Source organism: Apium graveolens, chromosome 9 (genome assembly GCF_009905375.1).
Source record: "Apium graveolens cultivar Ventura chromosome 9, ASM990537v1, whole genome shotgun sequence".
NCBI lineage: Eukaryota > Viridiplantae > Streptophyta > Magnoliopsida > Apiales > Apiaceae > Apium > Apium graveolens.
Window position 1 is genome coordinate 247,150,299 of NC_133655.1, and position 72,089 is coordinate 247,222,387.

At 37.5% G+C, this 72,089-nt stretch overlaps 4 protein-coding genes and 1 non-coding gene across 6 annotated transcripts; 1 reads left to right on the top strand and 4 right to left on the bottom strand.

Moving 5' to 3' along the window:
* Positions 1-15,429: 15,429 nt before the first annotated feature.
* LOC141684176 (succinate--CoA ligase [ADP-forming] subunit alpha-2, mitochondrial-like) lies at positions 15,430-22,083 on the bottom strand. The gene is made up of 7 exons (XM_074489013.1): positions 21,761-22,083; positions 21,135-21,344; positions 18,786-18,956; positions 18,146-18,269; positions 17,579-17,640; positions 16,776-16,857; positions 15,430-15,891 (listed from the first exon to the last, which is right to left on the bottom strand). Exons 1-7 carry the CDS (start codon positions 21,965-21,967, stop codon positions 15,755-15,757), a joined length of 993 nt encoding a protein of 330 aa, XP_074345114.1. The 5' UTR covers positions 21,968-22,083; the 3' UTR covers positions 15,430-15,754.
* Positions 22,084-22,527: 444 nt separating this feature from the next.
* On the bottom strand, positions 22,528-25,964 carry LOC141682999 (pentatricopeptide repeat-containing protein At5g08305). Of its 2 annotated transcripts, none has more exons than XM_074487691.1 (3): positions 24,154-25,964; positions 23,534-23,869; positions 22,528-22,853 (listed from the first exon to the last, which is right to left on the bottom strand). In XM_074487691.1, exons 1-2 carry the CDS (start codon positions 25,765-25,767, stop codon positions 23,819-23,821), a joined length of 1,665 nt encoding a protein of 554 aa, XP_074343792.1. In that variant the 5' UTR covers positions 25,768-25,964; the 3' UTR covers positions 22,528-22,853; positions 23,534-23,818. The 2 variants fall into 2 exon arrangements, with proteins under 2 accessions (XP_074343792.1, XP_074343793.1); XM_074487692.1 differs by having other exon boundaries at positions 23,534-23,992.
* Positions 25,965-26,196: 232 nt separating this feature from the next.
* LOC141682836 (uncharacterized) lies at positions 26,197-28,824 on the bottom strand. Its single transcript, XM_074487526.1, has 3 exons — positions 28,344-28,824; positions 27,066-27,585; positions 26,197-26,691 (listed from the first exon to the last, which is right to left on the bottom strand). Exons 1-3 carry the CDS (start codon positions 28,713-28,715, stop codon positions 26,381-26,383), a joined length of 1,203 nt encoding a protein of 400 aa, XP_074343627.1. The 5' UTR covers positions 28,716-28,824; the 3' UTR covers positions 26,197-26,380.
* Positions 28,825-29,802: 978 nt separating this feature from the next.
* Positions 29,803-32,840, bottom strand: LOC141682978 (pentatricopeptide repeat-containing protein At5g06540-like). Its single transcript, XM_074487664.1, has 2 exons — positions 31,304-32,840; positions 29,803-31,082 (listed from the first exon to the last, which is right to left on the bottom strand). Exons 1-2 carry the CDS (start codon positions 32,812-32,814, stop codon positions 30,575-30,577), a joined length of 2,019 nt encoding a protein of 672 aa, XP_074343765.1. The 5' UTR covers positions 32,815-32,840; the 3' UTR covers positions 29,803-30,574.
* A 29,369-nt stretch (positions 32,841-62,209) lies between these two features.
* On the top strand, positions 62,210-62,316 carry LOC141687699 (small nucleolar RNA R71). The gene has a single exon (XR_012561185.1). It is a non-coding gene; the product is annotated as a small nucleolar RNA R71 (small nucleolar RNA).
* The last annotated feature ends 9,773 nt before the right edge of the window (positions 62,317-72,089 follow it).

Genomic DNA, 72,089 nt, shown 5'->3' on the forward strand with positions numbered 1-72,089 from the left:
TAATCAAAATCAGTGTGATTTAGAAGTGCATACCCGATTTGTTGGCTGAATATGGGAATTGCATCAAAATTTGTACATTTGTTGGCGAAAGCTTTGGTAATGCAATCAAAGAAGAAACTCCATTCCCTCCGTATGAAGGATCTCTTCAACTGTCCAAGCTTGGTCAATGTTCCTTCATATCCCAGACTAACCATCATATTTTGAAGAACTGAATCATCAACAGTAGAATAAACACAGTCCTCAGGAAGCTGTAATGCCTGTCTAACCGTAGACAGAGTCACAACATACTCATTTTCCCCTGATGAAAATATTAAACTTGGGGACCCGTGAGCACCACCATTGTCATATACTCCACTCCTCCAAAACTCCAGTACTTGAACCCCAGAAATTGATGTAGGCTCAGTTAGAGCAAACCCAATATCAGAACTTGTGAGAAAGTCTTGAATAAAATGAAATTCAGAGGGTGCCTCTGTAGTGTGTAGTATCGCAGAGAAGTTATTAGGAACAAACTTTGCTCCATCAAAGAGAATGTCCTTGGGTGCCATTATGTTTTGATAAGAAAACGGTAACCTGTAATGTGTTTGAGAAAATGCCTCTGAAAAGAAAATCGTCAGGAGATGAGAGAGTTTAAAAGTAAAGAGAGAGATGAAATATAATGGTAAATAAAAGATTTGACAATCTTTGCTCTCTTTTACTTATACACAAAAAGTAACCGTTGAGGACACATGGCAGACATGCATTTAAAAGTAGTGGGAAATACCTTGACACCTGTTTTACATAGAGAAAGCAAAAAGTAATGGGCACGGTAAATAAGGAATAATTACCACCCACTTGCAGTTTTTCAAGGAAAAAAAACCCGTTCCACTTACCTAGATTCCATTAATCAAGGTGAATCAGTTTTAAGTGAAAATTGAAACTGTTCCCACTAATTCAAATATTTTACTCTGCAATATTAATATTCCGAGAAAAAAAAACTGTGTGTGAGAATGAGTAAAATCAATCAGTTAAGTAAGGACTGATAAAACATTATCAGAACTTAAAATCAGACACAATTTATACGATCATCAGAATATTTATCAGGATTTATCAATGCGTATCAAAATTTCTCAGAGACAAGATCATAAGACTTAAAACAAATTCCATTAATATATCAAAATAATACATTGATGAAATTGAAATTACATCAGAACTTTTACATTCTTGTCCTAAGCTTCTAAATCTAACATCAACAGCCTTAGTCCTAGCTAAGAAGCCTGACAACGCTGAGGATGAAGAAGAACAGGAAGAAGACGAGATTAAGTCATCTTCCTCTTCCTATCTTCGACAAACAAGATAGCGAGTCGAATGATTCGCTCTTGATGACGGATAGCTTCCCGCCGTTCCGCCTCCAATCGATCAAGATGAAGCTGGTAGTCCATCTCGAAGAACAGAAGTTGGTTCAGCACCGCCTGTGGGACAGAGCCCCATATCTCTTCAGGAATGGCAGTTACATGCCACTCCTGCTGCCAGTCGGCGCAGCTAAGCTCCATATGAAAATTTTGGTAATTCAAAAACATGTTGTATCGAACCATGATGCTTTTGAAAAAGAATATGAAGTTACGATTGTGAGAAAAATTGATGAAAGGGCTAAAGTGAAGTGGCTGATTATATAGGCAAGAGAATGCCAGGAGACGCGAAGATATTTAATGCTGAAAGATAGAGTTAAGTCTACCTCGTCTCCCTAGACTTGAAAAAGAATAATAGTCATTGGAAACGGAATGTGCACATGTAACAAGAGTGAACTGTTCAAGGACGAGTGCCATTATGTTTTAACCATAGACTATTAATCTTCCACTTCAACATTTCGAAATTAATCTGAGACTGTTACCAAATTTTACTCACAGATAAGTCAAGTAAAGGGTTAGACTGAAAAATCAGAACTTAGACCTATACCAGAACTTAACAGTCATCAGAACATAATGTCTTAACTCGAACAAGGAATATCTATCTTAGTAAGTTTTCATACAAGTTCTGAGTTATAGTCTTCAGGACTTAATCATCAGATCATATAACTAGAACGTGTCCTCAGAATTTGTGCAAAGGGACACAGTGACTGTTTGTCTAAAAGAACATAGACCACCACAAAAATTTCATCATTCATATGGAGTGATTTGTGTGTGCATTAAGCTAAATAACTAATAAAGAGTAAAGTCTGATCTACTTCAGTACATCTTAGAAATAAGTCATAATTAAAATTTTGCTAAAGAGCTGTCATTATCCTGAAACCTACTGATAAATGAGTTCATGCATGAGTCCACCTCAACTGTTTTTGTGCTAATTTTATGCATCTTTGAAATTCTCTTTTACAGTGGCTTCTCAGTGTAAGTGAGTCACGACTGCTTATCAGAATTTATGCTATTATCAGAGTATTTCTCCAGTAATCATAGAGTGTGAACAGTCACCAAGAAAAATATTTTGCTTTTCTAATGCATATTTACTTAATACCAGCTATGCACTTGGGTCATCCCATTCACATTTTTACTCTAGATCTCAAAGGAGTACCTGATATTATTCTTTGATTCTTGTTCTTCTTCTTTTGATAAGTGAGGTTTATCAGCACTTAGTACATTCAGCAGTTTTACTAGAATCAGAACTTAAACAGATGAGTAGCATTATTCTAATTTGGGACTTAGTAATAAGATGAATAAAGTAAACTAAACTAAGCTCAAGTATCAGAATTTGCTTGTGTCATAAGATTTCCACAGAAATAATTACTTCTTTCATGGGATCATTTGTTTATTGAAGACTAGTAGGTCAGTATCTAGCACAATTATCCTCATAGGATAGAATGATTACTTAAACAGATATATCACTTATTAGAGTTAAGAGATATGTATCAGACAACAGTCAGTACTTAAAAACATTTATCAATTAATGCACAGAATATACAAAGAGATTAATTCTGTAAATACTGATCATAAAGTCTGATAACATAGAACAAGTTTAAGCAGATTTAGAGAAAGAACCTGAAATCATTCCAAGTTCATTTACCAATTTTGTAAAGGTAGCTTCACACAGTGGTTTTGTGAAGATATCTGCTACTTGTTGATCTGTGGGAACAAAATGCAATTCCACTGTACCTTCATCCACATGTTCCCTGATGAAATGGTACCTGATGCTGATGTGCTTTGTCATAGAGTGTTGAACTGGATTACCTGTCATAGCAATAGCACTTTGATTATCACAGTAAATAGGGATTTTGAAATATGTTAACCCATAATCCAGTAACTGATTCTTCATCCAAAGAATCTGTGCACAGCAGCTTCCTGCAGCAATATACTCTGCTTCTGCAGTTGATGTGGAAATTGACTTTTGTTTCTTGCTATACCAAGAAACCAACCTGCCTTCAAGAAATTGGCAGCTACCACTTGTGCTTTTCCTGTCAATTTTGCAACCTGCAAAATCTGCATCTGAGTAACCTATTAATTTAAAATCTGATTCTCTAGGATACCATAATCCTAGATCAGCTGTTCCTTTAAGATACTTAAAGATTCTTTTTACAGCTGTTAAGTGAGGTTCTCTTGGATCTGCTTGAAATCTTGCACAAAGACAGGTAGCAAACATGATATCTGGTCTACTAGCAGTTAGATAGAGAAGTGAGCCAATCATACCTCTGTAATCAGTAATATCTACTGAATTACCAGTATCCTTATCCAGTTTTGTTGCAGTGGCCATGGGAGTGGATGCACTTGAACAGTCTTGCATTCCAAATTTCTTCAGCAAGTTTCTGGTGTACTTAGATTGACAAATAAAAGTTCCTTCTTCACTCTGCTTGACTTGAAGGCCCAGAAAATAACTAAGTTCTCCCATCATACTCATCTGATATCTTGACTGCATTAGGTTGGCAAACTTTTTGCAAAGTTTGTCATTTGGAGACCCAAAAATAATATCATCAACATAAATCTGGATCAAAAGTAAGTCCTTGCCATGGTTGAGATAGAACAGTGTTTTGTCAATAGTTCCTCTGTTGAATCCACTTTCCAGAAGAAACTGAGCTAAAGTCTCATACCATGCTCTAGGAGCTTGCTTAAGTCCATAAAGTGCTTTATCAAGCCTGTAGACATAATCTGGATGTTTGGAATCTACAAAGCCTGGAGGTTGTTCAACATATACTTCCTCTTCCAATTCTCCATTGAGAAAAGCATTTTTCACATCCATTTGAAAGACAGTAAACTTTTTGTGAGCAGCATAAGCCATGAATATCCTTATGGCTTCTAACCTAGCAACTGGCACAAATGTTTCATCATAGTCAATTCCCTCCTGTTGAGAATATCCTTTTGCAACCAGCCTTGCCTTGTTCCTTACAATTATGCCATCACTGTCAGTTTTGTTTCTGAATACCCACTTTGTACCAACAACCGATCTATTCTTAGGTCTTGGCACTAAGGTCCAGACTTTGTTTCTTTCAAATTCATTCAACTCTTCCTGCATTGCTTGCACCCAATCAGCATCTTGAAGAGCTTCTTCCACTTTCTTTGGCTCAGACTGAGAGAGAAAAGAATTGTAAAGACATTCATTCGAAGTACCTGTTCTAGTTCTGACACCTGCCTCAGGATTTCCAATTATCAAATCAGGTGTATGTGATTTTGTCCACTTCCTTGCAGATGGAAGATTTTCTCTAGAACTGGATGCTCCCCCATGATTCATGCTGTCTTCGGTTTCATTTTCTGATGCTCCCCCTGAAACTATGCTCTCTGAGTTGGATCCTTCAGTATTTAGATTTTCAGTACTGTCAGTACTTGGCTTATCAGAACTTGACGAATCAGAATTTGAAGAGCCAGATGTATGTTCTGATGCTTCTTGAGATGTGATAATATCTTGAGTATGCTCCCCCTGCATTGGTGCATCTTCCTTTGACGTAGTCACCACAGTTTCAATAACATCAGAGTTTAATCCATCAGAATTTACAGTATCGGAACTTAGACTGTCAGGACTTGAGGTATCAGAATATGAATCTTCATTTTCAAATCTCAGCTGATCATGATCAATGCAATCTTCAAGTCCAGTGATCTTCTTGTCATCAAAAGAGACATTGATAGATTCCATGACCACTTTTGTTCTCAAATTATAGACTCTGAAGGCTTTTGTAGAAAGGGGATATCCAACAAAGATTCCCTCATCAGCTTTTAGATCAAACTTGGATAGCTGTTCAGGATGAGTCTTGAGAACAAAACACTTACATCCAAATACATGAAAGTATTTGAGATTTGGCTTCTTGTTCTTCACCATCTCATATGGTGTTTTTCCATGCTTGTTAATGAGTGTTGCATTTTGAGTAAAACAAGCAGTCTGCACAGCTTCAGCCCAGAAATAGGTTGGAAGCTTTGCTTCTTCAAGCATTGTTCGTGCAGCTTCAATGAGAGTTCTATTCTTCCTTTCAACAACTCCATTTTGTTGTGGAGTTCCAGGAGCAGAAAATTCCTGCTTTATTCCATGATTTTTGCAGAACTCTTCCATTATCAGATTCTTGAATTCAGTGCCATTATCACTCCTCAAAATTTTCACAGAATCTTTGATCAATTTATCCAGATGTTTGACATGATCAATCAGGATAGATACAGTTTCACTTTTTGTGTGCAAGAAATACACCCATGTGTATCTGGTGAACTCATCTACTATGACCAACGCATATTTCTTCTTTGCAATAGACATGACATTCACTGGACCAAATAGATCAACATGAAGTAGATAATAAGGCTCAAGAATTGATGATTCAGTCTTGCTCTTGAACGAAGATTTTCTTTGTTTAGCCTTCTGACATGAGTCACAAAGACCATCAGGAACAAACACTGATTTTGGCAGTCCTCTCACAAGATCTTTCTTGATCAGTTCATTTATCTTGTTGAAGTTTAAATGAGAGAGTTTCTTGTGCCAATTCCAGCTTTCTTCAGTTGAGGCTCTACTCACTAAACAGATTGCAGAACCATCAGAACTTGTTGAAAGCTTAGCTTCATAAATGTTACCACGCCTGAATCCCTTCAGAACAATTTTTTCTTTAGATTTACTAACTATTTCACAATGTTCTGCAAAGAAATCAACATGATAACCTCTGTCACAGATTTGACTTATACTCAGTAAGTTGTGTTTAAGTCCTGAGACCAGAGCTACATCTTTAATGATGACATTCCCAAAATTGATATTGCCATATCCCAAAGTTTTTCCAATGTTGCCATCTCCATAAGAAACACTTGGGCCAGCTTTCTCCATAAAGTCTGATAGCAGGGCCTTATTTCCAGTCATATGTCCTGAACATCCACTGTCCAGAACTAAAATATTTTTCCTGTTGCCCTGCAATCAAAAAGACCACTAATTATTAGTTTTAAGGACCCAGACTTGCTTGGATCCTTTGGCCTTTTTAGGTTTGTTAACATTTGCAGCGGATTTAGCATCAGATTTTATGTTAACAGTTTTCTTATCAGAACTTATACTACCAGACTTTGAATCAGAACTTACACTAGAAGGAACAACAGAAACTTTCTTTAAAGAAGGTTTTATTTGATAATAATCATAGTACAAACTATGATATTCCTTACAAGTATAAATGGAATGCCATAAACTACCACAATGAAAACAAGGATCTTGTGGTTTGTATCTAACAGACTGACTCTTAACTCCTGATTTTGTAGATAAGGAGTTAATATTCTTATTCTTCCTGCAAAAAGAAGCCAGATGGTTAGAACTTCCACAGTTATGACACGCTTTCCTAGGAGCATCAGGAACAGATTTATAGTTATTGCTTTTATTTACACCTTCCTTTCCATTCCTGTTTTTCCTAGGTGATTTTACCTTGTTTGCATTCTTAACATCTTTCAGCTTATGCTTAAGCTGCTTCTTTGTCATTAAGCCTATGTTAACTTCAGCTGTCTTTTCCTGTTTTAGTTTGTCAGAAGCTGATTCCTTTTTAACTTCTGATTTCTCATTTTCAGATTTTTCAGTTACAAACTTAACAGGTTTTAACTTCGGCTTTTGCTTATCAACAGGCTTAATTTCTACAGTTCCTTTTTCATTTTTATTTTCTCCATAACCTAAGCCCTCTTTCCAGTTTCCACTGCTTAGCAAATTTTGAGTTGTTTTGCCAGAGTTAGTCCAAGTTCTGATAATCTCTCTCTCCTTTTCTAACTCAGTTTTTAGAGATTCATTCATTTTTAGCACTTTATCCCTAACATAAAAAGCATCATCTCTATCCTTCTGAGTTTGATGGAACATGACTAACTCTTTTTCTAAGAAATCATTTCTTTTCCTAAAAGCAAGATTTTCAGAAGTTAATCTTTCACATGTTAAAGTTTGATCTCTATAACTAACAAACATGGTTTTAAGATATCTTCTCAACTCATTAATATCATCAGTATGAAAAGCATAAGTAGTCTGAGGTACCTTTGTTTCAGCAGCTTCAGAACTGCTCTCAGAACTTGATTTATCAGCATTTGCCATCAATGCATAGTTCTCCTCACTTTCAGAGTCTGAGGTGTCTGTCCAGCTTTTCTGCTTTGTGACAAGAGCTTTGCCTTTGTCACTCTTGGTCTTCTTGCAATCAGGAGATATGTGGCCTTTCTCACCACAATTATAACATTTAACATTAGCGTAATCTCCTCTGTCAGACTTTCCTCCTCTTTCTTCAGATCTTCTGAAATTCTTCTTATCAGAACTTATGCCTTTCCTGGAAAACTTATTTCCCTTCCTGAACTTCCTGTATGCAATCTTTGTGATTCCTTTCACCATAAGAGCACACAGCTTTATCATCTCCTCATCAGCATCAGTTTCAGGCAAGCTTTCAGAATCTGAGTCATCATCACTCTCAGAACTTGATGACTCAGTATCAGACTTTATGATAAGAGCTTTACCCTTGTCTTTCTTTGAGGAAAGTGGTTTGGGGGATTCCTCTTCAGCCTTGAGAGCAACTGTCCTTGACTTTCCTCCTTTCCTCTTGCTTCTTTGTTCCATCTCAAGTTCATGAGTCTTGAGCATTCCATAGATTTCATCAAGAGTTGTTTCATCAAGATTGTAGTTGTCTCTTATTGTTGTTGCCTTCAAATCCCAACATTCAGGAAGAGCTAATAGGAATTTAAGGTTTGTATCTTCAAGATCATACTCCTTATTAACCAATGACAAGTCATTCAAGAGTTTGACAAATCTATCATATACATCAGTCAATGACTCATTAGTCCTAGAGTCAAAGTGTTCATACTCTTGAGTGAGTATTGTCTTCCTGTTCTTCTTAACTGTTTCAGTTCCTTGACACCTTGTCTCCAGTGCATCCCATATCTCCTTAGCAGTCTTGCAGTTGATTACCCTGTTTGACATTACATTATCAATGGCACTATGCAATAAGTGTCGTACCTTGGCATCCTTAGCAATAGATGCTATATCTTCAGCAGTGTAATCACTCTTTTCCTTTGGTACGGTCTTTGCTGCTTCACCTGCAACTACAACAGCGAGCTTGGTAGATTTGTGAGGCCCTTCCTTGATTCTATCAAGGTATTCTGGATCTGTTGCTTCCAGAAACATGGTCATCCTTACCTTCCATATGGGATATTCAGATGGTCTCAATATGGGAACTCTGATAGTCTCATATCGACTCTGAGTTGATGTCTTTGATGATTCCTCAGTTTTGGTAGGCTTAGTTGGAGTTTCTGTGTCAGACATGATTGTGTTTGGATCTTTAACTGTATGTGTGTTAACAGAAGGCTCTGATACCACTTGTTAGGTCACACTTTCACTGTAGAGGGGGTGAATACAGTGTTTATTACAATCAAATCAAACTTCAAGAACTTATGTAACAGAAAACAAACTTTATTGAAACAATAAACTCTGTTACAATCTGGAACTGTTATCTCTCAGTGATGAACAAAATATCACGAGAGCTGCTAGGGTTACAGTAAATAATATTCTCGATAATGATAACACTTTTAGTGTAAACCCTATGTCTGTGTTTATATATTACACAGTTACAAGATAATCGCTAATTGATATGGAATATAATTCTGCTTCCTAATATATATCAATCAGATATCTTTCCTTCCAAGTATTCCATTCTTTACGGAATTCCTTCTTCATGCACATCTCTTCTTATGTTTATCTTGATCTTCTTAACTTTAATCAGCTACTGTCCTTATCTGATCATCCTTCAGCACTTAAGTTCTGATATCTATCTCCTGATGCTTATCTCCTGATAACATAAGTACTGATATCCCTTAAGTTCTGACGTCCAGTATAAGTACTGATCAGTTAAGTACTGATTTGTTCTGTTCAAATAAGATCTGAAATCTAAACATAAAACATATTAGCCATGACATTATCAAATACATCTAACAGTGCGCTGACGACTTTCTGGAGGGGTCGTTGCACACTCTCTTTTTGAGGTTTTCAGCTCTACGGGCTCTTCTTTTCTCTCTCTTTCTTGCAATTCTCTAACTTGAGCCCGAGGTCATGCTCACTTAGATTTTTACCCACACGGTCTAGCACGCTAGTCGACCTTGCCTCAGAAGAAGCTGGCTTCTGCCCCGATCTCTTAGAGATTTGGCTGCCCCGCTCATCATGATCTTGGGGTATGTCTTCCTCTTCATGTGATGCTTCTTTCTTCTGCTTGGTCTCGGTTGCCGTGTCATCAAAATTGTGGATCGGTCTCTCTTTTGAGGACCTTTGCCCTTCTAACTACGCTGAGAGACCTTGAGGCGGCGTGCCTTACGCTTGGCGTTCCGGCCCGAGCTTTTCTCTACCCTTGACATCCGGGCATTAATCTCGTTCAACTGATCGGCTAGCCCTTCGAGGTACGTCATGACCGTCTGCCCATCCATGGTTGTGATTGGTGGGGGTGGCGTCTGATTCTCTGGGGGGGTGTGCTCGACCTCGTTCTGGTCCTTCTTCTTGCCCCTGCTTTCTGGTGTCACCGCTTGTTTGCCTCCTTTGGTCATCTCTTTTCTCTAAGATGAAAATTGCCCTCCTTCTAGCGCCAATTGTTATAGGGAGAATTTAGTATAACAGTGTTGTGGAGGTTGATGGGCGGAATAAGGATCAAGGACGGTGTTTGAAGGTGGAGGAAAGTTGTTTATGGTGGTGGCTAAGCTTGTATGTTGACTCCTTAAGAAAGAATAGGGTTTGTATTGTTCTCTATCAAGTGACGAGTAATGTCTCATACAAGTGCCTACGTACCCTATTTATAGGGATCAAGCCTCATGTAGTTCTTGGGGAACAAGTGGCCAGTCATCATGAATTTTGTATATCAACTTTTGCAACATGCCTTATAAGTTATAACTGATAATTGTACCATATTATTAAAATAAAAATATATTTTAATTATAATCGGAATAAAGGAAAAAAAATGAGAGAGGAGAGATGTGTTAAAAAAAAGGGAAATATTTTTTTTAATAGAAATGAGATAGTGCATGCCGAGTGATGCTTTAAAGATAAGGCATGCAAGGATGTTCTAGTATTTTAAAGGATATTGTCGGAGCACTTATTTATATCAAATGCCTTAATTTTAATTTTAGGATATTGTTGAAATTGATCTATAATCTATAGTGTTGTTGATATGCGTATAGTGACTCCTTCGAGTCCGCAAGGTAGAGAGTAACATTACATATCCGAGGACACGATTACATGTTTTTCAAGCTTATCATTTGGAAAAAAAAATTACATTTGTTTTTTTTTTCGAAAGAGAACAGGCAGGATGGAGAGATTTCAGGGATTGGTGGGGGACAAGGAAAATTTGAAAATTCAGGTCTTACGATAATAACGGAGTTAGACAACTCAAAGGAAGAAGCAGCTGGCAACCCTAGTAAGTTAAGTGAGATAAATGCGGGGGAAAATGAAGATTTGATCATAACAGGCCCAAAAAGAAGAAGGAAAGATATCGAAATTAATAATGGGTTTGTTGATGTGGACATGGGTTTGGAAATAGACGGGCTTTCAAAAAACGGATATGGGGCGGGTTCTGGACTCCAGGCCCGCCAAGCATTATGACAACTTTTAGTTGGAATTGCTGTGGGCTTGGGAACCTACAGACCGTTCAATTCCTTAAAGATATGATATATCAGAAGAGGCCCAACTTTTTATTTTTGTGTGAGACAAGGCTGAATAGAAGCAGAACGGAGAGATTAGCGATGGCACTGGGGTACGAAGGTTATTTTACTGTAGAAGCTCGGGGAAAAAGTGGAGGTATGGTGATGATGTGGAAGGAGAAAGAGGATGCGCAGGTGATAGGTTTCTCAGTTAATCATATTGATGTTATAGTCAGACTATCAGACATGGAGGAGTGGAGGCTCACAGGGATTTACGGGGAACCAAATCGAAGCTTGAGGTTCAGAACTTAGGCTTTGCTAAGAAGTCTGAGAGATGTTTCAAGTCTGCCGTGGTGCATACTGGGGGATTTCAACAATACTATGACTCATGGCGACAAAAGAGGAGGAAATCCTTATCCAAATACACTGATCGAAGGCTTCAACAAGGCAGTATCAGATTGCAATTTAGTAGACTTAGACCTTATAGGTCATCAGTTTACATGGGAAAAGAGTAGAGGAACAGCAAGGTGGATTGAAGTGAGGCTGGATAGGGCGATGGTGGATTCGAGATGGCAAGCTATTTTTCAATTAGCTCAACTTTTTAACCTGGAGGTTACAATTTCAGACCACAATCCTATCTTTCTCAATCCAACAGCGGAAGTAAGGTATGCTCCTAAGAGAAGATTCCGGTTTGAAAACGCCTGGTTAACAGATCCTATGTGTTTTGAGTTGGTTCAAAATAACTGGCAGAAAGATGGGTCGATGGCCATTCAAAATAAGCTGGAGGGATGTAAAGAAGTGTTAGAGGAATGGGGAATGGGGTTGACTGGGAATTTCAAGAAAAGGATCAATGATTGTAAACAGGTCCTGAGAAGAATGAGAGGAAAGAGAGATGACAGTTCAGTCAAATGTTATAAGGAGGCTCAGAGTAAACTTGCAGAAGTCTATTACCAAAAAGAAATTTATTGGCGTCAGAGATCGAAGCAACTATGGCTTCAGTTTGGAGACCTGAATACCAAGTATTTTCACGCGTCAGCTACTACACGCAGGAAGAATAATCTGATTGCTAAACTACAGAATGAGAATGGGATCTGGGTAGACAAAGGTAGTGGACTTCATGAGGTGATGGAAGATTATTTCAGAAATATCTTCTCTACAACAGGGGTAGAGCTGGAGGAGATAATGCGAGAGATACCCAACAGAATTACGGAAAACCATAATAAATGGTTGTTGGAGGTAGTTAGACCAGAGGAGGTGAAAGAAGCCCTCTTTAGCATGAACCCGAATAAGGCTCCGGGGTTAGATGGTTTTACCCCTGGTTTTTACCAGAAATGTTGGTCGATCATAGGCAAGGATGTCGTAGAAACTGTTAAGAAGTTCTTCACTGTGGGGAAATTACCAGAGAAGCTAAATGACACCTTGCTAGTGTTAATTCCAAAGAAGAAGAACCCGAGAGTAATGGCTGACCTTCGACCTATAGCGTTATGTAATTTACTTTACAAAATAATAGGAAAGGTGCTGGCGAATCGATTGAAGAGGTTCTTGCATTTGGTGGTATCTGAAAATCAGAGTGCTTTCTTGAAGGGGAGGTTAATTTTGGATAATGTAATGATATCTTTCGAGGTACTTCACTATCTGAAACGGAAACAACAAGGGAAAGCAGGGTATATGGCTTTGAAATTAGACCTTAGCAAAGCATATGATAGAGTTGAGTGGCAATACCTCCGTGCAATTATGAAACAAATGGGTTTCTGTGAGCGGTGGATTAACCTGATAATAGAGTGTGTTACAACAGTTGAGTATTCTATCACTCATGGGGGAGAGGTGTTTGGGCAGATCCGTCCTACTCGTGGCATCCGACAGGGGGATCCCCTATCCCCATATCTTTTCATTCTCTGTGCAGAAGGATTATCCAGCTTGATTAGTAGCTACGAGAGGCGAAAGTTGATTCACGGATGTAAGGTGGCGAGAGGTGCCCCAGTAATAACTCATATGTTGTTCGCGGACGACAGCTATATATATTGCAGAGCGTCTTTGGAAGAAGCTAATAGAGTGATGGAGTTGCTGCGAACTTTTAAAGTTGCAGCAGGGCAAAAGATTAACCTGGACAAGTCATCGGTGTTCTTTAGCAAAAACACGAGAAGCAGCGTTAAGGAGGAAGTCTTAGATAGTCTCGGAATGCAAATGGCTGATGAAAGGAGTCACTATTTGGGGCTACCAAGTTTAATTGGAAGAAACAAAAATGTTGTCTTTGGGTATATAAAAGATAAAATGAGGACGAGAATCCAGAGTTGGGGGGGGGTAAGTGCATTTCGGGAGCAGGGAAGGAATTGCTGATAAAAACGGTCTTGCAAGCTATTCCGACATACACAATGAATGTTTTCCTGTTACCAAACCAGGTGTGTTCAGAGATTGAAAGTCTGATTAGCAACTACTGGTGGAGCTCCTCAAAAAAAGACAACGGAATTCATTGGCTTAACTGGGATTGTTTGAGTGATCACAAGAATAAGGGTGGGATGGGGTTTAAAAAAATCAGAGACTTCAATTTGGCCATGCTGGGTAGACAGGGCTGGAGGCTATTGGCTTTTGAAAACTCGTTAGTGGGGAGAGTATTCAAAGCAAAATATTACCCAAACAGTAATTTTTTGGAAGCTAAAATGGGGAGTAACCCGAGCTATGTTTGGAGAAGTGTATTAGAAGCTCAAGTTCTTATTCGACGAGGGGCGAGGTGGAGAGTTGGGGATGGTAGTAATATAGGAATTTTAGCACAACCTTGGCTACCAGATAGGCAGAATCCCGTTATAACTACTCGTCATCCTGCATTGGAAGGTACAATGGTTAAGAATCTGATGAGGGTGGATAACAGAGATTGGGATATTGATATCGTTGAGGACCTGTTTGAGGATCGTGATAAACGTCTGATATATAGCATTCAGCTAAAAGGAAAATGCAGTAAAGACTCGTGGTACTGGATGTTTGAACATAAAGGAGTTTACTCGGTCAAAAGTGCATAGAAGGAGGTTCAAATGATGAATCGAAGGTGGAATGAGGAAGATAATGACAATAGGTGGAAGAGCCTCTGGAGTTTACAAGTTCCTGCAAAGGTGAAAACATTCTTATGGAGAACGCTGACAAATTGTCTACCCACTAAATGTAACCTTCGAATAAAAAGGGTTCAGGTAGATGAAGTGTGTCCACTATGCGGAGTTGGGAGGGAGACAGTGGATCATTGCCTACTTCATTGCTTATTTGCCAGGACGTGCTGGAGCTTGGTCTGTCCTGAGTTCACATATAATGATTCGTTCAACTTCAACACATGGTTTGAGTATGTGATGGAACAGCTAGCACATAAAGTAGGCTTTATTAGCACAGTTTGCTGGGGGATCTGGAGAGCAAGAAACGATGTTGTTTGGAATGAAAAAATAACGAGAGCAGCTCAGGTGGTGAGTATTGCAAAGGCGTATCTTACGCAATGGAAGAATGTTCGAACAATTGGAGGTTCAACACCTGCAAAACAGGTAAGCATTACTGGAATTATCGAACGATGGGCAAAACCTCGGGAAAATGGTGTTAAGATCAATTGTGATGCTTCATTATTTGGAAACTCTGGTAGATATGGAATTGGGTGGATTGCTAGGGACGACAATGGAAAGTTGATATATGCTTCGAGTCTAACGTTTGCTGGTACACCGGAGATCCACTGGGCGGAAGCAATAGGGGTGAGGGAAGCACTCAGCTGGATCAAGGCAGAGGAAGCTAGGAGAATGGAGGCCGGAAATTCTCAGCAAAGGAAGTATACGGTGGAGTCAGATTGCCAGGTTGTAGTAAAGGCCATACAAAGCAGGGAGGAAATTCTTTCGCCGTTTGGAAACACTATTGAAGAGTGTAGGGAGATTGTCGATGAGTTGAACAATATAGATATTGTATTTGTTAAACGGTCTGGGAATAGAGCAGCAGATTGGCTGGCTCGTTCTGATCCAGGTTGTATTTTCAGAGGGGGATATGTCCCAGCTGAACTTCAAAGTATTTTAGTTACTGATCTACAGTAATAATATGGTTACAATTGCTTCAAAAAAAAAAAGTACTATAGTTGTCTCTGTTGCATTTTAGGCTTACAGTGGAAAATTGTTCATATATTTTGCAGAGTCAGCATCTTCATTAGATTTTCACCATATCAAGAAAAACCTATACACAGAAGAAGTTAGGGTCGATGTTTTATACGGCGATATTCTATTTATGTAGCTTAACGGATATAGTGAAATCGTTTCCCTTGCTGCATTTGTGTAGAACTGGTTACATGTTTAGTATTGCATTTTATCATTGTCAGCGATGTATTAAGTGGGCTAATATTAAGGTTTTATTAGTTTAAACTGATTTTAAGGAAACAGCCAAGTCAAAAAACAAATTTCTATACTGCTTTTGCTGTGACAAAATACAGGGGAAAATCCAACGAGTGAACTTGGAAACAATTGTTCAAAAAATCCTAGAGTGTACAGCCTAAAAACATCTCAATTGTCCCAGTACCTCGGAAATTAATGCAAAACCAACCGCAATGCCTAAACTGGCATTATAATATAATCTCATGACGGAAATATTGCATCCAGAATGCCGTAGTATTTAGCTCGTTATTATATTCTGAAACTGTATTTCTAGCCCACCACACAAGTATTTTTCTCGTGCTTAAAACGAATAAGATAACGGGGTAGTAGTAAAATGATTTACACCAAACCCCTTTGTTTAAAGACCTCGAGCATCGCAGTTCCAATCTTTGCAGGAGACTCGACCACAGTCACACCAGCTTCTCTAAGGGTCTTGATTTTGTCTTGTGCTGTACCCTTTCCTCCTGATACTATTGCTGCAGATTCGAGAAGGAAACAAGTTGAGTTGGCAATCAAACAAAATAAGTTATCAGCCTCGAAGTAAACATTTACAAAAGTATAATTTGCTGAATGAATGATGACAAAAATTATAAACACATCATCTAAACAGGATGTGAAAATTTTTAAATTGTAATCAGGGTTATCTATACCTGATTTCTGACTTTCAGAATAACTCAGTAACAATCTTAAAGATATCGTACATTACCCAAAGCCTGAGACAAACTATTGAGTCGAGACTGAGACCAGTCCTAGATTTAAGGAGGCTACAAGACCTTTTACATGGTCAACAAATACTTGGACTTGCATAACTTGAGCATCTCCAAGAGCTTCTTTTTATTGGCTTTTTTAAGTGTAAATTTGAAGGACAAGAATGTTGCTCCAAGAGACTCTTAGTGTTTCCTCAAATCACTTAGAATAGTTCCAATAGAAATATATTCAACAAAACCTAGAATAGAAAGAAATCCTACGATGTAACTTTGAAATAAATACCGTGTACTTAATGTATGGAATAAAGATATACTACAATAGGCAGCCCTCTTAGAGGTCTTAAAATTGCAATCAACTTGACCAGTACTATCAAGAAGGGTTAAAAGTCAAAACACATATAACCAAATAATAGAAATATCAATGTATGCTAAAATTTTCTTTAGCATGAGACGTCCACTTTCAAACAATGAAAGCTAAAAACTAGATACTAAACATATCACTGACAACTCTCATAATGCAGTTTGGACACTAGCAAGAAAGTATAGTCATGCGCAACTACATCCATTTTACCAATTTATTTTTCCCAAAACAATACCCATGAAATATAACAATATGTCTGCAAGTTTACAAATTTTATAGAAAAAAATACTACCTCCAGCATGACCCATTCTCCGCCCAGGTGGAGCAGTGAGACCGGCAATGAAGGCAACTATAGGCTTTTCAGTCCCACTTTCCTGTTTCATTTTATTAAATATTAGATACATATACTTGGTTAGAAGCACTCTACTAACAATACATAAAAATGTCATATGACTTTTATAAAATTATGTGAAGCATGTAACAGGAATCTAAATATAGATAAACATACCATCACGTCAGACATAATAAGCCTAGACAGGTGACAAGATTCTATCCGGAAATTATGAACGGATTACATGTTGATGGTGAACTCACATATTAGCATACGTTACTCAAACTTGGGTACAAAGCATCAGCACGGCACATATCTAAGTGTGGGCTCAGAATATTTGGAAATTTAGGACTGGCTCTGTCCTATATTTGGACATGGGAACCTCCACGCAACACAATTTACTAATTTATTGGATGAAATTATGTACAAAAAATTGACAATAGCAAACATGATGGTCTAAAGTATTTGACATAATAACATCTTCTAGCTTTCTTCTTTATTTTAATTTTATTTCTCCACTTTCGAACGAGGTTTAAATTTGCACATATAATTGCCAGAGGACAATGTCCACAATTTCCAGCAATAAATAATTGAGCTCTGACGCGAAGCTTACCGAAGGATAAGTTTCTTATCTACAGAAGGATAAGTTTCTTATATACCGTGATCAACATTTTTTATCTCAATTGTTTCATCAAATAAAATTTAAAATGGGAAGTTAAGAGCACATTATGTTACAATGATCAACATATTTTTATGTACCTCACCTTTATAAGGGCAGCAGCATCCTCCTCTGCTGTACCACCTATCTCACCAATAAGAACAATACCTGTAATAAAAATGGAGTTAGAACACGAGAACCAATGTAAAAATCTAGCTGCTTCCTTAGTATGAATGTACTTGTAAATGCACATATACACAAGACTTATTTAGCTAAGCCTTAAATTGCCTACAGGTGGCCTTGACTGTATTACTAAGCCGAGTGTACCCCAATAACAAACTTGATCCAAGATGAGAGCCGATGTCTAACCCAACAACACCTCAATAATACAGTTCACTTCTAAAATATCTCCAGGGCAAAAGCCTTATAATTCAGGCATTGTAAACATTCTTAGTACGTGCTAGCTATAAACAAGTGGACACAGTGAGACAGATTCTGCTGAACCATCAATCTTTAAAAATTTCAATCTGATGATAACTGTTCCATAACCGTGAAACATTGAAGGCTAGATTCTCAATATATAATGAATGCACAGTACTGCTAATAAAGAGAAACATCAACAGTGTATCATAGAAGAATGCACTAAATAGAAATCTGTAGCGGGAAAAAACACCTTCTGTCTGCGGATCAGCAATAAACTTCTTCATGCAATCAACAAAATTTGTCCCATTGAAAGGATCGCCACCAATACCTACACATGTCGATTGTCCTAGGCCAACGGCAGTCGTCTGGTAAACCTATATGATTGTAAGACAACACTTTCATAGACAAATGGTATTGTACTAATTTAAAAATAAAGAAAGAGAGACTAATTACAAGTGTAACATTATCATCATAACGTAGATGCAATCTACTGCACTAATTGCCTAATAAATCTGACATCCTCTATGTAGATCAATGTAACTGATGCAAGACCAGGATAAAAAAAAAAGTACAGAACATATACAAGCTGTATTTAACCAGAAGTAAATAAGAAACTCTTTAAAAAGTATATCTTCCAATAGTTAAAATACAAATAAATCAGAAGTACATTAAGTCCTGCATGTGCTAAAAAAATTAAATCATATATAAGTATATAACTACTGTTCTTTATTTATCTTAGTCAAAGGTACTTCATTTGGCTAGAGGACGTTTCGGCACGTCTCAGCTAGTACGTATCTTGGAAAGCCTATATGTCACGATCAAATAATCTTCATGAGTCACATATAAAATAATCTTCATGAGTAACATAAAATAGAAGAATATTTTCTAACCGCTTCATAAGTCAATGTGCCCGATCGGGAAACAATTCCAATCCTCCCTGCTTTGTGAATGTATCCAGGCATAATGCCAATTTTGCATTCTCCTGGCTTGATGATACCAGGACAGTTGGGGCCTATTAGTCGAGTTTTTGATTGCTGTAAAAGAGCAGCCTTCACTTGAACCTGCAATGTGAAACAAATTTGTCAAGGAAATTTTTTTAAAAAAGTCACCAATGACATCGCTCCAAATACTTCTGCCAAACGTAGAAACAATTGAGAGTAAGTTGAGCATTAAAAATTTATTATTAATACTAAGGCTTCTCACCTTCTCAATGCTATGTTATTTCTATCTGTTCCCCCAGTGCTATGTTTGTTTGCAAGGAATATAATCCCAGCACTATTTACAATTTGTACTCGTTTCATCATATACACTTCATACTTTGTCATGACTTCATTCACTAGTTTTAATCAATTTTCATTACATTTTAAAAGGACTGTTAATACTACCCTCTTCCTGGGGATTTTTAAATCCTGATAAAATAGTTTAAAAAGTGATAGAAATTAGTCTTTGGGATAATTAAGGATTAAATAAAGTATAAAATTACAGCAAAGAGCTTAGTTACCCAGACTCTTCATTTTGCTTTGAGTACCCGTGCCAGACACTCGACACTCGGACATGGGTATATACACTCGGACACTTATTTTAGGCCAAAAACATGTAAACTTTTCAGAATATTGCCGAGTCCGACACTTGGATACGAACCCGTGTCCGACACCCATACCCGAATCCGGGTAACATAGGCAAAGAGGCCAATAGACCAGGTGATCACTGAATCCCTGAAACAAAGGCCAAGTGTACAAGCACAAATGTAGATTTCCAACTTCAAATCATCACAGGATTGCGTATAAGAAATAGAAAATTCTCAGTCACAATAGTGAGTAGTAACCCGGACTCGGGTATGGGTGTCGGACACAGGTGTAGATCCAAGTGTCAGACCCTTAATTTCTTGAAAATTAGGCTTCGTGGATATAAATCCGAAATTGGACACAGGTGCGAGGATTCGACATATAACCTTTACATATGTTATATAATACCTACATTTAATATATTTTAACTTTGTACAGTAGTGTCTTATACCAATATAAAGACGCATACTTATTCTTTCTTTCAAACTTATGCTCATAAATCAAAAGAATAGCATGCAAATAGCAATTTCTAGACACCCCTCACTAAAAAATAAGTTGTTGTGAGGCTTTGTAATTCATTTTAAACTATATTGCTGGAAATAGAAGTGTCCAGATTTCAGTTGAAGGATCCGACTCAGATCCCATACTGACACCCATGTCATGTCCCATGGACACGGGTATGAGGGAGAAAGTGAAGAGTCCGGGTAACATAAAGTACATAAGTTTATTTGAGAATGTTGGTACATTCTCTCCCTTTATTTTTTAAGCTTTGTTTCCCTATGCTTTTATTTCCTATAACATGAGGTACTCTAGTTGTTTAAAGGAAGGTGTTTTCTTATTTCTGTGTAAGTCAAGCACTTACATTGTTTAGAAGGACTTAATTTACAAAATGAGAAATTTAGGGAGAAGACTGAATGCCAAATTTTGAACACCAATCTATTAGGAGTAGAACAATATAAATAACAAAAAAGTATATTAAATCATGAAGTGTCATTTAATTTACTCTTTTGATGTATAGGTTTGTAGATATTTCAAATGCGACCAAACTTAGACATAAATTGTGTCTAAATATGTCGATTGGGTGCAAGAGAGGTACACAAATACGCCGACATGAAACGAGAAAAAGAACCAAAGGTTTAAAAAATATGCAAGCACTAAATTATTAACGCAAACAAATTCACGTCATGGTTCCAAGCAGACCTGGCATCAGAAATTAATTTAGTATTATTTCTCAAACCCTTAAACTCACACCCTTCCATTCCAACAACTCTTTTCTAGTATTGTGAGGGCCCACTTCAACATAATGGGTGTAAAGAATGCCAGATAGCCATCATCAATAACATGAAGTGAAAGTTCTTTGGTTCTCATGACAAACATACATTATTGCCATAAGTCTGCTTCTTTTTCCGGTTCTAAGAAACAAACAGCAAAAATATTGTGCAAGGGTATGTCCACTATAATAAAATATGTTTTACATATCAGGTAAAGGGTAAGGAGGATTTGAACAAATTTCCTAATTATCTCCGATTGGTGTCTTAATTCATTACCTCCTGAAACCAAATTTGTTCCAAACCGCACTGTCATCGAAATATTCTCTCTTGTAAACATGATCCACAATACACACCTACACTTTCTCTCAAACCAAAAAAAAAGCGAAAATAAAAAACGGTTTACCATATCCTGCTGAGGAATTCCTTCGGTGATGCACACAATCAAGTCCAACTCAGCCTCTAGAGCTTCCATAATAGCTTTTCTAGCAAAAGCTGGAGGCACATAAATAACGGACGCATTGGCCTTGGTTTCAGCTTTTGCTTCCGCAACCGTGTTGAAAACAGGTAGCCCCAAATGTTCCGTCCCTCCTTTCTTAGGCGTAACTCCACCCACCTATTCAACAACACATACACACACATAAGCAAAAACTCCCCTAACCAAACAAACACGCTAATTCTCATATTAATATCCATAACAACTTCTAAAATCATAAAAAAAACACGGACACTTACACATATACACATACAAGTAGGATTTCATGTTTTAAAAAAATGACAAGAACCGTGACTCCGTAAGCACTCCAGCTTGTGTTGTCTTAATTTTTTTTAAAAAAAACTGTAACAAACCTAGGGTTAGTTAAATAATTATGTTACTCAAATGAACCAAAACCTATACATACACATATACACACAGAAAAATAAAAAAACAGCAAGGCTTTTAAAATAATATGATAATAAAAAGGCAAAAACACGCAGTAAAAGGGTAAAAAAGGCACACAGAAAACAGATCTAGTAGAAAAATTGTAGTACCATTTTGGTGCCGTATTCGATGGCTTGTTCGGTGTGAAAAGTGCCGTTTTTACCGGTGATACCCTGACAGATGACGCGGGTGTTTTTGTCGATGAAGACCGCGGGTGGAGGCGGCGCAGTGCCGAAACAACGGCGGGAATGTAGGAGAGTGTCGGAGGAGAGTTTGCAAGAGAGATTTGCCATGAATCGAGATGCTTGGCGAGCCATTTTTTTTAGGGTTTTTGGGGGAGAAGGTGGTGGTGATCGATGGGGTTTGGATTTGGGGGTAGGCAGGGGGCGCGGGGAGAGTGTCTGAAAAGTAGTCCCCTAATGTTATTGGCACCCCCACCAATTTATTTTACTTTCTTAGTTCGGTTCGGTCACCGTATTTCGAAAATTGATATTATAAATTCAGGCACCGATTTATTATTGGGCGATTTTTTATAAAATTAAATAATTTATTGACTATTTATGTAGGCATCAATATTAGTACTAAATTATCAAGAAGGATTAGTAATTAGATTGACGTATCATTAATTTTTTGATTTAAATTATTTCAAAAAGGTTGTTTAAGAAAATTATAGGAGAATTTTGGATTGATATAAAAGGATGTGATTATTTTAATTTTATCTAATCATATTCTAAATTTGTTTCAAGATATACAAAGTTTGGAAATATAAAACAAGCTAAGGATAGAAATTTACATGATTTTGAAATTTAAGAGTTCTTTATAACAGAACACTTGAGCAAAATAATTCAACGTGTGTGTCTCTCCATGAAAAAATGTATAAAAGAAGATCTAATTACTGACATAGCAAGGGAAATAAAAAAAATGTTTTGTAATCTTCAAGAACATTTCAAACTACTACAACCTTTGTTGCTTAAGGAAAAATAATACATGTGAACAGCATGAACAAAAGAAAAACTGGAGATAAATTGAACCGGTTTAGACTTTGGAGGATCTTATAAGTTTTGAGGTTTATCTTGTTTCTCCATTCCAAGCAAGCAAAGCAGGAATGTACAGCCGGAGATTTGGAAAGAAACATCTCAATTAGATTATGGAGCAGGCATAAACCAAATCATGCGACTTTGGGTCTTTGATATTCACGAAAACCTACACCAAAATTCGGACATAGTTAAACCATAGTAAATAATACAATACTGATAATAAGCCAGTCAAATAACAGATCTTACAATTGGATTATAATACCATTGCAGGTTAAAGACATGATGTTGATCTGATATTTTAACTAGATCTGTGGAAATAAGTAATACATAACGCCATCTATAGCTCACAAGAGCTCTTTGCGTCATCAAACAGGCTGTCTTTATATTAGTTTCAAGGTTGTCATCGCCACTGCATAGGCAGTAAGATGGCTGATTGACTGTCATAGGAAAACTGCCACACAAATTGTCAATGACATGTTTTTCCTCAGAAGAAATAGTGTCTGTAGATTGTAGAGTACTTTGACTTGGAAAATAAATTATTAATAACAGATCCAATTTGTCGTTCGAGAAGATCAATTAACTATGGTGATTTCTCAAAAATTAAGCATAAACAATAAACACATTTACTCGAAAAACAAATAACTATGACTTGTGGTCATAACCAATATTGAGTATGTGGTCAAATGATAACAGTCTACTATTATTCTACTCTCACATTTACTGATATACGTGCTTTTTTACTTTTATACAAACTGAAACATGGGTGATGGATGGGGAAGAACTGAAGAAGAGAAATTACATGAGATTGATAGTGATTACTTGCTACGAGATGTCTCAAAAACATACCCGAGATGTCCGATGTAGGAAACTACATTTAAGGTGAACCGCAATCCAAATCACCACCTATGAGACAAATAATCGGAGATCACTACACCATCTTAATAAGCTGGATCCTGGAACTTAGTAGATGTGATTTGTGAAGAACCGCAATGCACCCTTAGAAATGCTCAGATTCTATCCTTCCAATAGGAAATTGCAGACTTCATAGCCGAGCCAACATAGCTCTTGAGTCCTTGACGAAAGGCTCGTCAAAGTTTAGTAGATTCACTAGCTAACTTCAAAACCCCATCATTAGGACTTAAAAACTGTCAGCAGATTCCAAGACTCCCGTGAATTATGTTTCTGAAGTTGCCAACAAACATACAAATGAACATGAAGACAACGTTCAGATTGTGAGGAGATAACACTTAGTTGAGTTACCTTCTCTATTATATTTAAAGTTTAAGAATACTAAGTCTCTAAATCCTGCAAAAGTAAAACTTTGTATATTAGAAAACCATTTGACCAGGAGAAAAGAAAGTGGACATACTATATATAAAATTATCACGAATATGTAATTATCTTTTCTTGTATTAAATTGGATATCCCGCTACATTTAGATTAGTTTTTTAAAAGCATGCACTCACATATTTGGGACCGCACAAGGAAGCATCAGTTACAGAATCTCCACTGATTATCATTTGTTCTAACAAGATACTTAGCATCATATAGATTTGTTCCGACATGGCATGAGTTTTGTCATGAGATATGAATTTATGTAGAGTTCCAAATATCTCCACAAAACTATACCCTGGTGACTTCTTCACCCCTCTCTTCTCCATGGCTTCTCTCATTGCTCTTGCTTCCTCCCAACGTTTGATGACTGCATATACGTTTGATAAACCAACATATCTACCATCATGATCTGGCTCCAAATCTATTAGCCATTTTCCCACTATTTCTGCAAGGTCTAGTTTTCTATTGTTTATGCATCCACTAAGTAATGCACCCAACATGGATGCAGTTGGCTGCATTGGCATTTGACACAAGAACTGGTACGCCTCCCCTACTTGACCTGCCCGTGCCAAAACATCTACCATACAAGCATAATGCTCAGTCCTTGGCTTCAAGCCATCTTTATCAAGAAACTCGAAGAAACACCAAGCTTCCTTTACAAGTCCTCCATGAGCACAAGCACTCAACATACACAAATATGTGATCTCATCTGGCGTAATCCCTGTAATCTTCATCTCTGTAAGCATATCAAACGACTCCTTAACAAACCCATGTGTCGCAAGCCCTCCAATCATCGCATTCCATATCAACACATCCGTCTGTTTACCTAAAACACCACGAAACACAGCCAAAGCATCATCTATTGCTCCACATTTAGCGTACATGTCAACAAGTGAAGTCCTCAATACTAAAGTCAACGGCAACCTATTCTCAATTATATACCTATCCATCGTCCTCCCCTTTTCAAGTGCACCCATATGTGCACAAGCGCATAAAACACTCACCATCGTAACCTCATTACCCTTAACCCCCGAAACCTGCATTCTATCAAAAACCGCCAAAGCCTCACTATACCCCCCATCCTTAACATACCCATCAATCAAAGAACTCCACGACACAACATCCCGCTCAGGCATCAAATCAAAAACCTCCCTAGCAGCAACTATATCCCCACATTTAGCATAACCATCCAACATAGAATTCCACGAAACCCAATTCTTGTCCGACATTTCATCAAACACCTTACGCGCGCACACCACATTCCCACAAGAACCATACATATGAATCAAAGAGTTACCAACAAACTTATCCAACAAAAACCCAGTTTTCATAATCCTACAATGTACACCTAAACCAACTTTGAACTCCGATAATCGAGCTAACGCCTTAACGACAAAAGGGTAAGTTAAATAATCAGGATCAACCCCATTTCGCAACATATCAACAAAAACAAAAAACCCCTTATTGGGGTTTCTACTATTAGAATAACCCCTAATAATGGTATTATAATTGAATGTAGTAGGAAATGAGAGCTGAAGAAAGAATTTATACGAGTAATCGATATCGCAAGAATTAGAAGTTGCGGTGAAGGAGAGAATTCTTGATGCGAATGGTGGGTGTTGAATAAGGCCAAATGCAACTATTTGAGCTTGTATTTGCTTAAGCTCTGACAATGATTTGCATTTATCAAGAAAATTTAGTAATCTCTGATTTTGATTGAATAAAAGTGAAGTGTTGATCAACATTTATATGTTGTCTTTATTTGAACACACTGGGAAATGTAATAAGGGGTAGAGTTGAAAGTGGTGAGCTTGTAAATTCAATTTTAGTTGTTTTTGAACTAGTAGAGCATTAAATTTTTTTAAATCAGGACAAGATATTGATTATTCCGATGATCCAAATTGGAATGATTTGAAAAAAATAAGAGAATAAAGTTCCTGAGATTGACGGGACAATGTGTTAATAACCCATTTAGACATATATGAACTATATATTTGAGTTGAATGTCAATCTACGAGTTGTTTTCAATTGGAGTATAATTTTTATGCTTTTAAAAGTCAAGAATTAAGATCAACTGAGTGTGTAACTGAATTAATAAACACAATATCCTGGTACAAGAGAATACAGCCTAGAGAGAATGAAAATTACATGTTTGCAGTCTATGAGATCCACGCTGTTACAGAATCAGCATCATAAGCTGTTTATTTTACGTATAAAGTTACAGAGTATACTGATTAATACACAAATAGATATCATATACGGAAGATGGACGACAAATGTCCCCTTCTTATTTATTAACAACAGTAGAAACAATTATCAAGAACAGTGGATATATGTTGGTAATTCTGCAGTGTATGACTATGCAATAAGCTTGCGAGCAGTATGGCACCAACGATCATAAGATATCTGGAGATTAGGCCAGTCTGAGTTGGAAATAAGGAAGTCTTGAAGCCAATTTGTGAGGATGATCTGCTGATCAGTTACAGGCATACCGGAGATTAACTGGTCTATTATTTTCTCCGTTTCTGCTTTCTCGTAACCTGTCAATACAGGATATGCTATCCCATTTTCTGCAAAACAAAACATTGGTATCCATATTGCTAGCAGCCTGAACTTTACTTCTCTTGCTACGTCTATGTTGCATCGAATAATTTCTCCAAATAAAATAGCTGCACAGACATTTTAATAGTACAAGTTAAACATACAAGTCATTTTTTTCTGATCTATAAGCTAAGATTTGAGCATAAAATAATTATTATACCGCAAAAAATTAATGATGTGTGGACAAAAATATGATAATTTAAAATATGGCCCATCATGCCGCATTTAGTGAGATCTGCATCTTTATTATTTTTAAATCGGGCGCGTGTAAGGCACGTGCCAATTGTTTTTCAACTATCATCCATGTGTGAAATGTGTGACTGATGATCGTGCGGATCTATTACATATATTTTAGGTCTTTTTTTTTAAATTAGATATTTGAGCCAAGAGAATGTGATATCTTTGTCCGACACTCTTTGGATTATAATATTTGTGAAATTACCGGAGATTTTTATTAAGAAGCCTTGAACCCTAGGGTTAGCCGTGAGTGCAACTGAAGCCAAACCCGAGGCTAAGCTCCACTGCACCAAAGCTTCATCCACGACACCACATAGCCTCATCTTATTAGTTAGCCACAGCAGCTCTTGAGCATGCTTCTCTGCCACCAAATGACCATCACATACACTGCCGATCAAAGCCACTTGCTTCATGCTTGAGCCGCCACCACCCAGGAAAGGAAAGACAGTGCCCATACTTTTAATTATCCGTGAACCAAATGGAAATACTGAACTAATGAACCGTGTAGTCCATGAGCTGTTGTCTTGAGCTTGGCTGCAGCTCTGGATCGTGCCATACAAGAGGTTTGATGTACGGGCAAAAGATGAAGCGAGAGCCGTACGATTGAGCTGCATGAGCTCCACATGGCCATCCCTGAAGTTCTCATCAACAATTTTTTCGGCCATGGTCAGGGCAAACTGGTACTTCCTTGACGTTGCTGGCAAGTCGTTTAGTAGGGAAAGTATCTGACAATTTGATAAAAAGAAACAATGTTACTTTCTATAATTAGATAGTATATGTAGGAAGGGATTTCAGTCTTAAATTTCTGCATGTTGTTTTCTTAAAAGCTGTTCATTGACATCAGATACTAACGTGGAGCAATGCAAGCACATCCAAAATCGTTTTGATTTTGTTCTCAATTATGTGACTGACAATTAAAAACAAAAGTAGCTAATGGATACACCTTGTTGAAATCCATATCTATCTCTAAATAAGAGTTCAAAATTTCTCTTATATATCATAGGAAAGATATGTCTAAAGGTGGATACTTCTAACTCTTGGCAAGTGGCAAGAAAAGGTTAAGGGTATGAATCTCACTAGAGACAAGTGCAGCTGAATATGTATATTTTCTTCAACAGATCTTACCAAAAAATTGTCTCAGTATATATAAGTTTTGACAATTGAATATCTCAAGCAACATAAAATTAAAATATAACTGTTAAGTATAAACAAAAAAAATTCGGCCTGTCACTTAGCTTTTCGTTTACAAAGCAATTTTTATTGGATTCCTAAGATTTTTCCCAGATTCCTATTACTTGAGAAAATAACTCCTCTGGATTAAGCAACTGTGTCTCTATCATTCAAAGTTTTTCTTAGCCAAAAGATAAGTAAAAAAAATGAAATAACAAAATTTTAAAACCATATTAGTCAAGCAATAAAAATAAAGAAACTATAATCAGAAAGTTTGTAAAAAAATATCGTATGTTTTAATTAAAGGGCTTACCTGTAACAGAGCACCACCAAGTGCTTGCACCGGGACTGCATCATAGCCCTCATACAGAACCATATCCATAGATGACGAAAGTGGTGCTATGCCAAAACGTCCCTCAAGGAGATAAGGGCTTGAAGTGGCGGGAGGGCCAACAGAGAAGGGGACATAATCCATCACAGGCCTAAGAACCCCAGCAGCCATCCAAGTTATAAGCATGTACATGTTCTTGACATATGCCATAGCCCTCCACCTCTCGGTTTTTGTGTTCTGGACCGCAGTCATGAGAGTCTTTAACGTGGTGTTCATGGTGTACACGAACATGGAAGTAACAAAATTTTTGGGTTGGGGGGTTTGGCCATATCGAAGAGCTAATTGTGAAGCCATAGCTTTACAAGGTACTGATATATAAAATTGTGACCTTAAAGTATGTATAGACACTTCATGAGGAAATAAAAATTGTTTCAAGGGTAAAAGTGGACCAAAGATTTGAGGTGGAAGCACGCCGCCTTTACATTTAATGCGTCTGGAATCTTGATCATGAGTTCTTAAAATAGCAAATGCTGAAACATTGATGACAACAGATAAGGTTAAATGTAGAGAAATGAACCACCGCCTAAGGAAAGAATGAGGTCGCTAACTGCAGGTGAACCTTAAGCTTGTCAGCTTGCATAAGATCAGGGAATGTTAGATGTATGTAGACCTTATCTCTTAATTTCTGCTCCAAGAAATAAAGTAGTTGTTTCCGTGTAAGAGTGTATTTTTTTTTACAAAGGCAAATAGACAACTGTGGGCTGTGACAAAGGATGACAAGGTAGGATAGTATAATCATTGGTAAGATGCCATAATTTGAATGATAAGTATCAGATGGAAAAATTATACATTAGATCTCATAAATTTACTGCTACTCCAAGCTGGGAACGTAAAGTGATTGCTGCATCATAGATTATGCAGGCAAACAACTAAGAAGCTGAACTTTCCAGAAATGCAACGATTGACCATTTTGAACCAGCTTATCAAAAGCAGTGCAAAAAGACTTCCTCGAGCACAATTTTATTTTCCCTTCTGATCCAAGAACCGACTATATTTTGACAATCCAAAGGTATCTGCACTTAAAGAGTGATAGATTAATATCAGATAAACCAAGAACAAGACAAACAATGTTCAGTAAGTTTTTAAGCTGGAACAAAATAAAAAATCTAAATTAGTAGGTGATCTCCTTGGGACCAACACTGGCTCCATCTTGTGGAGGAGTAGAAATATTACATGTAATGCTCAAACAAAACTTATCTAGAACGAGTATCCAGAATATGAATCTAGCGACAATGTGTGAATTTGATAACTCTAAAAAAGCACTTGGAAAAAAAATAAGTAAGAAAAGATGGAATGAGCAGTCCAAAGTATTGAATAAAATGTAACGCTAAATAAACGGGATGGACAAACTTGATTGACCTTTATAGGATTAGGACTGAGTTGTACACCTGATATTTAATCAAGATGGAGGAACAGACATCACTGTATGTTGCTCAGATTTGGAATTTCTGCCATAGTAGCAAAAACTAAAAATATTTGTGTAAGAAACTTTACAAACTACAAATGCTTTATTCTTAATCCTATTTCAGTCATCCACATCTTTACATCAAAAAATGAAGCAATGTGTTCTTCTCTCCTTTTCATCATAAGTTTGTCCTGTGCGTCATCTTTCAATTTGTCAAATTGCAGTAACTTTAGTCAAAGAAACCAACATAAAGTGGCTTGGTAGCCTGTTCATGTGTCCGCCATGGGTAATCTGACATAAAATAAGTGTCTTGATTTTGAGCTTTCATGTGTCTGAGATGGGTATGGCAAAAACCTAAGAGCCAACGAACGTAGTCTGTAAGTGAATTTCGAAGTAATGTAGGTAACACCACGATATTTGCAAGGGAGTTTTGGAGTAATGTAGGTAATACGTCAAAATTTGACTAAAGAGTATAATGGGAAAGTTAACTGGGTTGGATTCCTGTTTAGAGACATTAAAGGAACATTAGCAGGGATAAGACCGTGAATGGATCAGATGAACATTGCATAATCTGCAGAGTAAATAATCTAGCTTCAAGGGAAAGAGGATGAAACAATCTACAAGATGTAGGAAACATATGCTGTACTCATTTGTTTGTCGCTTCATTGGTGATTCACATTCCAAATTATCACCTCCTTTGATATTTAGGAAAAGATCCGCATCATTCATTTACAATTTACATCCTAATCTACCAGAAATCCTTGCAGGAACAAACACCATTTTTAAAGTGGTGAAAACGATTCCTATCCCTCACAATAATTTCTCGGCCATAATGTCTAGAAATCAGCTTTGTAACATCATGACAATCTCTGCATACTCTGAGGTTCTTGACAATTCTGATGGCTTCATGTGAATCAAGGTGTAGAAATCCGTATGCAATGGCCAGCTTTTCACTATGAACAGATAAAGCATTCTCTTTCTCCTCCTCTTGTATATCCACTAAGACTTGATCTGTATCTGGTGCATATCCATCGGAAATCTGCAGCTGCTTTGATATCTCAGCCCACTTCTCATAAATTTGTTTGGATTCTGGGTGAGACCAATCACCTGCAACAAACCTGTGCACATTTCCCTTCACCTCAATCACACTTGCTCCTGGCACCTTCTTAATGCCTTTGGATTTCATAAGATCTCTCACCTTCTTTACATCATCCCAACGTTTAGCAGCAGCATATATATTTGACAGAAGTACATAGCTATTAAGAGGAAACAAAAAATTTCAATATTACAAATCAAGAGCCACGAATACTACTGAGTTAAATGGAATTTACTGATAATGCACTCAACTAGTATAAGTATGCCTTAATATTATCTTAGTTATCTTCGTAATTTAGCTCTATGAACTTAAACTTTCAAGTATATTCACTTAAGATATATTCTTTAACTTGTTTTAAGTGCATTTAGAAGATTTAAATACCGGCCACTATGCTCTGGCTGAAGATCTATGAGGTGCTTTCCAACTTGTTGGCCCATCTCAGCATTTCCATAAATCCTGCATCCGCCAAGCAGTGCTCCCCATGCACAAGCATTAGGCTCCATAGGCATAGTCTTAATAAGATCCAAGGCATCTTGCACATGCCCAGTCCGAGCAAGAAGATCGATAACAGATCCATAATGCTCAACCTTGGGTTCGATACCATAAATATTGTTCATAGAATCCAATAGCTTTCGGCCTTCCTCTACCATTCCAGCATGGCGGAAAGCACTCAGCATTGCAACAAATGTAATATCATCTGGCGCCACACCATCATCTACCATTTCCTTAAAGAGTTGTTGAGCCTCTTTAACATGGCCGTGCATAGCCATGCCAGTTATAATAGTGTTCCAAGAAAGAATATCTTTAATTTTCATTGAATAAAAGACTTCAGAAGCATTAGCAATGCTACCACACTTGGCATACATTTCCACCAATGCAGTACCGACAATGGAGTTGATCTCAATCTTGTTTTCACTAATACAAGAATGAAATTGCAACCCTTTATCCAGAGCACCCAAATGACCACATGCTGACAAAAGGCTAACGACTGTAGCTTCAGTCGATCTTATCCCCAATCTATTCATCTCATCATACAAATCAAGAGCTTCATTCGACTTCCCAGTCTGTGCATAACAAGCTAACATAGCATTCCAAGAAATAACATCCCTATATGGTATCTCATTAAACAATTTAAGCGCCTCATCAACTTTCGCACATTTCACATACGCAGACAACATCGTATTCCACGACACAATATTCCTCACAGGCATACCATCAAACAGCCTCTTTGCTTCATCAATTTCACCAATAATCCCATACCCATTAATCATAGTATTCCAAGAAATCACATCCTTACACGCCATTCTCTCGAAAACTTCCCTCGCAACCACCATATCACCAACTTTCACATACCCATCAATCATCCCATTCCAACAAACAGTATCTTCCTTAAAACAAACATCAAACACCTTCTTTGCATCAATCAAAGCTTCCCTGCTCACATACAAACAAATCAATGTACTTTGCACATAACAATCACACTCTAACCCAAATTTCACAACATGGGTATGAACCAAAACACCACATTTACTCAGTGAAGACTCACAACAAGCCTTAATCACAAATGGGATAGTAAAATTATTAGGGTAAAGCCCATTTTCAAGAATCTTTTTATACAACACAACAGCTTCAAGAGGCTCTTTACTTAAAGACAAGCCTCGAATAATTATATTGTATAATGATAAACGTGGGTTTTTAAGGTCATTGAATATATTTTTAGCATAGTCTAAGCTTCCGTGAGGTGAAACAGCACAGAAATTTAACAACTTTGAGAAGGCTAATGATGTTTGATATGGAAAAAATATATCGTTTGTAATTATGTTTGCATGAATTTTTTTGACTGATTTCATGTTCTTGCAGTTGCTGATCAGAGACATTATATGGGATTTCATTGATTAAAACAGTGTTGCACGGGCTATGCAATGAGCAATTTTTAAGATTTATCATTTTAAATGTGCTGCCGGGTTGTTTTGTGGGCGTGGCAAGAATCTCCGGTTTAATTATTCAATTCGAACAAAAAATTTTAAGTACCCGTATTATTCAATTATTTATATTGAATTTATTTTTTTATCGTAGATAACCCGCAGCCGCTACCCTTCGGGTCTGCACTGGGTAAACCCTACGGGCTCACGTAATAGCCTGCAAACAACGTTAGACACGAAATAGAAAGGATATGTCTCACATTAGGGTGTACAGATATACCGCTCGTAACTGAACCGTATTTTACGGATAATCGCAAAACGCGGGTTGGTTGTAGATTTAAATTTTAAAACCCCCTCATTTGCGGGTGGATGCGGTTTAAATTCTTGAAAATCGCAAAATCGTAACCGCAACTCGCAATATATATTTATAATAAAATATATTTTCAAAAATATAGTTGATATCATATAAAGTATACACATTATTAACTAATCTTAGGTTAATATTAAGACTTCGTTCATAAGATTTACAATCATTAAAAGATATATAAACAAAATAAATGGAAAATGTAATCTTATTTTTATCTTCTTCTTTTTTCTATTCTCTCACCTCCATATTTTTTTATGTTTTTAATATCCTAACTCCACACGGAGCATTAATTTGTATTTTATTTTTGAATCTAAATTTATCACTTAACTTAAACTTGAATTTATTAATATTTCGAATTTATTTATTTTTGCAAATTATTAATTATTTTAAAATAAGTGGTTGAACTGTAAACTGATCCACAATAATCGCAAATTCGCAACCGCAATTAATGCCTCTTCGCGGTTTGGTTCAACTTTTACTCCAAAATCGATCTAATATGAACCGCGTACACCCCTATCTCACACCATCAAAGAGGTAAAAAAATATATTATCAACCACACCGGTGATTGAGGTACTGAATAAATGTACCCTAAAATGGTACCTAGGTGATAGTACATATGACTCTTAGAAGGACCGGGTCCGAACTTTTGACTCCATCAAGTCCCGCATACTACTAGTTCAGGCTAGTGATCCCCAGCGGCCCAATCCTTGGAAGCCCCAGCATGTGAGCCACATGCCCAAACGCATGATAAAGACAAATGTCATTGGTCAATCATGAGAATAATAAGGGCACATGTCAGGAGATCCTTAGAACATTCCTCAACCATTCGCGTCCTGACACGTGTAAGGCATCCACCCCAGCCAGGTGTCCTCTGCTCCCAAAATCAACGACTACGATTCAAGGGTACCAACCCATAAACCTTATCATTGGTCTATAAATAGCCCAAGGAAAAAAGGTTTTGGAGTTAATCGCTCTCTTACACTCATTTACACACACAACCACTTTGCATTACTATCAATCTTCATTTTCCCCAAAAATGAGTTCTTACTCTCAAACCGGAGGCGCCGCCGGACCCAAATTCCCCTTCCGGTGTTGTTTTGCAGACCGCAACGAAGGATCCATGCGCAGCGTCGAAGGAGCAGCACCGCACCTAGGAGTTATCATTTGGCTCTAGAAGGAGCGGCAACATCCTTGGGTCTCGGTGCCCATGGATTCACCTTCATCAGCAAACCCTTAAAAGAGTCCATTTCTTTAATCTGTAAGAACCCAAAAAAACCTAGCTCTCATAATTATGAATGTCATTTATTTAAGCCACGTTTGTGTGTGCTTGTTATTTTAGGCCACATTTTTGTGAGCCTTTTTTACTGATTTAAGCCACGTTTGTGTGTGCTATAGATCGTTTTGATCGTTTTAGAACCCCAAGTTTAGTTTAATTTGCATATCGCATTTGCATTCTAAGACACAACTACATTTATTCTACAATATTGTTTGCCCAGTCCCAGAAAGTTGTTTGAACTAGTCCTTGAAAGTTGTTCGCTATTTTTAAAAGGTAACCTTAGATCGATATTGTTAGTTTGAAATCTTGGTCATTTGTTGTTGGTACATTTGAAACAATGACAAGAGCAGGAAAAAACACTATCGGAAGACCCTCTGCCAGTACCCAGGTCCAGGACCCGGACCACTCCCAGGAATAGGACCCGGGAGCCAATCGAGACATCCTCAATTAGCAACCATTGCCACACACCCCCATTTTGGAGAGAGTGGTAAACCCCCCGGGATGCCAGGAGCCGTATTGAGCTAAACCAATACAAGTATACCAATGTTCCAGTGGCTGAGGAACATTTGGCCAACCTGACCAGCAATGAGCTAGAAGAAGCAATCCAGCTCTATAGGCAAGAGCAAGCCCGGGTTCAGGAGGAACCGGAAGAGTCCGGGGACTGCCAGCAATCCCGGAGACCTGTCTTTGACCGCATTGGAGCTAAAGGGAAGAAGAACCAAAAAAATCAGGGCAATAAGAAAGAAACTGAAGCATCCAAGCAGAAGAGGTTGGAAGAGATGAGAAAATAGATCAGAAAGGAAGAAGAAGCAAATCTTGAACTAAAGATTCAAAAAAGAATGCATCAAAAATAAGAGAAGCTCTTAGCCAAATCCCGGACCAAGAGGACCCGGAGGGAAACCACCCCCGAGGTCATTTCTGATGATGATGAGGAGAAGCAGAAGGACCTCAAGGATATGATCTATGAACTACAAAGGAAGATGGACAGAGACTCTATAACGGGGGTTGGGGAAACTCTGACACCTTTCAGCCACTCATTGGAGGCTATTCCTCGATAGAGGGACCTGAAGCACTATAACTTTGATTCTTTTGATGATTTGGGAGACCCAGATGAGCACTTCAATTACTTTGAGAAAATCGCACAGATATACTACTACAACGACTTGACAAAGTCCAGGTTCTTCGCATCTGATAATCATAGACAAAAAGATTGAATTGTAAGAATGTGTTTTTCTTTCTCATTGTGAAGTGTCCCTTTATACAGTAGGAGTCCTACCTAATTACAGGCAAGTTAGAGGCTAAAAACTAGCTAATCCCGTGCTAATTACAAGTTGTCCTCTCATATACAACTAATTAGTTGGTCAGTCAATCAAGTCACAATATCTGCATCAATAATGACACAATATATGCTTTCAAATATTCAAATATTTCCTGGATATTAAGGAATCAGTTATGCCACAAAATATTCTTTAAGATCAGCATTTAGTTTCTTTGACATCCCCCCTCAAATTGATGTTGTAGAATCAGTAAGCATCAATTTGCTGACAAGAAAGTTATGGCGTTGTCGTGTCATGGATTTGGTGAAGATATCCGCAATATGTAAAGAGGTGGAGATGTATGGCAGAGTGATAACTTGATGATCATATGCTTTCTGAATAAAGTGACAGTCAACCTCGATGTGTTTTGTGCGTTCATGATAAACAGGATTTGACACAATTTGGATTACACTGGTATTGTCAGCATGTAAGGTAGTAGGTTGATTTTGATAGAAACCAAGCTCTGCCAAAAGGCCTCGCAACCAAATGATCTCTGAGCATGCATTAGACATGGCACGATATTCAGCCTCCGTGGAGGATTTAGAAACAAAGTCTTGTTTTTTGCATTTCCAGGAAATAAGACTGTCTCCGAGAAATATACACCATCCTGTAGTAGATTTTCTTGAGTCTGGACAACCACCCCAGTCTGAATCACTATAAGCACTCAGTTGGATTGTAGAGTTGGTAGGAAAGAATAAGCCACGAGTAGGTGTCTCAAGTAAATATTTAATGACACGATATACACCAGATAAATGGAGATGCGTCGGAGTTTGCATGAACTTACTTACAGTGTGAACAACATATGAAATATCTGGTCGAGTTATTGTAAGATAAATCAGGCTACCAACCAGCTTTCGATATAAAGTAGGATCTGCTAGTAGTTCCCCTTCATCACGACTATATTTTGTGTTAACTTCCATTGGAGTATCAGCTATTTTAGTGTTTGTAAGCCCTGCTAATTGAACCAGATCCATAAGGTATTTGTGTTGATTCAAGAAGATACCTTCAGGTTGACGATGCACCTCCAGGCCCAAAAAATAGTTTAGCTGACCAAGATCTTTCATTTGAAACGTAGAGTGTAACAAAAGTTTAACTCTAGAGATAGCTTCCAAATCTGAACTAGTGATAACAATGTCATCTACGTAAACAAGGACAACAACAATGCCTTTGGATGTCTTTTGGAGAAAAAGGGAGGGGTCATACTGACTTTGAGTGAAAGAAAAGCTTACAAGTGTTGTTTCAAACTTTTCAAACCAAACTCGAGGTGACTGCCTCAAACCATAAATTGAGCGTTTTAGCTTGCAAACATAATTATGAGAAGAAGGCATGCCATACAGAAGTGTAATGTAAACATCTTCTTTTAAGTCCCCATGCAAAAAAGCATTCTTTACATCCATTTGATGTAAAGACCAAGATTGTGACGCAGCTAGAGCTAAAATTGTTCTTACGGTGGTCATTTTGGCAACCGGAGCAAAGGTTTCCTCATAGTCTAGGTCATATTGTTGTTTATTGCCAAAAACTACCAATCGTGCCTTATAGCGCTCTATTGATCCATCTGGACGATGCTTAACAGAAAATATAAACTTACTACCAAGTGGTTTCACTGATGGAGGGCATGTAACAATATCCCAAGTTTGATTTTCCTCGAGTGCTAAAAGTTCTATTTCAATAGCTTCCCGCCAACACTCATGCTTCATTGCCTGCTTATAAGATGAAGGAATAGGAATAGATGAAATGGTGGCTGACAAAGATATTGGATCCTCAAAACCATACCTTTCAGGAGGTCTACATAAATGTGTGATGTGTCTTTGTGGCTGGTCTGCATGTAAAAGATCAGCATTATGGGGATCAGATGACAAAGGGCTTGCAGAAGCAGATGTGCGACGTCATTGGTAAACTTGCAAAGGCTTGGTAGAAGAAGAAGAATCTGTTGTAGAATTAGTAAATATTGGCAAGTAAGAGAATGTAGTAGGAGTGACATCCTGGTGAGAAGCAAAGAAATATTGTTTTTCAAAACAAATGACATTCCGAGAAACTCTAATACGACGTAAGTTGAGATCATAACACAAAAAGCCTTTTTGGTGTGTAGAATATCCTAGAAAAGCACATTGAACTGATTGGGATGTTAATTTTGTGCGTTCATGTGATGGAAGATGAACATAACAAACACAACCAAAAACACGAAGGTTTGAATAATTTGGTTCTTTCCTATATAATCTAAAGAAGGGAGAATCATTATTCAAGGAGGGAGATGGCAACCTGTTAATAAGATGCACGGCAGTGGAAATTGCTTTACACCAAAAATGAGGCGGTACAAATGATTCTATGAGAAGCGTACGGACAACATCTAGAAGGTGGCGATTTTTTCTTTCAGCCACCCCGTTTTGTTGTGGGGTTGAAGGACATGTTCTTTGAGAGATTATGCCATTGGTTTGCAAGAATTCTTGAAATGAATGAGACATATACTCTCCCCCATTATCAGAGCGTAAGATTTTAATTTCTGCAGAAAATTGAGTATGAATATGTGCATGGAAAAGCTTAAAGACCGAAAATACCTCATCTTTTGAATGCAAAAAGTAAATCCACGTGAAGCGGCTATAGTCATCAATAAAAGTAACAAAGTACTTATAATTTGCATGAGAAGTAATTGGTGTCATGCCCCAAACATCACTATGTATTAAATCGAAAGGTTTAACAATAGTTGATTGGTGAGTAGGAAACGACAAAGTTTTGCTTTTATCGAGCTTACAAGAGTGACAATCAAAGTGAATATCATTTTGAGATGGCGACCCTTTATTCCCGAGTGAACCAGATTTAAATAAAGCATGGAGTACATTATTATTTGGGTGTCCAAGACGTTTCTGCCATGCACGATAATCAACAACTGCAGAATTACAAATGATAGGCTGAGATAAGTATGGAGGGATTGGAAAGTGAATGGGAAACAATCTTCCTTCTTTAGGCCCCCTTGCTATCATCCTCCCTGAATGTTGATCCTGCATGAGACAACCAGTTTTAGAAAATTCTACTTTACAATTATTGTCAACTAATTGTCCAATAGAAACAAGATTGGTGGAAAGGTTAGGTGAGACTAGAACATCAGTTATAGAGGAAGAGACATCACCAGTGGCCGTGATAGGTAAAGTATTTCCATCAGCTGTATGAATTTTGAGATTTCCAATATATTTATTTATATTGGTGAGCATATCAACATTATTTGTCATGTGGTGGGAAGCTCCAGAATCAAAGTACCAAGGAGCAGATTTCAGAAGAGGTTTACCTGATATTCCCAATGCAGATAGGGAAGAAACAATCATCTGCTGAATCATATCAGGGGTTATTGACTGACCTGCAGCAGGATCACTTTGCGGGAGAGGAGTTGCACTTACCGAGCTACCAGCAATAGAAGAATCGACTGAAGCGCTGTATGCTGTTTGGTATCTCTTTGGAGGACGAATTGGGCATTCTTTAATGATATGGCCATCTTTTTTGCAGTAGTTGCAGAATTTTTTAGAACAATTTGAGGCATAATGACGAAAACACTTGTAACAAAAATACTGAACATTACTCATATCCCTGCCTCTCGACTTACTTTCAGCTGCATACGCAATTGGAACAACATTAGATTTGTATTGTTCCATATTAGATTGAGTAAGAAGTCGTTGCTCCTCACGAAGTAACTCATTGAGACAAACATTTAAAGAAGGGACAGACTCTCGATTCATAATATTGGATCTGGTACTTTCGAATTCAGATCTCAATTTCATAAGAAATTGATCCCTTTGAGTTGTTTCATGAACAGATTGAACTCCACTGAGACTTTCAGATGGTAAGTTAGCATAAATGATATCGGTATATTCAGCCCACATATTCATAAAAGAGGAATAAAACTCTGAAATAGAGAGACTTCCCTGTTGAAGAGAAGCTATCTCCTGTTCAAGCTGAAATCGCCGAGCACTGTTTTGTTGATCATAAACTTTCTTCATATAATTCCACATCTCAGCTGAAGTCTTATAAGGACGCAAATTGAGAATGATGTTTGATTCCACAGATCCTAAAATCCAAGACATAATTTGAGCATCCTTAACTTCCCATAACGCATGCTCATTTTCTTCTTTTTCTTTATCTGGAGCAGGTTTGCTGCCATCAACATAACCCCACATATCTTTGCCTTTGACAAATATCTTGAAGTGAAACGACCAAGCAGAATAATTCTTGCCATTAAAACGAACTAAGCAATTATTGTACCTTTCTGAAGACATGATCTGTTGGTTTTTCTGGTACTTTACAGAAAATTGGAAAACTTGGACTGAAAAAAATCTGATCGATGACGTTGAAAAAAACTCTTGAACAAGAATTGAATCTCGATTATAAACTTGGCTCTGATACCATGATAATCATAGACAAAAAGATTGAACTGTAAGAATGTGTTTTTCTTTCTCATTGAGAAGTGTCCCTTTATACAGTAGGAGTCCTAGCTAATTACAGGCAAGTTAGAGGCTAAAAACTAGCTAATCCCGTGCTAATTACAAGTTGTCCTCTCATATACAACTAATTAGTTGGTCAGTCAATCAAGTCACAATATCTGCATCAATAATGACACAATATATGCTTTCAAATATTCAAATATTTCCTGGATATCAAGGAATCAGTTATGCCACAAAATATTCTTTAAGATCAACATTTAGTTTCTTTGACATCATCGAACCTTAAGGGAGGGGCCAGAGGTGGTTTAGCCGGATATTCTCCTAAAGCATCCACGGCTGAAAGGAGTTTCGCGGAGCCTTTCTCAGAAGGTTTCAAGAAAACAAGACACATGAACTGCACATGTGTCACCTAGAAACCATCTGGCAATATGACAATAATCTCTCTCAGCCTATATGAGATGTTTCCAGGAAGCAATCAACAAGATCTCAAACTTGGACAAGCGGGAGGCTTTGAGCATGTCGAGGAGGAACTTAGACGCGGAGCATAACGAAAGGTATATTATAGAACTGATCAACAAGGAGCCCCAGAGTCTGGAGGCAGTGTTAGGCTAAAACACGTGCTAATATTCACGCAAGTATACGCGATCGCAAGTAATATAGAATAAATTCTAGTTCGTTCCCACAGGGATTGGTTTATGTTAATTTTAATCAATGTATTTATGCAACACTAGTATGGTTATTATCCAATGCTAAGACGAATAACAATTTGAGGTTGTTTATAAATACAATTAACTAAGAGATTATACTAAAGAACATAAACTAGGAGATTAAAGAGAGTTGAATAATATATAACACAAACATTGGATTCTAACTTCATTAAATACTTCATTCAATAGGCTTTTCGTTCTTAACCTTAGCATGTAATGGTGATGACACTAATCAGATAACACGAAACTGATAAACGCCAACTTTCGTTGCACGAATACTATACTATCAGACATCCACAAAAGAGATAGAAGCTGAATAGACACCAATTATATTGAGACCCTATATGTCTATAGAATTTGACAAGATAACGGTTTAATGCACAAGTTATCTATCATGATTACATAGGGCAAGTAAGATGGTTAAAATTACCTACGAATCATGCATAACAATTACATAAACCTATGTTAGTATGGCAAGTTCTAAACCCCTTAAATTCATTTTCGCTTCATTAAAGATTAACACGCTATCTTATAAGTTTGCGACGCTCATAAGATAAATAAGCACAACCAAAACTAGGTTATCATACAATCACCACACACTAAGGCATCGAAATAAATTAACCTAAAAAATCCATAAATAAATCCGTTAGAAGCCCACGATAACGATTAATCGGACTCATCATCAACGTGGGTTCCGATGAAAGCATGGTATAATAAACGTAGTCTTTATACTTAAATAAAACCAAGTACGAAACAAGAGTATAGGTTCGCGAATAAGAAAACTAGCATCCAAGGTTACAAATTAAACCAAAGAATCACAAAAATAAACTAGATCTTCTTCGCCTTGGTTGAATTGTGCTCGCGGGCGCACTATCACAGCGCGGACGCGCCGTCTCTCTGGAGAAATTTCTGAATTTTTTCTTTTCTTGTTGGTTTGAGCTGGTCTTTTCATGAGCTTTTATTCTAGACACCATCCTAACACCATATTAGCATCCAAACAATGCTAATTCACCTATAATCCTAATAAATGCCTAAAATGTAAAAACACTACAAAAACACGTTAAAAACACTAACAACTTGAGTATAAAACATCAATCCAAAGCTTTACGGAGCGTTATAAAGTGTCATAAATGCCACTCAACATACCCCCAAACTTGAACCGATGTTTGTCCTCAAGCAAAAACAGACTCAAAGAACAAGAAATAAAAATGCATGAATACAAACTATATGAATGCAACGATCACCATAGAATAACTAAACCAATAAACAAGCAACATCTCAACAAATGCAGTTATTCGCACAAAGATCAATCAAGCCCCACAAATTAACTTACAAGCCAGAAACATGTGTGTGTGCAAATGCTTACATATATACTATCACAACTAGATCAATAATCATGTCTCACTACTCATCAAAGCAATCGCAAGGTTATAAATAGAATAAAAGCTAAACTCAAAATAACTTATAACACTTCAATTCTTATATCGGAATTTACACGAATTTATGCTTTTATTCACAACACAAAAACAACACAAATATACGTATTTGACCGTACAATGAGTGAGGTCCACAAAACACTTATACAATAATACTCATGTAGCGAGCGTTAGGTTAGTGGATCCCAGACTATAAAAAGCCTTACGTCACTAGACACAAAGTCCCCTAAGAACTTAATAACTAGAGTATTAAAGAGCCCACTCGTGATCAATTATGCATAAACACATATTTTTTTTCTTTTTCTTGTTTTTTTTCTTTTCACAATTTCTGAACGAGTGCATTTCGCTCCATCTCATTCAACCCTAGACTACTCATATAAAATGAGCCGGCTCCTAGCCATTTGACACCTAGCCACACAACTAGCAATGAAATCCAATTTTCTCCAATTTTTAAATATCCATATTATTTTATCATTAAGAGAATATCCTAAATTCTAAATATAAACAAGCGATTCAACCTTGACAAACAAATAAACCATGACCATGATCTAGCCTTCAAGCAACCTATAAGACTTAGTGAAATATAATTGTCTCTAGCATGCAAATCAACTCGATAAGACTTAACATTATTAAATACGACATCACTACACTAGCATCAATATCACAAATCAATCGGAAAAATCATCTAAGGGATCATGTTATTATGCAAATGCATGAAACTATATGAATAAACTATCATAAAAACTACAAAAATAAAAAAAACTACTACATGGAAAATATGCAATTATATGAACTAAACTAGCATGAATATGCAAACTATATACGACTCACATAAAACACATAATCCTTAACTACTACCCCCAAACTTAAAATATTCACTGTCCTCAGTGAAGGTAATATCAAGGAATCAAGCATACCTAATCAGAATCAGGATCATCACCCTCAAGGGGTGGAGTGTCAGGAGTGTCTGGAGGCGGATACATGGAATCCTCACCCAATACTGACCACTGGATATCAACTTCTGTGGCTCTGAATGTTGTCCCCAACGCCTGGGTGAGGTCATGTGCAAACCTACTATGGATGTCATGCATCACATCCATCCTCTCAGCTAAACACCTATGTTGCGTCGTGCTCAAACCAGTACTGCCATGTGCTTCCTCCTACTGTTGCTGCTGCAATCCCGAAGGACCAGCCTCCTCTCCTAACTGAGCTCTCCATGCTGCTCGACGAGCCTGCAAAGTCCTACCAGCATAAGTCTGATCCGCTGGCCTTCCACCTGGCAGATGGTCATAAAGATATCCAAGCCCCTTAGGATCGGGATTCCCACCATACCACTCAGTCATATTCAACAATGTCGAACTATCAATCGCAGTACTAGGGAGCTGCAACTGCTCATGTGCGGGCCAACAAACGCCAACCGCCACACACAACTTCGTCACAATGGACGCATAGGGTATCGAACCCGTAGTACTCCCTGCAAGAACCTCAAAATACCCTGATGGATAACCATCCCAAGATCCACATAGTCTCCCTATAGAATACCCCATAACAAACGCGCACGCTCCACAGTAATCTCATGCACGTGAGAAGATGGCATGATATTAGCACAAATAAAAGAATTCCATGTACGTGCAAACCTGCTCATGCACGATGCAGGGAACGTGGCTTTCTTGAACTTCCAATGAGTCTCAGGCATACAAAGGGTAGCAACAATCAAATCCAAGTTAAACTCCTCCGGAGTCTTCTCATTACAGTTCTCTTGCTCCTCCTTCCTCTCGGGCTGCTCAATCACCCTACGAATCGCCTCAGCACTATAGTCCATAGTCATCCCCCTCACCATGGTGAAACCGTTCTTCTCTGCCTTAGCATTAGCATAAAACTCACGCACCACACTCATGGGCACAGCAGTGGGTGTCACATAAAAAATAACCCAGCCCATCTCCAGCAACTTACCATCTTTCCCTGATGGCAGAAAACCACGCTCCTTGGCTATAGGCTTCGAAAACGGCCTCACATACTCCGCCTCAGCCTCGGGAGTTGAAAACCTAGGCCTCACACCACCTGCACTCGAAGAATTGGTTGTGCTGCTGCTTACTTGAGTTCGCTGTCTTTTTGGTGCCATTGAGATTGAATAATGTTAGGTCACACACACTGTAGAAGGGGGTTGAATACATTATTTACTACAATCAAATCGAATATAAGAACTCAAGTAACAAAAGATAGATTTTATTCAACACAATAAACTCTGTTACAAAGAACTGTTCTCTCTCAGTGATGAACAAATTATCACGAGAGCTGCTAGGGTTACAATGAATAATAATCTCGATTAAGATAACATATATAGTGTAAACCCTATGTCTGTGTTTATATACTACACAGTTACAAGATAATCTTCTAATTGATATCGAATATAATTCTGCTTTCTAATATATATCAACTAGTTATCTTTTTTTCCAAGTATTCTATTCTTCATAGAATTCTTCTCCATGCATATCTCTTCTTATGTTTGTCTTGATCTTCTTTCCTTTCAATCAGCCGCCTTCCTAATCTGAAAGTCTCCTTAAGTCCCGATATTATCTCTTGATAAATACCTCCTGATAACTTAAGTTCTGACAACTTAAGTTCTGATATCTTAAGTCCTGACTTCAGTATAAGTACTGATTTCCAGTTAAGTACTGATTTGTCCTGTTAAGTAAGATCTGAAAACTAAACACAAATCATATTAGTCATGACATCACAAATATATCTAACAATCTCCCCCAACTTGTAAATTAGCATAATATACAAGTTTAACAGATATTTGATGATGTCAAAAACATTAAGTACAAATGCATGAGAATTTGACTAGATAACTACAACTTACAGCCCTTATAGCTTTACCATCCTCAAAGTGTGATATCAGCTTCAGTCTTTATATACTTCAGAATTTAAGCAGTTGTAGATCTTTGACTTGGCTTCAATTTCTAATCTCTTTGATATCAGGAGTTGTTCTGAGATAGTTCTTCAATAGACATCTCTCAGCATATTCAAGTTCATTGACCATCCTCCTTTTAGCATTTTTCAATTCAACTGTATTTTCATCAGTTTGAAAGATAGCAGCCCTGAGATCATTTATTTTAGCTTCCCTTATATCCTGATCTAGTCTGATGATATAGGCTTTATCAGACTCTAGATTGAATTCAAGTCCCTTAATATCAGAAAATATAGTGATGATTTTAGCAATATTAGGCTTCATTTTAACAATTTCTCCACTGCGAGATCTGTACTTAGGACAGTATGGGCTGTCAAACTTTACAGAGTAAAGCTTCTTCTATCTTTGAATATTTGATTTTAAACACCCTGCAGCACCATCTGTTGATATATTTTTCACTTGAAGTAGAAATAGAACATGTTCCAGTTCTTCAAAATACTTCAGTGAAATTGCATTCTCCCTGATCTGGAATACCCTCCCATCTGTCATAAAGTATAACATGATATCTTCTTTCAAAACAGAGTGGTAAACCATTTGTACAGATTCAAGTTGATTCGATCTCTGAGGAGTTGCTCCTACTCCGGGTTCACTTAAGGAAGTTGGATCATTGGTAGTATTGTGTACTCTCTTCTCTTTAGAACTACCCAATCCTGATTTGTCTCTTGCTTCCTTTCCTGTAACAACTCTTGCTTCAAAACCACTTGATGTAGTCCTCAAAGGTTGAGTCTGTTGAGCTTTGGTGAATTCTGGTAGTAGAATCTTTGAAGGTTTAACATGAGCAATGTCAGAGGTTCATTTTCCTTATCTTCTGATATCAAGCCAACTTGAGCTATGTCAGAGGTTGCTTGCTTCACTACCATATCAGAACTTACTACATCTTGACTCTGAACAACTTGAGCCATGTCAGAGGTTGGTTGAGAAATCTTCTTTTTCATCAGAGTAAGACTAGCATCTTCTTCATCAATTATTTCTTCATCCATGATTGGCACATATACCTTTACAGGTTCATCAATATTTTCTTTGCCCTTGGATCTTGGATCTATCTTCACTTGTGATTTGGCTTTGGTTTCCTCAGAATGTATCCTCTCCTTAATCACAATACCCTTAGGTTTTGGAAGTTTCTTTTCAACAACAGAAGCTTTAGACTTGGAGTTGACATTTTCTGCTTTAAGTCTAGCTTCTTCTTCCTTTAGACTTTCAAAGTCCATTCCTGGATTTTCCTTGAGAAATCATCTCTTTGAAATTTCTTCATCAAGCTCCAGATGTCCGGTAGAACTTATCCTTTTACCAGTATCAGAACTTATTCTTGTCCCAGCATCAGAACTTGTTCTTTGTGTAGAAATTTCAGTTGTCCTTGATGAAGAACCTTTAACTTGACCATGACCTCTACCCTTATCAGAGTTTCCCTGGTCATCATTTCCATCATCCTTACCCTTCAGTACTTGACTAGATTTGCATTTGGACTTAATTACTTTCTCCCCCTTTTTGGCGTCAGCAGGTAAAAGAAGAGAGACAAACAATTCCACTGAGGATTGGATCTCATTGAGTTGAGTTTGCTGAGAAGCTTGATTCTTTAGAATTTCATAAATTTGATCTTGTTGCTTCTCCTGAGTCTTTTCAATATACCCAATTCGGTCAAAGGCTGGCTTGAAAAATCTGTTCTTTTCCAATTTTATATTCATATCTTGCTGGATCAGAGATTCTTGAATTTTGTTCACCTTGTCATGAGTTATTGAGTTTTGACCATGAAGGTGCCTTGTACTCAATGCAGTAACTCTAAGCCGTGCCTTGAAATTATCATTTATCAGTATTTCATCAGCTTTGGCAAGGTGCTCAGCAAGAATTTTTTCAGTAGGAACAAAACTAACTGTGTTCCATTCCTTAGTCCACTCCTTTCCTCTAGGAGTTTCACTCCAAGGTACTGGTGCATCCTCTCTAACAAACTTCTTGATCAAATCAACTTTGTTAACTGTTTGTTGAGGTGCATGTCCTGAAGGACCAGCTGCATCAGCATCTAGATTAGTAGCAGCTTCACCAGTAGATTCAGCATTGTCAGCATCAGAACTTACAGAGCCTGCAGTATCAGCATCCTCTAATTAAATAACAGTATGTGAGGCTATAGAGGCTTCAACATCATCCTCTAAATTCTGATCTGCAACTAAGTTATGATCAACATCCAAATTTTGATGCCCACCCAAAATCTGATCTTTATCATCTAGATTCAGAACTGGTGTTGATGGATCTACATTGAAATCATCATCCAAAAGTGGTGTTGTTGGTGGAGTGAGTTGAGTTGGTGGAGCTTCCAAGTACAGAACCTCAGGCACATTCAAGTTATGAATATCAATTTCAGCACTTGTACCTGGGTCTTCAACATGTACTGGATTAATGATAGGAGACACATGAGGTGTAGACACTTACTCTAGAATATCCTCTTGCTCTTGAAGAGGAGACTTTTGAGCTTGAGTAAAGTCTGATTTAGTTGTGGGAAGTAATTCAATGACTATAGGTTATGTTGGGATCATAGATTCCTGACCCCCTTCCTTAGCTGCTGCTTCCAGAATTTCTTCAGAGTGTGATGATACACTTACAGCCCTCCTAGCTCTTTTCTTTTTAAGTCTCTTTGCAGAATTGGAGACTTTGGGAGCTTCATCATCATAATTTAGCTTTCTAAGCCTTTTGAGGGGCCTAGAACTCCCAGTTTCAGTATCTTTCTGAGAAGAGATCTTCTCAGCTTCTATAACAGCATGTTCTGATATTGGAACCTGTTCCTCATTATTTGACTCATCTCTCAGAACAATTCTCCTTCTCTTCTGTTGTGACTGAGGTACTATCTTAGTCTTCTTGGGTTTTGAAAATAAAGTCTTCACTGGATGTGCTGAAGGTTGAGGTTGAGATGACTGTGTTGGTTTGTAATATATCCTGATAGAGGGTTGAGTTGTTTGAGGTTGAGAAGTTTGAGGCGTTTGTGTAGTTGTGGTATGTTCCGATGGCTGTTGTGTTGGTTGTGATGAGTTGGTGGGTTGAACATCAGGATAGACAGATGTATAAGTTTGTGGATCAATATTTACCAAGATCTGTTTTACTAACTGAGGAATCTGTAAGGGTCTCAGCACTGGTTTCTTATTGTCAGCATTTAACAAATCATTAAAAGCCCTTTTTGCAAGCTTAAAGGGTGGAATTAAATCACTGGCTAGTGGGGTCTCATCAGCACAACAAAAAGTATATATAAGCTGACAGAATCTAGCAAAGTATACTACATTCCTATCCTCTATCATCCTATCCCCTATGAAACCTAGCACATCACTTGCAAAATCAAAATGAGTTTGATGAATAAGGGCATACCCGATTTGCTGACTCATGATGGGAATGGCATCAAAGTTGGAGCATTTATTGGAAAATGCCTTTGTGATACAATCAAAGAAAAAGCTCCATTCCATTATGATATTTGATCTTTTCAGTTGATCCAGCTTTCCCAAACTTTTCTCATAGCCCATACTGGCCATAAGCTGCTGTAAGACAGGATCCTCCACTGTTGAGAATGTGCAACCTTCAGGTAAGTGGAGAGCTTTACGAACTGCTCTAGGAGTAACCACATGCTCTACATCTCCTGATGTGAAAATAATGCTTGGAGTACCAGTAGCATCACCATCATCATAAAGCCCAGTTTGCCAAAATGTCAGCACTTGTTTGCTTGAAATAGTTTGAGGTTGGGTCAAAGTATACCCAATCTCACTATTGGCTAATAAATCTTGCACAAAGTGCAGATCTGATGGAGCTTCAGCCTTATTCAAGATTACAGCATAGTTATTTGGTACAAACTTGGCTCCATCAATAATTAAATCCTTGGGCGCCATCAGAAATAAGTGAGAAATTAGGTTGCCTGAAAGGTTTTTGATGAAATGTCTGTATTGAAAACCGTCAGAAAATGTGAGAGAGAATAAGAAAAGAAAGAGAGTGAGTAGAATAAAAATGAAAATAAAATATTTGTAAATCTTTTATCTCTTTTACTTAGACACCCCACATGACAGCAGTTAATGAGAAGTGGAACAGACCTTTACACCTGTCAGCCATGCAGCAGTTAAGGCAAAAGTTAATGGGCACGGTAAATGAGTAATAATTATATTGTACGTTCAGTTTAAAAAAAAATTGTTCCCACTAAACAAATAATTATGACTGCTTTATCTCACATAAACCAATATTCCGAGAAAATATGACCGTTCAAGTAATGATAAAAAATAAACCAAGTAAATAAATACTGCCACGTCAGCATCAGAACTTGATTATTATCAGAATTTAAAAGTCATCAGAATATGGCTCCTTAACTCGAAAAGTGAATGTGTATTTCTATAATTCTTCACACAAATATTGATATGATTTCATCAGAACTTAATCATCAGAACTTCCATCAGAACTTGTGCTCAGAATTTATGCAACTGACACTTAAACTGTTCATCTAAAACAACATTTATCACCACAGTAATTTTCATCATTCATATGGAGTGTAAGTGTGTGCAATAAGATAAATATCAGACAAAGAGTAAAGTCTGATTCACTTCAGTACATCTTAGAAATAAGGCATAACTAAGAACCTTGCTTAAAATCTGTCATTAGTCTGAAGCCTACTTTAAAATGAGTTCATGCATGAGTCCATCTCAACTGTTTTGTGCTCCTTTTATACATCTTTTGAAATTTCTTTTTACAGTGGCTTCTCAGTGTAAGTGAGTCACGACTACTTATCAGAATTGATGCTATTATCAGAGTATTTCTCCAGTAATCAGAGAATGTGAAAAGTTACCAAGAAAATTTTATTTTGCTTTTCTAATACATATTACTTAATACCAGCAATGCACTTGGGTCTTCCCTTTCACATATATTTTTCTCTATATCTCAAAGGAGTACCTGATATTTATTTATTTTCTTTTCTTTTTCTTTTAATAAGTGAGGCTTATCAGCACTTAGTATATCCATCAGATTTACTAACATCAGAACTTAACAGATAAGAAGCACTATTCTAGTTTTTGACTTAGTAATAAGATACATAAAGTAAACTTTAACCAATCTCAATATCAGAATTTGCTTGTGTTAAAAGATTTCCACATAAACAATTACTTCAAACATGGGATTATTAGTATATTAAAGACTACTAGGTCAACATCTAGCACAATTATCCCACAGAAATATTCATATCACTATCAGAGTTTAGAAATTCACATCAGAGAACAATCAGCACTTAGAAAATTTTAGTTTAAGCACAGAATACACAAAGATAGTAATATCTGTAAATACTGATCATAAAGTCTGATGTATCAGAACATAAACTAAGTAGATTTAGAGAAAGAACCTGAAACCATTCCAAGTTCATTTACCAATCTTGTAAAAGTAGCTTCACACAGTGGTTTTGTGAAGATATCTGCTAGTTGTTGATCTGTTAGAACAAAATGCAATTCCACTGTACCTTCATCCACATGTTCCCTTATGAAGTGGTACCTTATGCTGATGTGCTTTGTCATTGAGTGTTGAACTGGATTACCTGTCATAGCAATAGCACTTTAATTATCACAGTAAATAGGGATTTTAGAATGTGTTAACCCATAATCCAGTAACTGATTCTTCATCCAAAGAATATATGCACAACAGCTTCCTGCAGCAATGTATTCTGCTTTTGCAGTTGATCTGGAAATTGACTTCTGTTTCTTGCTAAACCAAGAAACCAATCTGCCTCTAAGAAATTGGCAGTTTCCACTTGTGCTTTTCCTGTCAATTTTGCATCCTGCAAAATCTGCATCTGAGTAACCTATTAGCTTAAAGTCTGATTCCCTAGGATACCACAATCCTAGATCAGTTGTACCCTTAAGGTACTTGAAAATTCTTTTTACAGCTGTTAAGTGAGGTTCTTTTGGATCTGCTTGAAATCTTGCACAAAGACAGGTAGCATACATGATATCATGTCTACTAGCAGTTAGATAGAGTAGTGAGCCAATCATACCTCTGTAACTTGTAATATCTACTGATGTACCAATATCCTTATCCAATTTTATTGCAGTGGCCATAGGAGTGGATGCACTTGAACAGTCTTGCATTCTAAATTTCTTCAACTAATTTCTGGTGTACTTAGATTGACAAATAAAAGTTCCTTCTTCATTCTGCTTGACTTGAAGGCCAAGAAAATAGCTAAGTTCTCCCATCATACTCATTTGATATCTTGACTGCATTAGCTTGGCAAACCTTTTACAAAGTCTGTCATTTGTAGAACCAAAAATGATATCATCAACATATATCTGCACCAAAAGTAAGTCATTTCCATGGTTGAGATAAAATAATGTTTTATCAATAGTCCCTCTGTTAAATCCACTTTCCAGAAGAAACTGAGCTAATGTCTCGTACCATGCTCTTGGAGCTTGCTTAAGGCCATAAAGTGCTTTATCAAGTCTGTAGACATGATGAGGAAATTTTGAATCTACAAAACCTGGAGGTTGTTCAACATATACTTCTTCTTCTAATTCTCCATTAAGAAAAGAACTTTTTACATCCATTTGAAAGACTGTAAACTTTTTATGAGCAGCATAAGCCAAAAATATCCTTATGGCTTCCAATCTATCATCTGGTGCAAATGTTTCATCATAATCAATTCCCTCGTATTGAGAGTATCCTTTTGTAACCAGCCTTGCTTTATTCCTTGTAATTATGCCATCACTATCAGTTTTGTTTCTAAACACCCATTTTGTACCAACAACAGATATGTTCTTTGGTCTTGGCACTAGGGTCCGGACTTTATTTCTTTCAAATTCATTTAACTCTTCCTGCATTGCTTGCACCCAATCAGCATCTTGAAGAGGTGCTTCCACTCTCTTTGGTTCAGTCTGAGAAAGAAAAAAGTGATAGAGACATTCATTTGATGTTGTTCTTCTAGTTCTTATACATGCTTCAGGATCTCCAATAATCAAGTCAGGTGTATGTATTTTAGTCCACTTCCTTGCAGATGGAAGATTATCTCTAAAACTGGATGCTCCCCCATGATCCATGCTGTCTCCATCAACATTTTCTAATGCTCCCCCTGAAATTATGCTCTCTTAGTTGGATCCTTCAAAATTTGAGTTTCCAGAATTATCAGAATTTGAGTTTCCAGAATTATCAGAACTTGCCCCATCAGAACTTGATGAATCAGAACTTGATGAGCCTGTTCTTGGTTCTGATGCTTCTTGAGATGTGGTTGGATCTTCAATATGCTCCCCCTGCATAGGTGCATTTTCCTTTGACATAGTCACCACAGTTTCAATAACATCAGAGTTTAACCCATTAGAGTTTGCAGTATCAGGATTTAGACTGTCAGGATTTACAGAATCAAAATTTAAAACTTCATTCTCAAATCTCAACTGATCATGATCATTGAAATCTTCAAGTCTTGTAATCTTCTTATCATCAAAAGAGACATTGATAGATTCCATGATAACCATTATTCTTAAATTGTAGACTCTGAAGGCTTTTGTGGAAAGTGGATATCCAACAAAAATTCCTTCATCAGCTTTTAGATGAAATTTGGATAGCTGTTCAGGATGAATCTTAAGAACAAAAAACTTGCATCCAAATACATGAAAGTACTTCAGATTTGGCTTCTTTTCTTCACCATCTCATATGCTATCTTTCCATGTTTATTGATAAGTGTTGCATTATGAGAAACAAGCAGTCTGAACAGCTTCAGCCCAAACGTAGGTTGGTAATTTTGCTTCATCAAGCATAGTTCGTGCAGCTTCAATAAGAGTTCTATTCTTTCTTTCAACAACTCCATTTTGCTGTGGAGTTCCGGGAGCAGAGAATTTCGGCTTAATTCCTTGGTCTTTGCAGAACTCTTCCATAATCAAATTCTTGAACTCAGTGCCATTATCACTTCTTATGATTTTCACAGAGTCTTTAACCAATTTATCCAGTTGTTTGACATGATCAATCAAGATAGATGCAGTTTCACTTTTTGTGTGCAAGAAATACACTCATGTGTATCTGGTGAACTCATCCACTATGACCATAACATATTTCTTCTTTGCAATAGACATGACATTCACTAGACCAAATAGATCAACATGTAGTAGGTGATAAGGCTCAAGAATTGAAGATTCAGTCTTGCTCTTGAATGGAGATTTTCTTTGTTTTGCCTTTTGACATGAATCACAAAGGCCATCAGGAGCAAATACTGATTTTGGAAGTCCTCTCACAAGATCTTTCTTGACTAGTTCATTTATATTGCTGAAATTTAAATAAGAGAGTTTCTTGTTCCAATCCCAGCTTTCTTCAATTGATGCTCTACTTAGCAGACAGATTGCAGAACCATCAGAACTTGTTGAAATCTTGGCTTCGTAAATGTTACCATGCCTGTATCCTTTCAGAATAACTTTGCCTGTTGATTTGCTTACAACTTCAAAGTGTTCTTCAAAGAAATCCACATGACAACCTCTGTCACAGATTTGACTAACACTCAACAAATTGTGTTTAAGTCCTGAGACTAGAGCTACTTTTTCAATGATGACATTCCCAAGATTGATATTCCCATATCCCAGAGTTTTTCCCATATTGCCATCTCCATAAGAAACACCTGGGCCAGCTTTTTCCACAAATTCTGATAGCATGGCTTTATTTCCAGTCATATGTCCTGAACATCCACTGTCCAGAACTAGGATGTTTTTCCTATTTCCCTGCAATCACAAAGACTACTAATGATTAGTTTTAAGGACCCAGACTTGCTTGGATCCTTTTGCCTTATTAAGTTTGTTAACATTTGCAGCGGATTTAGCATCAGAGTTTATGTTAACAGTTTTCTTATCAGAATTTACAATATCAGACTTTACATCAGAACTTACACTAGAAGGAATAATGCTAACTTTCTTTAAAGAAGGTTTTATTTGATAATAATCATAATACAAACTATGATATTCCTTACAAGTATAAATGGAATGCCATAAACTACCACAATGAAAACAAGGATTTTATGGCCTATATCTAACAGACTGACTCTTAACTCCTGATTTTGAAGGTAAGGAGTTTATATTTTTATTCTTACTGCAAAAAGAAGCCAGATGGTTAGAATTTCCACAGTTATAACATTTCTTTCTTGGAGCATTAGGAACAGGCTTATAATTATTACTTTTATTCACACCTTCCTTTCCATTCCTATTTTTCTTAGGTGGCTTTACCTTGTTTACATTCTTAACATCTTTCAGCTTATGCTTAAGCTGCTTCTTTGTCATTAAGCCTATGTTAACTACAGTTGGCTTATCCTATTTTGGTTTGTCAGAAGTTAATTTCTCTTTAACTTCTGATTTATTAATATCAGACTTTACAGCTACAAACTTAACAGGATTTACCTTTGGCTTCTGTTTAATAACTATAGGCTCAATTTCTACAGTTCCTTTATTATTCTTATCATCTCCATAACCTAAACCCTCTTTCCAATTTCCACTACTTAACAAATTCTGAGTTGTTCTGCCAGAGTTAGTCCAAGTCCTGATAATCTCTCTTTCCTTTTCTAACTCAGGTTTTAGAGATTCATTCATTTTAAGCACTTCATCTCTAACATAGAAAGCATCATCTCTATCTTTCTGAGTTTGATGGAACATAACTAACTCTTTTTCTAAATAATCATTCCTCTTTTTATAAGCAAGATTTTCAGAAGTTAATCTTTCACATGTTAAAGTTTGATCTCTATAACTATTGAACATGGTTTTAAGATATCTTCTCAACTCAGTAATATCATCGGTATGAAAAGCATAAGTTGTTTGAGGTACCTTTAACTCAGCAGCTTCAGAACTGCTATCAGCATTTGCCATCAAAGCATAGTTCACCTCAATTTCAGAATCTGAAGTGTCTGTCCAGCTTTTCTTCTTTGTGACAAGTGCCTTGCCTTTGCCACTCTTCACTTTCTTGCAATCAGGAGATATGTGGCCTTTCTCACCACAGTTGTAGCATTTGACATTTGACTAATCTCCTATGTCAGACTTTCCTCCCTTGCCTTCAGATTTTCTGAAACCCTTTTTATCAGAACTTGCACCTTTCCTGGAAAATTTCTTTCCCTTTCTGAATTTCCTGTATACAATCTTTGTGATTCCTTTCACCATAAGAGCACATAGCTTCATCATCTCTTCATCAGGGTCCATCTCAGAGAGACTTTCAGTTTCTGAATCCTCATCACTATCAGGACTTGATGACTCAGTATCAGACTTTGTGATGAGAGCCTTTCCTTTGCCTTTCTTTGAGACAACCACTTTAGGGGATTCCTTCTCAGCCTTAAGAGCAACTGTCCTTTACTTTCTCCCACGCCTCTTGCTTCTTTGATCCATCTCAAGTTCATGAGTCTTGAGCATACCATAAATTTCATCAAAAGTAGTTTCATCAAGAGCATAGTTGTCTCTTATAGTTGTGGCCTTCAAATCCAAACTTTTAAGAAGAGCTAAAAGGAATTTGAGATTAGTATCTTCAAGATCATATTCCTTATCCACCAGTGACAGATCATTCAAGAGTTTGACAAATCTATCATATAAACCAGTTAATGACTCATCAGGTTTTGAGTCAAAGTGCTCATACTCTTGAGTGAGTATAGTTATCTTGTTCTTCTTAATTGAATCAGTTCCCTGGCATCTTATCTCCAAGGCATCCCATATCTCCTTTACAGTCTTGCAGTTAATTACCCTGTTTGACATGACATTATCAATGATACTGTGCAGCAAATGTCTTACCTTTGCATCGTTTGCAATAGATGAGATATCTTCAGCTGTATATTAACTTTTCTCCTTTGGTACAGTTTGTGTTGGCTGATCTGCAACTATAACAGAGAGCTTGGTTGGCTTATGTGGTCCTTCATTAATTCTGTCAAGGTATTCTGGATCTGTAGCTTCCAGAAATATAGACTTCCTCACCTTCCATATGGGATACTCAGAAGGTTTCAGTATGGGAACCCTAATAGTCTCATATCGATTATGGATTTGAGTCTTTGGAGTTTCTTCAATTTTGGTGGGCTTGGTTGGAGTTTGTGCTTCTTCAGACATGATTGTTTTTGGATCTTTACTGTATGTATGTTAACAGATTACTCTGATACCATTTGTTAGGTCACACACACTGTAGAAGGGGGTTGAATACAGTGTTTACTATAATCAAATCGAATATAAGAACTCAAGTAATAAAATACAGATTTTATTCAATATAATAAACTCTGTTACAAAGAACTGTTCTCTCTCAGTGATGAACAAATTATCACGAGAGCTGCTAGGGTTACAATGAATAATAATCTCGATTAAGATAACACATATAGTGTAAACCCAGTTACAAGATAATCTTCTAATTGATATCGAATATAATTCTGCTTCCTAATATATATCAACTAGTTATCTTTTCTTCCAAGTATTCTATTCTTCATAGAATTCTTCTCCATGCATATCTCTTCTTATGTTTGTCTTGATCTTCTTTCCTTTCAATCAGTCGCCTTCCTTATCTGAACGTCTCCTTAAGTCCCGATATTATCTCCTGATAAATATCTCCTGATAACTTAAGTTCTGACAACTTAAGATCTGATATCTTAAGTCCTGACTTCAGTATAAGTACTGATTTCCAGTTAAGTACCGATTTATCTTATTAAGTAAGATCTGAAAACTAAACACAAATCATATTAGTCATGACATCACAAATATATCTAACGAATACGTTTAAGAGAATAGAAGTTTGTAAAAGAAATATGTGTGTTTGAGAGTTTTGAGAAGTGATGGAGAAGTTTGTGTATAAGTGTATGTATATAGGAGATTGGGAGAGAATTGGTTATGGAAAAGGAGTGGGAATTGATTATAGGAATAATGGGTTTGATTTGGAGAGGGAAATTTGGGATGTGGAAGAGTAAAATTCGGGTGGGATTTGTATTAAAAGTCCCGAATTTCTCTTCTTTTCTGCCTTGTATTTTTTTCGAACACAAGGACCCAGCGCGGCCACGCGCGACCTTGGCGCGGGCACGCCGTGCTTCTAAAATTTCAGCGTGGCCGCCCCGTTCTACCATCAGCCGCTCCGTGCTTTTTTAGTTGGCCCTGATTTTTTTTATTTTTCTGATTTTTTTGTGTTTTTCTCTTTTCTTTCTGCTTCCTCTACCTACTAATGTACACCTCCCAAGAAGTGCTTGGTTTACGTCATTAGCTTGATGTAAAATCTCGAGATCAAGTAGACAATAAAATGGCACTAACCACCCCACGATTTTCCGTATCCCCATAGTAGTGCTTCAACCTTTGACCATTTACTTTGAATGCTTGGCCTGGATCATTCTCAAAAATCTCCACAGCTCCATGCGGAAACACAGTTTTGATTATGAAAGGCCCGGACCATCTCGACTTCAATTTTCCAGGAAAAAGACAGAGACGAGAGTTAAATAACAGAACTTGTTGTCCCGATATAAATGACTTGAGCACTAGACCCCTATCGTGCCACATCTTGACTTTCTCCTTGTACATTTTGTTGTTTTCATACGCTTGAAGCCGAAATTCATCGAGTTCATTTAATTGAAGCATTCTCTTCTAACCAGATGCATCCAAATCAAGGTTCAACTTCTTCAAAGCCCAATACGCTTTATGCTCGAGCTCCACAAGCAAATAATACTCCTTACCATAAACCAACTGAAACGGCGACATTCCCAACGGAGTCTTGTATGTTGTTCTATATGCCCAAACAACTTCATCAAGCTTCAAAGACCAATCCTTCCTTGATGGACACATAACTTTTTCTAAAATATGCTCGATCTCCCTGTTAGACACCTCAGCTTGACCATTAGTCTGAGGATGGTAGGCTGTAGCAATGTGATGATTCACATTATACCTTTGCATCATGGCAGTGAACTTGCGATTGCAAAAATGCGATCCCTCATCACTGATTATGACTCTTGAAGTCCCAAATCGTGTGAATATCTTCTTATGAAAAAAATTAAGCACTGCCTTTGCATCATTTGTCGGCAAAGCCTTGACTTCAACCCATTTTGACACATAATCGACTGCCAACAAGATATACTGATTATTGCAAGATGAGACAAACGGCCCGATGAAGTCGATGCCCCAAACATCGAAGACTTCAACCTCGAGAAGCACATTAAAAGGCATCTCATCCCTCTTGGACATATTACCCACACGCTGTCATCGATCATACTTCAAAACAAAGTGATGCGCATCCTTAAACAATGTAGGCCAGAAGAATCCCGCTTGAAGGACACGAGCTGCTGTCTTCTCTCCACCATAGTGGCCTCCATAAACAGTAGAATGACAGTCTCGCAAGATTCCCCCCATTCCGCTGTACGGAATACATCTCCTGATGATTTGGTCAGCTCCTTACCTAAACAGATATGGTTCATCCCACATGTACCGCTTCACCTCATCAAGAAACTTCTTCCTTTGAGCGTACGACAAGTCTGGAGGCATGATATTACTCACAAGATAGTTCATAATGTCTGCAAACCACGGTTCTTCCTCTTGCACTCTAAATAGCTGATCATCGGGAAAAGACTCATTTATCAATGTCTTATCCTGTGAAGTTGCACTTGGATCTTCCAAACGAGAGAGATGATTAGCGGCTTGATTCTCAGTACCTTTTATGTCCTTGATCTCTAATTCAAACTCCTGAAGCAAAAGAACCCATCTAATCAATCTAGGCTTCGAGTCCTTCTTCGAGACGAGATATTGAATTGCAGCGTGATTCGTGAAAACTATCACCTTCGTCCCAAGTAAATAAGATCGAAACTTCTCAAAACCGTAGATACAATTGCCAGTAGTTATTTTTCAGTAGTAGTGTAATTCAGTAGAGCACCATTGAGGGTCTTACTAGCATAGTAGACCACATGGAATATGTTGTTCTTTCTCTGCCCAAGAACTGCTCCAACTGCATAGTCACTTGCATCGCACATCATCTCAAATGTTCATTCCAATCAGGTGCAGTTATGACTGGTACCGTGATCAAACTCTTCTTCAAGAACTCAAAAGCAACTAGGCACTCGTCATCCAACTTGAACGGGACATCGTTCTCCAGAAGATTGCACAAAGGTTTAGAGATTTTTGAAAAGTCCTTGATGAAACACCTGTGGAAACCCGCATATCTAAGAAAGCTGCGAATTCCCTTAACAGAAATTGGTGGGGGAAGATTTTCAATGACCCCCACCTTGGCTTTGTCCACCTCAAGACCCTTACTAGAGACCTTGTGACCAAGAATAATGCATTGTCACACCATAAAGTGACATTTCTCCCAGTTGAGAACCAGATTGGTCTCAACACACCTTTTAAGAACATCGCCAAGATTCTGCAAGCACTTATCAAATAAATCGCCAAACACAGAGAAGTCATCCATGAATACCTCCACATTATGACCAATCATGTCAAAGAAGATAGCCATCATGCATCTCTGAAATGTGGTCGGTGCCCCATACAAACTAAAAGAAACTCTTCTAAAGGTGAAAGTACCAAATGGACAAGTGAAAGTAGTATTTTTCTGATCTTCAGGAGCAATGCAAATCAGATTATAGCCCGAATAGCCATCCAGAAGATAGTAGTACTCATGCCTAGCCAATTTGTCAAGCATCTGATCAATAAACGACAGAGGGAAGTGATCCTTCCTCGTGGCCTTGTTCAGCTTCCTGTAATCCGTGCAAACTCTCCACCCCGTGACTGTTCGAGTAGGAATGAGCTCATTCTTCTCATTAGCAACAATGGAGATACCTCCTTCCTTCGGCACACACTGAACTGGACTCACCCAAGAACCGTCAGAAATGGGATAGATGATCCCTACATCCAGCCATTTGAGAATTTCCTTCTTCATAACTTTTTTCATGATCGGATTTAGCCTTCTTTGTTGCTCAACATTAGACTTGCTACCTTCCTCTAGCAGAATTTTGTGCATACAATAAAAAGGGTTGATTCTCTTAATATCTACTATCGTCCATCCAATTGCCTATTTGAACTCTCTCAGAATTCTTAAGAGTTTTTCCTTATCACTACCTGAAAGATCAGATGCAATAATAACAGGCAAAGTAGATGCATCACCTAAAAAAGCATACCTTAAGTGTTCAGGTAATGGTATAAGCTCAAATGTAGGAGCTTCCTCAATAGATGACTTGAGGCGCTTGGGAGATTTGTTCAGCTCCTCCATTCCAAGAGATTCAAAAGGCATATTCATCTTCCTCTTCCAGGGAGAAGCATTCAGATATTGCAATTGCTCATCACCTTCATCATCTTCACTATCAGAATTCCCCAACAAGGCCTTTTTTAAGACATCAGACCTTAGCAATTGATCAAGTTCTGAAGTAACCACATAATGGACCAACTCCACCTTTAAGCACTCCTCATTTTCCGTAGGGAATGTTATGGCATTGAGCACATTAAAAGTTACATCCTGATCCAGCACTCGTATAGTGAGCTCATCCTTCTGCAAATCTATCAAAGTTCGGCCAGTAGCCAAGCAAGGTCTTCCCAAGATTATGGGAATCTTCTTATCCTCCTCAAAATCAAGAATTATAAAATCAGCGGGAAAGATGAGTTTATCCACCTTGACCAAAACATCCTCAAAAATGCCTCGCGGATATGTAATAGAACGATCAGCCAGCTGCAGATTCATATAAGTAGGTTTTGGATCAGGTAAGTCCAACTTCTTGAAGATTGATAAAGGCATCATATTGATGCTAGCTCCCAAGTCACATAAGTATTTATCAAATGACACCTTTATAATGATGCAGGGAATAGTGAAGTTTCTAGGATCTTTAAGCTTCGGAGGCAACTTCTGTTGCAGCACAACACTGCATTCCTCCGTGAGAGCAACTGTCTCTAAGTTATCAAGCTTCACTTTCCGAGAAAGTATACCTTTCATAAACTTCGCATAACTAGGCATTTATTCAAGAGCTTCAGCGAAAGGTATGTTGATATGAAGTTTCTTGAACACCTCCAGAAATTTCTCAAATTGCTTATCCAGTTTTTTCTTCTGCAGCCTCTTAGGAAAGGGAGGTGGAAGATAGATATGTTTCTCCCCTGTATTACCCTCAAGAGTAGTGTGTTCAACAGTAGTCTTCCTTGGTTCCACTTCAGCTTCCTTTTGTACTTCCGGAATTCGCAACCTTCCCAGACCTCAATGTAATTGCCTTTACCTGCTCCTTAGCTTCCCTCTTTTCTGGTACTTCAGTGTCAGTAGGGAGTGTAACAAGTTGACGATTAAGCAAGGCATTAGCAATTTACGCAATTTGATTTTCCAAGGTCTTAATAGAAACCGCTTGGCTCTTGCACATGAGCCTCAATTCCTCTAATTCAGATTTTTTATTAGACTGTTGCAGCTAGAGTTGTTGCCTTGGTGCATATTGCGGTTGCTGAAAACCAGGGGGTTGTACTGCTTTGCTGGATACTGCTGATAAGATTGTTGAACCGCGTTCTGAGTGTTGCTCCAGCTAAAGTTAGGATGATTGCGGTTGTTAGGATGATAGGTGACTGGCACATATTGATGTGACCTCTGAAAGTTGCTCATGAACTGAGCTGATTCACTGGAAATAGTACACTGCTCCGTCTCATGGGCACCGGCACGAAGCTCACAGACACTAGTGATCTGATTAACTCCATAATTGGCCAAAGAATCCACCTTCATTGTCAAAGCCTTAAGCTGAGCAGCTATAGCAGTAGATGTATCTAATTCCAGAATTCCTGATACCTTGCCCTGAGATAGTCTCTGAGTAGGATTCTGGTATTCATTTACAGCCATCAGTTCAATCAATTCATAATCTTCATCATAGCTTTTACCCCACAAGGCTCCTCCTAATGCTGTATCAAGAATGGGTCTAGAAGTAGCACCCAAATTATTATAGAAACAGTTAATGATCATCCAGTCAGGAATCCCACGATGAGGACACTTCCTAAGCATCTCCTTATATGGATCCCATGCCTCACATATAGATTCTCTAGATTGCTAAGCAAATTGAGTAAGTGCATTTCTGATTGCAGCAGTCATTGCCATAAGAAAGAATTTAGTTAAGAAATTTTGCGCAAGATACTCCCATTTGGTGATAGACCCTGGTGGTAGAGAATGTAACCAACACTTAGCTTTATCCTGCAGAGAGAATGGAAAAAGTCTCAACTTAATAGCATCTTCAGAAACTCCATTGAACTTGAAAGTGTCGCAGATCTTGATGAAATCTCTTATGTGCATGTTGGGGTCTTCTGTCGGAGAACCCGTAAACTGAACTGAGTTCTTTAGCATCTGAATCATGCTCGACTTGATCTCAAAGGTATTAGCCGAGATGGCTGGTCGAACAATGCTAGACTGAATATAATTGATCTTCGGTTGAGAGTAGTCCATCAAAGCCTTTGGATTCGCTCCTAGTTCTCCCATTGCAATAAGAACCTCTTCTTCTTTATCGACTAAGATCTCGTCTTCAACTTTCTCCTCGACTAAAACTTCTTCCTCAGCTTGATCCAGTGTTCTCTTATGAAACCGAGAACGCGTATGCATACATGCTCGCTAGAGTACCTGAAACACGACAAGGAATTAAGTAACAATGTCCGAGTCACTGAACTTTAACGACCAATAATGACAAACACATAAACTAAAAATTAACACTGATATCTTCGACAGCGGCGCCAAAAACGTGTTAGGGCTAAAACACGCGTTAATATTTACGCAAGTATACGCGATCACAAGTAATATAGAATAAATTCTAGTTCATTCCCACAGGAATTTATTTAGGTTAATTTCAATCAATGTATTTATGCAAAACTAGTATGGTTATTATCCAATGCTAAGACCAATAACAATTTGAGGTTGTTTATAACTACAATTAACTAAGAGATTATACTAAAGAACATAAACTAGGAGATTAAAGAGAGTTGAATAATATATAACACAAATATGGGATTCTAACTTCATTAAATACTTCATTCAATAGCCTTTTCGTTCTTAACCTTAGCATGTAATGGTGATGACACTAATCAGATAACAAGAAACTGATAAACGCCAACTTTCGTTGTACGAATACCATACTACCAGACATCCACAAAAGAGATAGAAGCTGAATAGACACCAATTATATTGAGACCCTATATGTTTATAGAATTTGACAATATAACGATTTAATGTACAAGTTATCTATCGTGATTACATAGGGCAACTAAGATGGTTAAAATTACCTACGAATCATGCATAACAATTACATGAACCTATGCTAGAATGGCAAGTTCTAAACCCTTAAATTCACTTTCGCTTCATTAAAGATTCACACACTATCTTATAAGTTCGCGACGCTCATATGACGAATAAGCACAACCAAAACTAGGTTATCATACAATCACCACACACTAAGGTATCGGAATGAATTAACCTAAAAAATCCATAAATAAATCCGTTAGAACTCCACGATAACGATTAGCCCATAATCGGACTCATCATCAACGTGGATTCCGATGAAAGCATGGTATAATAAATGTAGTCTTTATACTTAAATAAAACCAAGTACGAAACAAGAGTATAGGTACACGAATAAAAAAAACTAGCATCCAATGTTACAACTTAAAAAAAGAATCACAAGAATAAACTAGATCTTTTTCGCCTTGGTTGAATTGTGCTCTATGGTCTTCTTACGCCTTCTCCTTAAGCTCTGGTACGTCTTGTTATGAAAAACGTCCTTAAGTTATGTATATATAGAAGCCCATGCAGAGTAGAAGTCCAACGGATCAAAATTCCAGAAGAAATAATATTTTATTTTCCCGACTTAGCGCGGCCGCGCGCTTGACCAGCACGGGCGCGCTGACATTCTGCTCTTTGGGCGCGGCCGCGCGATATCACAGCGCGGGCGCGCCGTCTCTCTGGAGAAATTTCTGACTTCTTTCTTTTCTTGTTGGTTTGAGCTGGTCTTTTCATGAGCTTTTATTCTAGACATCATCCTAACACCATATTAGCATCCAAACAATGCTAATTCACCTATATTCCTGATAAATGCCTGAAATGCAAAAATACTACAAAAACACGTTAAAAACACTAACAACTTGAGTACAAAACATCAATCCAAAAATTTACGGAGCGTTATAAAGTGTCATAAATGCCACTCAACAGGAAGATTACTCTATCGCCTCCAAATTCATCAAAGAAACTGATGTGCTCCAAGGATCTAGAAGCAACAAACTCTGATGACCGGCCGAAAGGGAGTTACCATTAGCATAAAAAATTCAAGCAAGGCCAGCAGAATCAGGAAAGATAGACTACTCCCATATTCCAAAGACTTGGTCCTAGGACGGAGTCCAAGAGTGACCCGGGACTAGTCAAGCAGTCCCGGGAGCCAAAGCATGAGCCGGATTGGACTCCACTAAACATAACCCGGGAGGAAATCCTGAAGTAAATAAAAGATAAACCATTCTATTACCCTCCGAAGCTAATACAGACTCATCTGGAGAGCAGACCCTACAACCAGAAGTGCGACTATCACGAAACACATGGCCACTTGACTGAGAACTGCCTATCCCTCAAATACTTCATCGAGGAGCAGGTCAAGAAAGGGAACCTTAACAAGTACTTAGCCCAGGACATCAACCAAAGAGGAGAAGGACCCAAGAAAGGAAAGAATGTAGTGAATGTGGTCCTAGGAGGCTCCCACTCCCCATCATGGAGCCCGAACTCAGGGAAAGAAGTACTCTCCATCCAATCATTCCCGAAGATGGTGATATCTTTCAGCAGCAAAGACTATGAATGAGTCAATCCTAACCACAATGAAGCCTTAGTTGTGACATTGGATATTTTTGACAATGGATATTTTTGGCAATGAAGTAAGAAGAATGCTAATGGACAACGGCTCCTCGGTCAATATTCTCTTCAAGAATACTGTGGATCAAATGTAGTTAGGAAGCGTCCACTCAAATGACTGTCGGGAAGACCCACTCTATAGGTTCAAGAACAACTTAGTCCCGTTCCAAGGGACCCTGTACTTACCCGTCCTGTTTAGAACTGCTCCCAACCAAGTCACTCATGTCATCAAGTTCTATGTCATCAATACTCCTTCATCATACAATGGCATAATTGGGCGCCCGACTCTAACAAGGATGCAAGCAATAACTTCAATCTTCCATCTCAAAATCAAGTTTACAACCCCGAATGAAGTCGGTGAAGTAAAAGGAGACTATGAAATAGCTGAGAGATGCTATAGTCAAGCTTTGGTATGGCGGAAACCCACCTGGACAATAAGAGGGCAAAAGTTTTTCAAACAACAAAGCATCAAAAAACACCACCCTCGCTTAAAGAAAGAAAACGGAAAAAAAGTGCAAGTCATTGAATCCTACCTGGATCCAAAAGCAACCAAACCAAGTTTAGAAGAAATGGGAAACAACCAAGTCATGGTAGTTATTGAAGCAAGCCCGGTCCTAGACCATGCCAATCCTACCATGCAAGCAATCTAAAGAGGAGAATCATCATAGGCTCATACTTACTTAAAGAAGAATGCTGAAGCCCGGATCTATCAAATGGTCTCGACCCAGGACCAAGCAAAAATTGAAGCCGTATTAGAAATAGAAGAAATTCCACAACCAAAAAAATACCAAGGAAATAGAGCACTAACCCTAGAGCACAAGAGTCCGGACTACACAATACCAGTCCGGACTCTGGTATAAACCCTAAACACGGAAACATCTTAGATACAAAATTAAACATCAAAAAATATTCAAAACACATACACATACACATATACAACACCAAGAACATGTGAAAATATAAACAAACTCAAACCATTACAATGAGACAAGCAAGCAAAATATGACAAAAATGAATGCAGTAAAGGAAACGAAAGAAGAAGAAGTGGAAGGAACTTACTAGTTAGAAGAACACGGTAGATGAAATGCAAACACGGCAGCCTGACCTTCGACTCCTCAAGAACACAACAAGAAAAAACCACAAAGAAAAAAGAGCAAGAGTTTTTTAGAGAGTAAAAAATTTGGGGGGGGCACAGTAAAAGAAGAGAATGAAGGGGAGTAGTCTCTTTATAGGAGAGGTAGAATTCACAAAGTCAGGCCACGTGGCATGATCTCAGCCGTTCATACACATATTATACATATATACAATTATATCTATGTAGCATTAATTAATAGAGGTAATGATGATGCACGTCTTTTCAAGCAAATAACAACTGTAAGAATTCAAATCATGGGGGGAAACCACCAATCTATTCATCTTTCATTCCGGTTTGGTCTACTTCAACACAACCCGGACTGAGGGCAAGGAAAACTCAATTTCCAATAAAGGAAATCTACTATATGTCCAGCTAGTCCGTCCAGGTCTACTTCAATACAACCCGGACTGGGGGGTAAGGAAAGCACAATTTTTTCACCAAAGGCAATCTACTTTATGTCCAACTAGTTCTACTTCAACACAACCCAGACTGGGGGCAAGGAAAGCTCAGTTTTTTAAAAAAGGCAATCTACTCTATGTCTAACCAGTTGGCTTGGTCTTTTTTAACACAATCCAGACTGGGGGCAAGAAAAGCTCAAATTTTTCAAATGAGCAACAAAATACAAACACTATCAACCTTACTCCCCTATCCAGAAAATCTGCATAAAGGAGTGGGGGCACATGATAGTACATATGGCTCCTAGAAGGACTGGGTTTGAAATCCTGGCTCCATCAAGTCTCGCATACCACTAGTCCAGACTAGTGATTATCAACGGCCCAATCCTTAGAAGCCCCAGCACGTGAGGTACATGCACAAACGCGTGATAAATACATATTTCATTGGTCAATCATGAGAATAATCAGGGCACGTGTCAGGAGATCCTTAGAACATTCCTCAGCCATTCCCGTCCTGACATGTATAAGGCATTCACCCCAGCCAGGTGTCCTCCGTTCCCAGAACCAATGACTACTATTCAAAGGTACCAACCTCTAAACCCTATCCTCGGGCTCTAAATAGCCTAGGGAAGAAAGGTTATGGGGTTAATCACTCTATTACACTCATATACATACACAACCACCTTACATTCCTATCTATCTTCATCTTCCCCAAAAGTGAGTTCTTAATCTCACAACGGAGGCGTCGTGGGACTCAAACCCCCCTTCCGGTGTTATTTTGCAAAAACCTCACAACAACTACACCGTAACTGCAGTGAAGGATCCAGGCGCGGTGTCGAAGGAGCATCCCTGCACCCAGGAGTTATAACTAGGTAATGGAAAGAAAATCTATTTCTGGGAGGATTGGTGGATTGGTGACAATCCGTTAATGTTGGTTTTTCCCAAACTATACGGAATTTCTAATCTGAAATATACAGTTGTAGTAGAATTTGTTCGAAACTGGAGAACCTGCCTAGATTAGAGGTTGATTTGGAAGACTGGATTAGAGGAAGAAGATATCACAGAAGTCATCTGTAATAACCCCAATTTTTGGAATTTTTGAAACCCTTATGAATAGTATTTTGCTGATTATGCTGAATAAGAAAACTTTTCATGCCACACTATGTAGGGGCTCTTTTATTGATCTTCTGGGATATTATTAGTACTCTATATGATAAATAAGTGTATGTAAAGATCGTCAGAATCCAAATTCGAACACTTTGATTTTTCCCGAAAATCTACCAGATACAGAAAGAATTGAGTATAAGGTAACAAAATAAAAAGGATTTAAATTCAAGGATTAAAAGAGAGGATCATGAAAGGAATATAATGTATTGAGAAAGGTTAAAGAAACCTAAGTAATAAGATCCCGGGTATGATCCCTCAAACGATAAACGAAAACGAAAGTTAAGCGAACCGTATAACAGATCAGCGATCATTAGGCAAGCAATTAACAGTTAATCAAGGAGGTTAGGGATGATGATGTCATCAAACCAACAAGAAGAGGACAAGTGTGGAGGGTGACATCACATGATGACCAAAGCATGACATAAGGGAAAGAAGTGTGGTTGATTTATAACCACACAATTTTTTTTGTCATGGTTAAAGATGATTAAAACAAAACAAAAGTCAACCAACCAAGGCAAATCAAAACAAATCACAAAAAACACAGAAGCTCTTCCCTTTTCTTCATCAAGCTCTCGGCCAAAATAAACACAGCAACTTCAAACTGCCATATCTCCTTCAATACTCACTGAAATGTTGTGTTCTATAGCTCGTTGGAAAGGTATTGAGATGGCCTACAACTCTTGTTCACAAGTCTCATCCAAATAAGCATGGTAAGACCCTCATTTTTACAGTTCTTTCAATCGGACTTTTAGAAACTTTAAAGCCTAACTTTGTGTACTTGATTTCTTTGGAAAGATCAAGCTTGTAGGAGGCTCCATAAGGCTTCCTAGTAACTTTCCCCCCTCCAAGAAAGGTATAAATCTTCACACCCTTTAGTAATAAGTTTGAATGTTGAAGTTTGGAGATGGTTTGGATGGACGAGTAGTAATTTGAATGATAAGCATGATTCGAGCTTAATTGTTAAGTAGTTTAGTTAAATTTAGAGATGTTATAATATATGATTGGATTGAGATCCTTGAGCTTATTATGAATGAAATCAGTAGCATTGATGTGTATCTTGAGTTTTTGTTGATTGGTAGTTGGATTGATATGATTTGGAATGGTAAAAATTTGGGAAATCGCGTAAACATAGCCGTCGTAATGTCCGATTTACTTTAGACTGTTTTTGCTCTTAACATCAGGACCCGAGAACTCCCTGTTAGGTTTTGACCATTGTCATGATTAGATAGTTCATATTACGAGCTTCGTTTTGATATGTGGTTCGTTTGAATCCGATGTACGGTTTAGGAGAAACGACCATTTTATGTAACGGCATTTCACGACCGAACCATTACCCCTCGCCTTACTTTGAAACCTTGGTTAAAGACCTTAAAAGACTAATTGGAGTATGAAACAATTATGTTAAGTGTGTTAGGCAGTTGGTAAGACACTCGCGAAAGAATCGCCTTAAAACTCGTAATGGTTAATTTATTAAAAATGGTGGAGCCGAGGGTACTCGAGCGACTTAAGAGAATCATTAAGCGCAAAGCGAGCGTTAGAGTCTAAATTGGTTAAAGTATAGATTTACAAGTGACTTTGGTTTAATTCCAACTTATATGTTGTTTATAGGTTACCAGACTCGTCCCAAGCCATTTATAACCCCCAGTCGCTCAGGCAAGTTTTCTACCCGTATAACTGTTGTTGTGATGTATATGTGTATATGCATGATCTTGTGATAAATGCATATTTGTTATTAGCAAATTCTTGCGATATATTGGAGCATGTGATATGGTATATATGCATGCATGTTTTGTATTCTTGATTTATATATCTGTTGGTTCAAATGTTTATTAGTTGCATAATATCTATACTAGAGATAAGCAGTAGTTGCGTATACCCTGAGTATAGGGGACCCAAAGGTGAACCTTTTTCTAAAACCGGGAGTAGATGTTCCCGAGTATATGATATATATATATATTTATATATATATATATATATATATTGATATAGTTTTTAAAAACTATTAATCGAATAAGGTTTATTCGATAACTTTATATTATTTAATGAATATTACTTGAATATTCATTCGAGGACTTATGACTCACTTTATATTATTTAATGAATATTACTTGAATATTCATTCGAGGACTTATGACTCACTTTATATTATTTATTGAATATTATTTGAATATTCATTTGAGGACCTATGACTCCGATTATTTACTGAAATATATTCTTTATTTTATTAAAGAATAAGGTGTCAATAATCAAATTATTTTTGATTATTCAAATAAAGATAATACTTTCGTATAAGTATATATTTGGTTATTTAATACTCATTTCAAGTATAAGTTTTACAACTTCTACTTCAAGTTATTTATATAGAGATTATCCTTATGGGAATATTATTTAATAATATTCAGATATTTTCTAATATATTGGGACTGATTTATTTCATTAAATCAACATTACTCCAAACATTCTTAAAAATGTTTTCGAGTCTTCAAAATGATTTTTAAAAGTTAGGGCGGATCCCAAAACTCATTTTTATATTTAAGATCCTCCTTTCGAAGGGGATTTAAATACTCGCTCAAAACCAGAGGGATCCGGCTCTGTGGTGTATTTTATATTCGCAACGAGGTTGATGTTTTGAGAAAACAGTTTGATTACTTGCCCAATGTTCGGGAAGTAAGCCCATCCAATTGAGTCGGCATAAGCGACAGGCCGGGGTACGGTCTATCATAGTGTAAGTGGCTGGGTGGCAGTCCATCAACGCGTAAGAGGCCGGGTGGCGGTCCAGCACAAGGTCTTAATACGACCAGGGTGATGACCGGTGGGGGATTCATCCATCTACTAGTAGAAAAGGTTACTTATTGGTATCTTTGCCTGATCAGCAAGATATCGGGTTTATGCCAAAATTCTTTTCTTTCCAAATTCATTGGATATTACAACTCTGTTCATACTTTACATGACAAAGGTTTTCAGGAGATGTATGAGAGATATATATATGGATATATATATATATATATATATATATATAGATATCGGGACTTAATGAAGTATCTCGTAACTTCATTTCATTCAATGATATTTCAAAGATTGAATCTATTCAGGTCTTATCTTGTAGTCTCATCTATGTGATGAACTTTTGAAACTGATGATACCTTGAACGGTGGTAGTTCAAGTAGTATCCGGAAAAGATATAAGTATATTGGAGTATCTTGTAACTTCATCTTTTCAACTTATATCTGGTTAATGATTATCTTATGCATGACAAAGATTTTCACAAAAACGTTGAGACAAGGTTAGATATATGAGATCACCTTGCAACGATATTTTTATACAGTTATAAACTGGAACTCTGTGTATATTATACATGGCAGAGGATTTCAAAGATTTTGAAAAGTATATATGTATATATATACTGAATATTTTGCGACTTTGTCGCATTAAGATATCAAACTTGGTTCATTTCTTCTTGACCAAGACTTTCATGAGTACTATGAGAATGCTCATATATTATAAATCATTATACATATTATTTTGGTGGGCTTGTTGCTCACCCTTGCTTTCTTCTTTCATCACATAACAACAGATAGACATGATGAACAAGACAAAGCTCCCAATTCGTGAGCGGATAGGAAACGTTCCGCAGTTTCCTGTAGGCGTTGATGCCGTTGTAGCTGAGGTAGGAACTACCAATAGGCTAGGCCTTCAACTTTTGATGTACCAGACTTATGTATCTTTATCAATTGTAATAATGGCAAAGAAATGTAAATCTATTCAGAAACCCTTTTAAGGTGTAATGGCATATAATTTTGGAATAAAATGACTCATGTTATTTTTTGGATATTCATCTCTGAGACTATAACTTATGGTGTGTGTGTTTATGGTGGGGTCACAGTACAGAATAGTTGATTATTTATTAAGATTGGGTGTTATTAAGGGAAATGGAACTCGTAATAATCCGGATCCCCGACCCCGGATTTGGGGGTGTTACATCATCTCATTATTCCAGAGTAACGATGCTACCAACCTTTCTAGATAATTTTAACATACTTTTTTGGATCAAAGGCAAGGGAGGTTTCACAACCAAAAGAATCACCTCCATGCATTTTACCCCTTCTTTAGGGTATAATTTTATATCAAGTTCCTGGGACTCCATTTGGAATGTTAAATCTCTACCAAAGGTTAGAATTTTCTTGTGGAAGCTTCATAATAACATTCTTCCCACAGTTTCTTTTCTCCGAAAAAGGATAATTGTAGAGTCGTCACCCTGTAAATGGTGTTACAGGGAAGTAGGGACT

Excerpts from the sequence above, each read along its gene's own strand:
- LOC141684176 (XM_074489013.1), bottom strand. The coding sequence starts at position 21,967 with ATGGCTCGCCAAGCATCTCGATTCATGGCAAATCTCTCTTGCAAACTC. Across the intron at positions 17,641-18,145 it reads TGCTGATCCGCAGACAGAAG|GTATTGTTCTTATTGGTGAG; the intron begins GTGTTTTTTCCC and ends TTTTTATTACAG. Across the intron at positions 16,858-17,578 it reads ATGCTGCTGCCCTTATAAAG|GAAAGTGGGACTGAAAAGCC; the intron begins GTGAGGTACATA and ends AAAATGAAACAG.
- LOC141682999 (XM_074487691.1), bottom strand. The coding sequence starts at position 25,767 with ATGTTGATCAACACTTCACTTTTATTCAATCAAAATCAGAGATTACTA. Across the intron at positions 23,870-24,153 it reads CCTTGTGCGGTCCCAAATAT|AAACATAATTCACGGGAGTC; the intron begins GTGAGTGCATGC and ends TGGCAACTTCAG.
- LOC141682836 (XM_074487526.1), bottom strand. The coding sequence starts at position 28,715 with ATGGCTTCACAATTAGCTCTTCGATATGGCCAAACCCCCCAACCCAAA. Across the intron at positions 27,586-28,343 it reads TTGGTGGTGCTCTGTTACAG|ATACTTTCCCTACTAAACGA; the intron begins GTAAGCCCTTTA and ends TCAAATTGTCAG. Across the intron at positions 26,692-27,065 it reads CTTCTTAATAAAAATCTCCG|CTATTTTATTTGGAGAAATT; the intron begins GTAATTTCACAA and ends ATGTCTGTGCAG.
- LOC141682978 (XM_074487664.1), bottom strand. The coding sequence starts at position 32,814 with ATGAAATCCCATATAATGTCTCTGATCAGCAACTGCAAGAACATGAAA. Across the intron at positions 31,083-31,303 it reads CAGCCAGAGCATAGTGGCCG|CTATGTACTTCTGTCAAATA; the intron begins GTATTTAAATCT and ends TCCTCTTAATAG.